The sequence below is a fragment of the Spermophilus citellus genome (genome assembly GCF_964194105.1).
Source record: "Spermophilus citellus genome assembly, chromosome: 2".
Lineage (NCBI taxonomy): Eukaryota > Metazoa > Chordata > Mammalia > Rodentia > Sciuridae > Spermophilus > Spermophilus citellus.
In genome coordinates this window covers 239,572,453-239,624,956 of record NC_138183.1, presented here as the reverse complement: position 1 = coordinate 239,624,956, position 52,504 = coordinate 239,572,453, and the positions used below count along the sequence as shown (strand labels likewise).

The 52,504-nt window shown below is 35.0% G+C and overlaps 3 protein-coding genes and 1 pseudogene across 4 annotated transcripts; 2 read left to right on the top strand and 2 right to left on the bottom strand.

Moving 5' to 3' along the window:
- Positions 1–4,521: 4,521 nt before the first annotated feature.
- LOC308639093 (olfactory receptor 4P4-like) lies at positions 4,522–5,454 on the bottom strand (the record flags this gene model as incomplete). The annotated part of the gene is made up of 1 exon (XM_081277091.1): positions 4,522–5,454. One exon carries the CDS (start codon positions 5,452–5,454, stop codon positions 4,522–4,524), a length of 933 nt encoding a protein of 310 aa, XP_081133217.1.
- A 7,857-nt stretch (positions 5,455–13,311) lies between these two features.
- LOC308638643 (olfactory receptor 4S2-like) lies at positions 13,312–14,283 on the top strand (the record flags this gene model as incomplete). Its single annotated transcript, XM_081276277.1, has 1 exon — positions 13,312–14,283. The coding sequence occupies one exon, from the start codon at positions 13,312–13,314 to the stop codon at positions 14,281–14,283; it is 972 nt and encodes a 323-aa protein (XP_081132403.1).
- Positions 14,284–25,545: 11,262 nt separating this feature from the next.
- Positions 25,546–26,481, top strand: LOC308638992 (olfactory receptor 4S2-like; the record flags this gene model as incomplete). The annotated part of the gene is made up of 1 exon (XM_081276911.1): positions 25,546–26,481. The coding sequence occupies one exon, from the start codon at positions 25,546–25,548 to the stop codon at positions 26,479–26,481; it is 936 nt and encodes a 311-aa protein (XP_081133037.1).
- A 13,764-nt stretch (positions 26,482–40,245) lies between these two features.
- LOC308641819 (olfactory receptor 4S2-like) lies at positions 40,246–41,201 on the bottom strand (annotated as a pseudogene). Its single transcript has one exon. The product of its transcript is annotated as an olfactory receptor 4S2-like (transcript).
- Between the last annotated feature and the right edge of the window lie 11,303 nt (positions 41,202–52,504).

Below are 52,504 nucleotides of genomic sequence, written 5' to 3'. Positions count from 1 at the left end.
TCCTCCGGGGCTCCAGTGACTGAGTTCCCTTGCACTTTACACAACAAATTCACTGATGAAAACAAATATGATGGAATTTTTTTAAAGAATGTATTCATTCAGTAATCTCTATAGGTTGACTGAGCAGAGAGGTATATCGTTGCCTGTTATGATAGGCAATGTGCTTCATGTTTCCTCAAAAAGTGCATTTATTAATTAGAAATTGTTTTAGTTTTCTAATAAGAAACAGAATGCAAAAAATAAAAATAACAAATATTAGTATTGTTTCATATTATAACAATTTAGAAATCTTTCTTCCAAATAAGCTGAAAAATGTTAGAAATATTTTAATTTTTCCCATATAATTTTGTTTTCTTTCCCTTTTCCATCTTGAACATCTGTGTCTAAAGTTAAAGTTGACTTCTCGTGGGCTATGTGAGCAGAACAAACCACAGAAAATGATGATGAACACTGACTCTGCATTCTCAGGCCATCTTCCCACTGACCTGATGAGGCAAACTCTTGTTTCTTATTTTTACCAGCAGAAATCCCTGTAACATAAAACACATGCATTGCCTTAGGAAGCAGGGATGGGTTTAGCACCAGCAATCAGAAAAACAGTTAATTCTGGGGAAAGAGAAGGGGTAAGGTCACAAGAGGACATGTTGTGACTTTGGAGATCATGGCAGGCATCTCCGTCTTAATTATTAAGAAGATTTTAGGGATAGTGCCTTTGTAATTATTTTTCCTCCTCTTCTCTTCCACTAATTTTTATTTTTTCCTTCTTCAACTTCTTTTACAAGCTTCTTTACATAATAAATTCAACCATTTGATAATGTGAAATAAAAGGCAAGCGGCCCTAAAATACTCAAGGTACAAAGCTACCGAGGAACTAATGGTCGATTGGCCTCCAAAGACATAATTTGAAAGCAACTCTAGAGGTTTTTCCTTTGGACTTCCTACACTCTGAAGGAAGCCTGTTTTGATTTTATCATACATTAAATGCCTGCTCTAGCCTAGGTAGGTTTTCCACAACTATTTCTCTTCTTAACACAGAAGACAAACTTTTCTGGCATCTCCTCTGCACTCTTTGCTCCCCTAACTTCATAGACTTTTCTGAGTCTCTGCTCTGGGACTCCTGTACCCATAGCTGTCCAGACTCACTTTCTGACCCAAGAAAAACATTCACATAAGTGGATTCTTTCCTCCAAAGAGAAAGCATCAACATATGTCTATATTCTGACTTCTACAAAAAAGTTAAAATATTAATGTATATAACATTTTGTAAGTAAATACACCATTAAGGTGTATCTCCACACTTTGAACAAACAAGATCCTTTCCAACTATACATACTTTTCTTTTTTTTGGCCAGTGGTGGTGGTGGTAGGGTGGTGGTACAGGGGATAGAACTCAGGGACATTCAACCACCAAGCCATATCCTCAGCCCTATTTTGCATTTTATTTAGAGACAGGGTCTCACTGAGTTGCTTAGCCTCTCGTTTTGCTGAGGCTGGCTTTGAACTCTGAATCATCCTGGCTTAGCCTCCCAAGCTGCTGAGATTACAGGTGTATACTACCATGCCCTGCTGTACATACGTTTTCCAAGCAATTAAAATAAATTAATATACCACTAACTCTTGAAAGAATGAGAAAAAATTTAAAAATAATTGTTCTTTTATTTGCAATGTTAATTACATGCAGCAATTAAGAATATGTTAGCATGACCTTTAATCATCATAATTTGCATATTTGAGTATTGCATGTAATTTTTAACTTCATATAATAAATTTCTTATTTCTAAATTTTAATTAATTTCAGTATTTTGCATTGTTTATTAAGTTAGTAGTGGAAAAGATCTTATCCAACAAAACCATGATTTTTAGGTTGCTGTACAATAACTTAACAAAATTCAATGAAATTGATGAATAGTATATCTCTACAAGTAAGAAATATGATTATAAAATGAGCAAAATTCATTTGTAAAATCAATGTGAAGATTAAAGGCTCTTTTGTGACTTGTTACACCAGAAAAGTTTCATAAGTTACAGTAGAATTTTTGTGATCAATAAATACTTAAGTCAGTTTTGACTCAAAATATTAACTCATCAAACTTTGCATAAAAAACTATTCTGAGAAGAGAAGACCCTTCTCTTCACAAAGGATGCTGTATTTTAAAAAAGCCCAGTTGGGTGTGTTCATTAAATATATTTTGAATCAGTTAAGTATAAACAGATCTGGACAGCAGTAAAGGTAATATCAAGGTTTAATGATTGAGTCATTGCTCTTTTTTATTTTTATCAGTGCTTTAAGATGTGGCCTTTGGGCTGGGTGTGGTGGTAAATGCCTTGAATCCCAGCAGCTCAAGAGGCTGAAGTAGGAGGATCCCAAGTTAAAAGCCAGCTTCAGCAAAAGTGAGGCACTAAGAAACTCAGTGAGACCTTGTTTGAAATAAACAAAATAAAAAATAGGGCTGGGGATGTGGCCCCAATGGTTGAGTGCCCCTGAGTTCAATTCCCAGTATTCCTCTCCCCACAAAACATTGGCCTTTAATTGTGAATAAGAAATGTTTCATTCATCTGCATTTTGACTGACCCCTAAGATTTTACAGTGATTCATCATATATGATATTTTGAAACTGCTTTTAGAAGAAACATATGGAGAATTTTTGATGGAAAAGAACATGGAGATAGGTAAATTATGAAGTCAAATGAGTATGAAGGTGTCATTTTCTGAATTCATAAAAGATAAGACAATGACTAAGAATAATACTTTTTGCTGTCAGCCTTTTTATCCTGTAACTTGTAGGCATTGTTATATTGTCTTTTACTGTTTGGTATTAGAGAATAATTCAATCTGGAAAATATAATTTTTTATTTAAAATTTATGAAAAAATATAATTTATATAATTACTTTCCAATATAAATTGGTATAGTGTGCCTTCCATATCATATTTCTTCCATTTCCTCTCCTTCTGAACTGTATTACTGTTGATCGTATTTTGAAATTTTACTGCATTTAAATGATAAAATAATCATCACATTTTAAAAATAAATTATTAATATTTTGATTATTTACCTTCTCCTATTTCACTTAGAGATGATAGTTTAAATATTATTTTTACTTTTTCTCTGGTTCTTTTGGAAATCTCTCTCCAAAGTCTACCTTTCACAATATTTACAATTGTTATGTTTCCTCCTTATTCATATTGGTAGGTTTTTACTGTCTCATATACCAGTGCTTTTGTTATTGGTTTTCTAAGATATAAAGGAAAGAAAAAATACATACAAAAAGAATTATGATCCAGAAAAAGTTATTTTATATCATTTCTCTTTATTTCTCTACAATGGCAATTGAATCCATTTCTCTTGTTTCTTGTCTCTGTATAAGGAGAAGCTGACATGCAGTCTTCCCCCAAATGAAGAGTCTTGGAGCCACTCAGTAATGCAGCTCTACTGGAAAGGGATAATATCTATTAATTGTTCATCCTGTCCTTCTATATTCAACTACATTTAATTTAATAAACAACATAAAGTAAAAATCACTTTTCATCGGTCTGTTTTTTTACACATTGTGCATCTCAATTATACAGAATGTTGGTTTTCATGTGGCATGTTAACAGATATATAAAACAAAATTAAATCAACTTCAAGCCCATTTATTGCCCCCATAATCTTGACCTTCCTCTTCTAATCCCCTCACTCCACCATACTGGTCACCCATCTATTCTTACAGTACTTTCCTTCCAGTTTTTTTCCCTCCAGCCTACACATATGAAGGAACACAAAATAATTTTCTCCTGAGTCTGGCATATTTTGCTCAAAATTGGCCTCCAATCACATCCATTTTCCTGAATATTACACAATTTTTTCTTCTTTATGCTTCAGTAAGACTCCATTGTACGTACATACCATATGTTCTTTAGACATTCATCAATTTATAGACACCTAGGCTGGTTCCATAGTTTGGCTATTGATAATTGTTATGAGATAAACATGAATATGCATGTATCTCTAAGGTGTGCTAAATTTAATTCTTTAAAATATTTCCCTGCCTATGGTATTTGGTTGTAGTAGAGGCACTGTAACTTAAGAGAAAGACAAAACCACTGTTTTTTATTTACATTTCATATGAAATTCTCTGGGATCTTTCATCACATAATTGATTTTAGAATGTTATCATGGAATATTGCATTGGCATTGCATCAGATAATAAACCAATAATAAGAATTATTTTAATTTCTGAAAACACTTTTAACCTCAAAATATAAAGAATGATAACAGAATTGATTATATGATAAAGTCTCCCTTCCTTTAAACCAGAATATCATGCAGGTGTACCTATATGTCTGTATCTATATTTCCTTACTTGATTTCAGTCTTACAGGTGGAATTGTCCTTTTATTGGTATTGCTTCAGTTTCTAATCTCTTGACATTTATCAACAAATGATTTTTCTTCAATAATTTGAAAACGAATAGTGCCCCTTGAATACAAGTAAAAGTTTATGGTTGCATACATTTGGTTGCACATTAAATAGTACAAATCAATTGTATTTTTCTTCTAAAAATGACTTTTGACACCAAACTTTTCTCATGGCCTTTTTCATCTCTGTGTTCCACAAGGTGTAGATGAGGGGATTGAACATAGGAGTAATAATGGTATAAAACAGAGCAAACAATTTGTCCTCAGGGAAAGTGGTAGGAGGTCTAAAGTAGGCAAATATAGAAGGTCCAAAAAATAAGATAACCACAGTGCTATGAGACCCACAAGTAGAGAGGGCTTTGAGTCTCCCCTCTGCTGAGTGATTTCTTAGTGTGAATAGAATAATGATATAAGACCCAAACAAGAGAACAAATATTACCAAGGCAATCAGTCCTGAATTGGCAACCATAAGAACACCAGTGATGTAGATGTCAGTATAGGCAACTTGCAGCAAAGGAAAAATGCCACAATAGTAGTGATCAATTTTATTGGGGCCACAGAAGGGTAACCTAATTATCATAGAGAACTGGGGAAAGGAGTGGGCAGCTCCACCAGCCCAAGCAGCCAAGATCAAGAAATTGCACTTAGTTCTGCTCATGATTATCATGTAGTGCAGAGGTTTGCAGATGGCAACGTAACAATCAAAGGCCATGGCTATCAGGATGAGTATTTCAATCAGTCCAAATAAGTACATGGCAAACACCTGCAACATGCAGTTACCATAGGAGATGGTGTTTCTTCCCACTAGCTGGTCACCAATCAGTTTGGGTGTCACACAGGACTTATAGCAGATGTCCATAGAAGATAGGTGACTGAGGAAATAGTACATGGGTTGGTGAGAAAGAGAACTGCATCCAATAGAGATGAGGATCAGAAGGTTTCCAACCAAGATGGAAAGATAACAAAATAAGAACACGAGACAAAATATTTGTATGTTATGGTCAGAAGAAAGGCCCATGAGAATGAATTCTGATACGTTCCTCTGACTTTCCATATATTGCATGCTTTGTGCAAACATTGGAGTACCTGTGGCAAAATAAATTTGGAGAAAAGCCTTTGCAATAGGATCACAATCATGTAAACACTATCATTAAATCCTGGGATCTAGTCCAACAAATCACACAAGTTAGTTAATTAATAAACCAATCTATCAATTATATTTTTCCTTGGGATTTTATAACTTATTTCTCTAATAGTTTTTAAAAAAATATTTCCAGTATTCTGTTATATTGGTAATACTAAGAACATATTTTATTGGTTTTTGAAATGTGATGATATAAAATTGCCATTTATCTAAAATAAAATGTTTACTTGTAATCATTTACAACATTTATAATTAGGAAAGAAGAATTTAGTATAATACAAAAAAAACCTGTTTTATAATTTTAACTATGTTCTTTAGTCATGATTGTGTTTTCATTTTAGGTAATATTCCCTTTCCCTAGCAGCTCTCTGAATTGTCTACAGACACATGATCAAGGAATATATTTTCATATATTGTAAAAATCGCCTTAATTGTGAGCTGTGTGATTGATGGATAATATTCCTTGAATCCCCAATGAAGACTTAGGAATTGTGGACACTGCATATTAAACAACCATCTTGGGTAACACATTAAGTTAAACTTTCAGTTCTAGCTAAATTTATTTGATTATATTAAAAGGGGAAAGTCTCAACCTGGCCCTATTCTTTCAATATCTCAGTAATACTTTATACTTTCCCTCTTATTTTTGGAGACATCAAGTCTTATCCTTGAAATTATGTATAAGTTACAGCACTTCAACAAAACTTAATAACTTTTATCTCTTTAAATATTTTGTCACAATCACTGCAAGTGGTGTTATCATTTCTGAAAATAACATATAACATTCCTTTATATAAAAGTGCATAAAACAGAAGTGATCTTGAAAAATAAATTTTAAATAATAAATCTAGCTATTAGAATGAATTTGGAATTAAAATACCCATCAAAGTTAACCATATTAGTTTCTGTGTAGAAGGAAGCAATTAAGAAAAAGAGTGAATTCTCCAGTTCAGAGAGTTAATATAGTAAAATATATTAAAAAATAGATCTCCTAGAACTTATTTAGTTATGTTTCATAAGGATGGCACCATGTATCAGACGTAACAGCAGTGGAAGAAACTACCACCATAACACTCAGGCCATGAGGTCACTGTCAACTACACCTTGGAGTTATAAGTTTAATCTGCAACATTCCAATCTGCATATTTATAGAAATAAGATACCATAACTCCTGAAGGCACAGGGAGAACAAAAGCAACAAGGTGCAAGGAAATATAGTCAGGAAAAGATATGACATTTTACAAAACAAATTTCCAGTATTAGACAAGTAAATGAAGAGGAAGTCATTATAAACTAAAGTGTGCATGTTATAAAATCAGGGAAGAACTAACTAGAAATCATAGAACTCAATAATAAATAAACAAGTAAATAAATAAGTAAAGGACAACCATTTTTTATTCAAGTGTCTATAAATTGGTTAACTTGTGATATAATACGTAGAACAGTTGGCACCTAGCTATCTCTGATATCTCCAAAGAACACGATTCGTACGTAATATGGCTTTTTAAATATTTTTGCTTCAATCTACCTATTTAGTTTTTATAAACAATGTGGCATCAAGGCAAAGCAGGCATCTTTCCAGATAAGGAGATGGCAGTCAATCACCCACTGTGGATTTATACAATATAAAAATCCTTTCTCCAGAAATTGTTTTATGTATTTTATTTTCTGTTAACATTTACAAGGGATTTTAGAAAGCCTAAGTATGATTATTGCGAATTTCTCCATTTTTCACAAAAGCTGTTTTCATTTATGCAAGATAATTAACTTCCCCAAGTTTTAGTTTTAACATTGATTAAGCAATCAAAATACAGACATCATTTAGTAAAATTATGAGGCAAATCTGAGATTCTGATGCCTAATCTCCTGGTAGAATAAAAGGTACTTAACTGTTACTTACCTTGCCCTTATCCTGTTCTTTCTTTAAATAAAATGTATAAAGATTGTCAAACAATCCAAACAAAACTGGAAGTAGTCACTGTTTAGCTGACAAAAAAATAAATAGGAGGACTTTATTGTTTACATGGAGAATTTCATAACACCTAATTTTAAATAGGTAAATTTCTACACTATTAAAGTTAAGTTAAAATGTTAATTTTAATATTTTGCAGTGCTGCTGAACAGTCTTGCTTACCCCTTACAAGTTATTGTCAGCAATGTTAAGAATGCTTCTCCTGGGGTTGGGGCTGTATGTAGCTCAGGGCAGAGCGCTGACCTAGCATGTGTGAGGCACTGGGTTTGATACTTGGCGTCACATAAAAATAAACAAAATATAGGCATTCTGTTCATTTACAACTACAAAAAATAATTTTAAAAGAATACATCTCCTCTAGTTTCTCTATTGCTTACAAATATTAAATATATACTCTCTTATTGGTGACATCAGAATTTGCCTTTATTATAAACTTACTTTACATGATTCCAGTAAACCTAGAGAAAGTTTGAGAAACGGTCTTTTGAAAGGTGATAATTTTTCCAAAGATCAAAATTTGGAAGATCTCTTACAGCCTGAGAATTTTATTCTATTTAAATATAATATACAAAACACCAACTCTGCTTACAAGCCAAACATTGCAAAAAAATGTGTTCTACTCTCAATTAAATTTGATAGACCACATGTGAATGCATACCATTAAAATAACAAGAGCAGATGGCAAATCGATCTAGTGATCTTAAACAAGGATTCTAAAAGGTGTTACCTGAACACCAATTGTGGATGATCTTCAAGTTAGTTTTATATTACTCCAGAAAATGTCTTGTTCATGCATTTACCTTCCTCAGCAATACAGTTAGCTTACTTTCCTTTGATATCTACACCTGAAATAAAAGGCAAAACTATGAATCAGTGATTCAAACAAATTTGGGCCATTTCTTAGAAGATATCCTCAAGATTGCTTTCCTTTCATGTGTAAGAGAAAAATTTCACTATTTTGCAAGGAGAATGAGTTTAAATCCTGCTCAAAACTTTAAAACTGTCCTGAGGGCTAAGGATATCTCTCAGTTGATAGAGTGCTTTCCTCCTATGCACAAAGCCCTGGGTTCAATCCTCAGCACCAAAACAAACAAACAAACAAACAAACAAAAACTGTCCTGAATTCACAGTGAAATATCTGTTCATTCCACAAGAAAATGATGTAGGATTTAAATTGCCATACAACTTCCTTACACCTGCTGATGCTCTAAGGTAAACAAAACCATCATGCCTATATGTATGCTCTAAGAGTCATCTGTTTTATACCTACATCTGAAAAAAAAAAATTGCACTGCAAGACCTAACTACAAATTTAGAAGAGATCATAGGTGTTTTTTTTAAATTATGAAAGCAACCAGAAATTGTTTTCCCAGAAGTATTTCTCAAAAGATTTTCATTTAAGAAAAAAAAAACAAAAAAACATCTATCCACTGGTCCAAAGTTATATTCCTCAATTCTTCTGGGAATTTTGGGACTGTAAATTTACTTTGCATTTTGGCAATAGCCACTTTCTATGCACTCTCTCTCTCTGGAGACTAGTACTGTTACTTAGACCCAGAGCAGCTCAGGAATTCTATTAGTTCTGATTAACTCCTCCTCTTAGAGTAAGAAGTAATATGGGCAGCCCTACAGGACTTTAAGGTTTTCATAGGAGAGGTCTGTATTTCTGGAGAAGAGAGAAAAGAAAATCAGATAGACAGACAAGTAGATATATAGAAGACAAACTGATGGTTAGACAGAGAGATGACATAGATAGAGAGTAAGAGAGTGACAGAGAGTAAGAGAGCAACAGAGAGAAACAGAGAGATACTCAAAATCGCAAAAGAGACATTAAGGAAAGAAGCACAAATGTATCAGAGTAATTAATAAGTCAATAATCTGCTTCCCCAACATTCTCCTGGACCAGTGGCTATAGAACAATAATTAACTCTTTTTTTTCTGCAGTTGATGGGTTAGGGTTTGAGTCATAAAGAAAAAAACACATAATAAAAAAACAAATAAAAATAAAAACAAATGTTCTGTTTATATTGGCAGATAGACTCAGAATCCAAATATGTTGTTGAAAATTTATTAGAAAGTTTAAGGAAGTAAAAAACCAAAAATACATAATATATGTACATGTGAGAATACATACACATATATTTATATGTATGTACACATACATATTTATACATGTATATATACACATACACATATATGCAATCACATTCTGATTAATATAAATTTCCTTAAAGTATTTGCAAAGCTACAATGTATATAAACTTAAAAACATCTTCACTGAAATTCAGTTAACCTCCTTTCTGTGAAACAAAATATCTATACAACAAATATTATTGCTATGTTTTAGATATGTTTTAATTTTATACCTCAAAGTTTCATTTGTTGGAGGTTTGTTCCCTAGGGTGGTTCTATTAGTAGATGGTAGGACTTTTTCTTAAAAATGTGCTTTATTGGTGCATGATAGTTATACATAATAGTAGGTTTCATTTTGGTACAATCATATATGCATGGCACATAATTCACTCCGTTTCAGTTCCTAGTGCTTCCCTTTTCCTCTTCTCCTCCCTCATTACCATTACTTACTGGTGCACAGCAAGTGTCCCCAGGCTATCCAGAGTCCAAGTTCTTTTTCTTATTATTTTTCTTTGGTACTGGGGAGTGATACCAGAGGGCTTTACCACTGAACCACATCCTCAGTCCTTTCATTTTTTTTTCTTTTTGAGTTAGGGTCTCACTATATTACTTAGAGCCTTGCTTATCCTCCTGCCTCAGCATCCTGAGCTTCTGAGATCACAGGTGAGCTCCACCAGGCCTGGCCATGGTCCACATTCTTGAAAACCAGAAAAAAGAACTGAGAGAGATGTGAGAGATTGGAAAGAAGGAAAATAGGGTTATTAACACTTTGGGATTTCAGAGTGGGCTGAGCTACAAAGTAGCTCTAAGCATGGTAAACATAATGCTGCTCACCTTTATTAGGCCATGGTAGTTCTTCCCTTCTCACTTGGAAGGAGGTGATTTAGAGTTGACTGTCACCTTATTTGATTTAAGAATTTGAAAAAATTTCTTCTCCACTGCCCATGCATGTTTTTCCCGCCTCTGGAAAATGCAGAGAGGAGGAGCCATCCTCCATGCTAATGATATGTTACCTAGCAACAACTTAACTTCAACACAATACGTAGGACTATAAGCCCAATATGGGGGTTTTCCTGTCAGGATCTTGAATTCCCCTTGTGGTCATCTTGCTTCCTTCATTGAACCAGAAGATGGCTCAGTTTCTCCCCATAAGAAGATGTTAAGTGGGCTGAGGGACCATCGCCCTCCCCATGTCTATCTCCTAACACCTCCCCTGCTCTCCTTTCTCTCCTCTGCAGTCTCCCTGTCAACCTGGAAATCAAAGTTCATCATTAGGTCTGTAATATGGTTTTGACTATGGAGGAAGACGTTGGGGAAAAGGTTTCCCCAAGGTCATTATCATTTTACTGCATTCTCTTTAAGGAGGGCTTATAAGTAGAAAAGAAGAAAATTTATTGTCAAAGGTACTGTGAAACTGCAGAGTTAAGTAGGTAAGAAAACCAGGAACAACAAACGTTGACTTCTACCAGCTTTTGAATTTAAGGTGTCTGGGTTTCTCTGGTCCTAACCATTCACAAAGCAATTTCTCGGGTATCACTCTTACTTTAATTTGATCAGCTGCACCCACATTATCTAAGGAGGAGATTAAAAAATAAAGCAAATTCAATCACTGGAAAACACAGGTGAGATTTTCTTTTTTTAAAAAATACATACAGAATGTATGTTGGAAAGAGGAATTCATTTAAACTGCTAGAATTTGTAAAAAAAAATTGCAATACACTGCTTTCTGAAGTAAACAGAGAATGAAATTATTAAGATGATGATAAGATAAAGTGTTTTCTATACATGACTGTGAGAGAGTGTCATGAGTACCACAAATAGAAAAATGACAATCATATCAAAGAATACTGTGGTGTCAGGTTTCAAATGCTCAAATAAGGGAGGAAAGTATCTTTGGGATGTGGTTTGGTTTAAGGGACGATAAGGTTTCCTCTAGACCTTGTGTTTTAGATAGTAGAGGAATGGTTCTCCAGCTTGTGTGTATGTGCCTGTTTTGTTCTAGGGAACTGAGCAAGGTATATTTGCCAAGACTAATATGCTGTGCATTAAATCGAGGGGCTCTCTTACTGGAGAACAGGCTGTTTTTAAAATCAATAGAAAAACTAAAGGAGTGTGAACATGTAAAAGTAGAGAATGTGCCTGATCCCAAATCTGAATTACATTATTGCTATTACCATTGCTGTAATTACTATCAACATTTTGTAATGCCTCAGAGAAGGCAGCACTGTGATGACTACGGAATCCAGTACACAGACTTAATAGAACACTGACCTGCAATTTCCCCAAAGCTGGAAGTACCAAGCACAACAGAGGCAATGGGTGGGCTCCCAGCATACAGCTAAGTAGTCATGAACACTAACCTTAGCGTATCTGAAGGCTGTGTTCTCAGTAGCACAGTCTAGAATGAGAGGAACAGTTTATGCCCTTGGCTTGATTTGAGGAAGAACCTAGAAAAACCCTTTACAGTTATTCCACATACATGTCTCCACTAAAACATACAAGTAATATCTATTAAAGTACCTGGAATTGCATCACTGAGTGTTCATCTATTTAAATTATACTTCCTCCTCTTCTTAAATTATTTTTAATTATCATCTAATGGCAATATCTTCCTGAAATATTGAATTCTCCCAAACTGGGAAATCTAATGCAATTACCATAAAATATCATGAAATATCAGAAGGATACATGAAAAAGTGGACATTAAAGGAATGAATATGGCCTTTTTCTTTCTTTTACTTTAATCCAGTTAAGAGACAAATGGTGTTTTGACTAATCCATGCTTATAGAAGTGATTTAATTTCATGGTAGAAATAAATACTATTGTGATAAGTGATAGTGAGATTGAAACTCTGACATTTCACAAATGAGATAATGAAAGCTAGGAGAAGTTAAACAATGTAGCAATGTTACAACAGCATCATATCAGAATCTAATTTGTATAATTTTTTTTCTCTTTCTATGAACCCATACCACCATATCTGGAGCTTGGGGTCAAATAAGGCATCATGAAGTCATTTAGTAAAGATCCAGTTTCATAGGAAGGAGAACATGTGAAAGTCTCTAGTCTCAAGTATTTGAGGACTCATGAGTGGATATTGTGAACAGGCATGGAAATATTCAGCAAGGAAAGGGAGGACATATGTTTTAACTTATGCATCAAAAATAAAGAAAAACATTTTCTTGTACAAACATTACTTTTTTTTTTCAAATAGATATTGTTTCAAAATTAGATTGCCTTATACAATATAAAAGCTATATTGAATCAAATTACATTTTCATGTACATGCAAATATGCCACGATGAATCACACAACTCTGTATAAATAATATGCATCAATAAAAATTAAAGAAAAAAAGTAAATTTGTAAATAAACCTTAATAAAGAGTGAAGGAGGGAAGATACCTGGTAACAAGTGAGACTCAGGTGATTTATGTTATCTCTCTGGACATTTTTTCTTTATCTGAAGTGGAAAAAATGGATATAATATAGAAATAGGAAAATTGGAAAATATGCAATTCATTTTCAAGAGGGAATACCAATCAGGAGTATCTACCCATTTTTCTGTGGTCAACTATGAGAATTATTCATTTGTACTGAATTAAAAATAAATGATTATGTTCCTTTTCATGTGTTCTTCAGGTAATTTGTCTCTGGGGAACATGGCCTCATGGACTCATACAGTGGAAAAAATAAACAATGTAACTGAATTCATCTTCTGGGGCCTTTCCCAGAACCCAGAAGTTGAGGAAGTCTGCTTTGTGCTGTTCTCATTCTTCTATGCAGTCATTCTTCTGGGAAACCTCACCATCATGCTGACAGTTTGCACGGGCAACTTGTTCAAGTCACCTATGTATTTCTTTCTCAACTTCTTGTCTTTTGTAGACATTTGTTATTCTTCGGTCATAGTACCCAAGATGATTGTTGACCTATTAGCAAAGACTAAAACTATCTCTTATGTGGGGTGCATGCTGCAACTCTTTGGAGGACATTTCTTTGGTTGCACTGAGATCTTCATCCTTACTGTAATGGCCTATGATCGTTATGTGGCCATCTGCAAACCCCTGCACTATATGAACATTATGGACCGGGAGATGTGCAGTAAAATGTTGCTGGGGACTTGGGTAGGTGGGTTCATACACTCCATTATCCAAGTGGCTCTGGTAGTCCAATTACCCTTTTGTGGACCCAATGAGATTGATCACTACTTCTGTGATGTCCACCCTGTGCTGAAACTTGCCTGCACAGACACCTATATTGTTGGTGTTGTTGTGACAGCCAAAAGCGGTACCATTGCTCTGGGGAGCTTTGTAATCTTGCTCATCTCCTACAGTGTCATTTTGGTGACTCTGAGGAAGCAGTCGGCAGAAGGAAGACGCAAAGCTCTGTCCACCTGTGGCTCCCACATCGCAGTGGTCATCATCTTTTTCGGTCCCTGTACTTTTATGTACATGAGGCCTGACACTACCTTCTCAGAGGATAAGATGGTGGCTGTATTTTACACCATTATCACTCCCATGTTAAATCCTCTGATTTACACACTGAGAAATACAGAAGTAAAAAATGCTATGAAGAAACTGTGGGACAAGAAGGTGTTTTGGACCAGTGGGAAATGGTTAGAAGTATTAATTTAAACTGAATGATTTTTTGAATTATCTTAATTTTTTTCCACCTTGTTTAACCTCTCTGTACAATAAAGACAACCAGGACAAATTCACAGGATTTGAGGAAAGAACAAATGAAAGAAAAACATATTTTACAAAGAAAAGGTATGATCATTATTATCCTAATTATTTCAAAATATGGTAATTTCCTGAAATCTATGCTAGGTATTCCTGTAACAATCTTAAAATTATCATATTCAGCATCATTATTTTCTTCTCTGTTTTATGTTTTGTTATTTTTCAAAATGAGAATGTTCTATGAAGTATTATCTAAAGCCGTTTCTATGGTTTTGAACTATGATTCATGGATTGTAGAATACATAAAAAGCAATACATCAAAGCTAATGTTCTCCTATATAAATTCTTCAAAAGACAGGGAAAACTAAACCAATAAGTCTGGACTGAGAGTAGAAGTGTTTGCAGAAAGTCAAAGAGATAACACCCAAGCTGAAAAGACAAAAGATTAGTTTTAATCATTTGGTCTTGGGCAAATTCTTTCCATACTGTGGTGCTCATTGTATCCAAACAGTAAGAAGATTGAACTGATTAAGCTGTGAGAGTCCCCCTTTCAATGACAACATCTCAGTATTATTATTATTTTTTCCTTCTTTGAATTGATATTTTCTCTGGTGACCCAGTTCTCCTTCCTTCTCCATGAGCCAAGGCCTGAAATGTATGTATGTATGTATGTATTTATTTATTTATTTATTTATTTATTTATTTATTTATTTATTTATTTTTAGTAAATATACATAGCACCAATGGCCTCTGCTATTGATTCATTGTCTTTTCCTGACATTGATTATCCATGCTACTGCCTATTCTTGGTTTTATATCTGTGCCTGGGTGAGAAGTATACATATTATTCATGGAAATGATTGAATGTTGGATCCCCTTGAGGTAGGATCACCACACTGAGCATAAAAACATTCTTTGCATATTTTCCACAAAGGACCTCTTTTGCCAATTCAATTAATATAATAGGGAAAAGGGGATATCAAGATTTATCAGGGATTATTATATGGGTACAGAACTAATAGTGATACAAAAAGACTTAAAATACTATTAGGTTCTCCATGTTATAGTAAGAGAATGTGGAAGTCAAGTGATAGAAATGTATGCTAAGCATATTACATCTGACTCAACTAAGTGTAACTTAATTTACTTTTCTGATCTCTAAATTAAACTACAAACTTGTACATGTTTATGAAACTGTGGAATAATACCTCTATATTAGGAAGGAACAAGTGGAAGTTCCTGAAGTGTTCTATAAATCAGAAGCAATGTGTCACACTGACAGATATTGCATAGAATATTACCAGTATCAAAGATGTAACTAAGGTAGAAGAAATAGTCTCTGTCATACATTTATTTTATTAATCTGTCTTGTTCCTGCAAAATTAAAATACATTACAGAGGAAGAAGAGGGAGCTCCAGCCATAACTTCTTAACTTGGGTCTTTTACATTTGCTATGAACACCTAGATTTTGATACTAGGTGAATGCATAGTTCTTCATCTTCTTAAATAAGAACAAACTCAGTTGACTTTACACATCAAGTAGCAACAATACTGACTGCTGACTGATTGACTTGGAATGCCAGGAGGCTTTGCAAATTGAACTACCTGTTATAAAAAGGATATTACAAAATCAACAAGTCATAAATTTTGGAGGATGAACTAACCAAAACTGGTAAGAACTGGACCTCAGGTAGTCAAAAATCAAGGGTATTTTATGAATGGTTCTGTACTTATGCCGTCTGTCTCTGTTAAATCATTGTTAAATTCCTGAATAATAAACTTGTTTTCCCTTTATATTGAGAAAAAGTGCCTTGGATAATGGGTATCTGTTGACTCAGGGACAGTAACAAATATGTGGGTTTGCTGACCAAGTGTCTGAAAGATATAAAGATCCAAAAAGGTGATCTGGGAAAGAGTTATAATAGACCTATTGAAGCAGGCACCAACTAGAAACCAATACAAGAAAGTAGGATTTCAATATCCAGCTGATCAGGATAAATTTTGCTTTGATATGATCCAAACTAAGGACATCAGATGATAGCATAAGAGAACATGAATAGAGGGTCTCTAGAAGAAAGACATAAGCTATGTGTAGTCTCATTGTTGCAGGCTCCATATCAGAATCACTGATCTGCCTTCTGCCACTTCTGAGGGTCTAACCTCCCAGTAATTCACATCTGAGCACTCCAGATAAAATCAATGCCTAGATGTTAGTCTTTCACCTGGCAATATATCGATTATATCAGACTCCTTGTACACAAGGTGGAAACAGTTTTTCCTGACTCTGATTGATAAACACCTTAGATATAGGTTTTTGTTCTTGGCTTTACAGTGCCTTAATCTATACCAACATTTGTTGGCTTTTAAACTAGCTGATACATTGATAAAATATCCCATAAGCATTGACAAGGACATGTTATTTATTTGTGTGCAAAGAAGATGTGAAAATATTCTCATGATATCAGAACTCAGTTATCTTACCAGGTAACATATTACCCACTAGAATAATCCTGAAAGAACATAGGAAAAAATTCTTAAGAAATCAGTTAAGGGACTACAAAGAAGTCAATTAGTGAAGAGTTAAAATTTGTTCTCAGAATTAAATATGAAATTGAATACTGAATCAATAAGATGTGGGTCCCCATTTGTTTCATATCCTTCATCTTGAGATCCAAGGGTGTCAATGTTCCCAGGAATCCACTTTCATGGTCTTCATTTTCACTAGTATAGTCTTGGGTTCTGGAAATAACATTCCTGCCCAGGACACAGTGGAAACCACTGTAGTTGTGCTCTCATCCAAGCAAAGCAGCAGGAATAGAAGTTGTGCTATTCTGGCTGAGGTACTTGATTCTGATCATTGTGAGCAGCCAGAGTGGCTACCTTAAATTAGAATCAGAATCGCTACATTCAAAACACAAGAGAATTCAGTGGATTGTCTTAACACCTGTACACACAATGGTAAATGTAAGTATAGGTGAACAATTACAGCAATAAGACAATTAAGTGACTGAACTCTTATAGAAAAATCTAGAGTAATCCCTCAAGGTTAACAACTCAAACAACTAAAGTTCTGGCCAGTGGTGAGAGAGTCATCCATAAAGAATTGTGCAAAAGGGAGATGTTCCATACCAGTTATGGTTTGCAGAATTGCTGCAAAAATACAAAATTCATCTCATTTAATAAGTATGTACAAAGCTTAATTATAGAAAAGAACATGGTAGACCATTGAGCTCTTTCCTCTCTGTTCCTGGGATATCAGCAGTCAGAACACTCCATGACCTTATAGATTTTCTAGGAGTATGCCCATGTCCTAAGGAGCATATTAAAGGACACATTTATCAGTACAAAAAACATGATGAATCTACTATCTTTTAACCCACATATTTAGCCCCCCAAATGTACAAAACCTAAACACACATTTTAAGATTCCAAGTATATTTTTTTAAAATTTTCACTATCTGTAAATAAACATTGAGAGCTTCTACTTTCAGGTGGGATGGCAGCACTAGTGGATGAAAAGTATGGACAACAGAAAATTGTCTTTAAATGAATGCAAAGAGGGATTGATAGGCTCTACCTTTGTCTTTGTAAAGCACTGTATTTTTCATAACATTTCATTTATGATTCAGAATCTGCAAGATTATGACTTTATAGTTCTAAGAAATATGTCACTATGTTTCATGGGTCAAAAATGTCATCTGTGAGAAAAAATGGAATTTATATAGACATGGAAAACAAAATAATATCTCTAGGAATCAGGGAAATGTAAGTCTAAACTACATTGAGATGTCATGTCTCTGCAATCAGACTGGCAATCATCAATAATATAAATTTAAAAAGTTGTGATAATGTGTGGAAGAAGTACTACCCACGTACTTTATGGGTAGTACTTTGTGGGTAGGACTGGAGATTAGTACAACCACTGTGGAAAGCAATAAAGAGATAGCTCAAAAGAACCACCATATGATTCAGCTATCCCTGCTGAGAGCCATAGCCATGTAGGAAAGATGCATGGCATTTTTGGTTGAAAGGTGACCCTAGCAAGCCATTGAGATGATAATGATTATGTTAAGATGTGCATTCAATTGGAGATTAGACCCCTGCTGTCTGCCTAGGCCTGCTACTTTGGAGCTCTCACGGGACTCCAGGAGAGTTCCCATTGGTTGGGGAAGTGCGGTAGGAGGGAATTCTGGAGGAGGGATTTCCTGTTGGTGGAGTGTGTCCCGGGAGAAGGCTGCGCGCATGGCATTCGCGGGAGTTTTGGAAATAAAGTTTGTTCCTGCTTGAGTGGCTCATGATTTTGTGCCCAGCCAGACTGCAGCATATCCCACTCCTTAGTATTTCTCCAAAATAACTAAAATCAGCATGCTATACTGATAGAGCCATACCAATGTTTAGAGCAGCACATGAAACCAGAGCAGGTGCCCATAAATCAATACAAAATGTGATATATTTACACAATGGAGATTTACTCAGCCATAAAGAAGAATGAAATTATGGTGTTTTCTAATAATATGATGGAACTGAAGAATAACATGCTAAGTGCAAAAAGTCAAAAAGTCAAGGATCAAATGTCTTCCTCTCAAACCAGGAAGCTAGAACAAAATAAGGTTATAAATGGAGGCAGGGCATAAAAACAGACGGGAGATAAGTGCACCAGAGGAAGGGGAAGAGAGATGGGACAGTAAAAGAGAGAAATGTTGGAATCAAATTGTCCAAATCAGGCTACATACACAGTGAATTTTATACACAGGCACACAGCACTAAATTTAAAAATCTATGAATAGACCAGTAGAGTAGAGGAAAGGGAATAGGGGGATGAATTATTGGGGACTGAAGTGGAGCAAATTAAATTCCATGCTTGTATGATTATGCCAAAATGAATTCCAATATAACTGTAACACATGAATAACAACATAAACATAATAATTTATATTCTTTGTTACTTTGCCATCATCAAATAATTAAAACTATAAAAATTTCTTACTAAATTATTTTGTAGTTGCTAATGAAGTGTTGTTATTATTGAATTTATAATATGAATGAACAATATAATTTGAAGGAAAATCTATAACATATATTTTCAATTTCATACCATATTAAATGAGAGTCTGTGCCTGACTATACAATATAATTAGAAATATAAATATGATTTTGAAATATTCATCATATTATTTTATTATTGCTTTTTAAATAGCATATCCACAAATATGTATTACTGCATTGACTCTCTCTCATCCAGCAAGGAAGTCTACAGAACAGGGTAGGGAAAACTGTGGCTGTGTAGTCACTAATCAAGACCTCCTGAGACCAAGCAGGAAGCAGGTCTGATTTTATTGAGCAGTTACCATGAATATATATTCAGGTAGTAGCTAAGCAGATTATAGGCAGCCTCCAGTGCAATTTCTGCTAACTGTTCTTGCAGCAATCAATTGAGGAGCGGGCCATGGAGCAAGTGCAGGAACTGCAAATCGTGGCCTCAAGCCCAGAAATGTGCCTACAGGGTAAGAAGTTTGCCACTCACACGCCTAGCATGAGGGGAGTGGCCTGCCACTGCCATGTATGCAGTACTCCATGCACTTGTCTCCACGAATTACGAGCTTGCTTATAGATAAAGTGGGCTGGTACTTTCAAATTCATTGTAGTCTAAGAAAAGCATCTAAGCTGGGATCAGGTTTAAATCTTACAACATTATCTCCTTACAACATTATCTCCTTGGGTATCTTTCAATATACTAATGGCTTTTAAATTTTTTATTTAATGTTTTAATTGGTGCTTTGTTGATATAAATAGAGGTAAAACACACTGTGGTATATTCATAAATGTATATAGCATGATTTGGTCAGTTTCATTGTGTATCTATTTGCCTGCACCTCCTCTGGTTGCACAACTTGGCTGTTGTGATTGGTGCAGGTACATTGATGTGCTATACCACCATAGGATGCTTATTTTACTTCTTTGATAAATGCCAAGGAGTAGGGTAGCTGGGTCATGTGATGGTTCCACAGCTAATCTTTTGAGAAATCTTCATTGTGCTTTTCAGAGTGGTTGTACTAATTTTCATTCCCAAAAAGAATGAGTGAGTGTGGGGTCTGGGGTTATAGCTCAGGGGTAGAGTACTTGCCTTGCACAAGTGAGTCACTGGATTTGATCCTTAGCACTACATATAAATAAATAAATTAATTAAGTAAAAGTATTGTGTTCAAAAACAACAACAACAACACAAAAAATAAATAAATAAAAATGTGTGAGTGTATAATTTTCCTCACATCCTTGCTAACATTTATCATTATTTTTATTTTTTAATACAGGGAATCAAACTAAGGGGCTATCAATCACTGAGCCACATCCCCAGCCCTATTTTGTATTTATTTAGTGACAGCATCTCACTGAATTGCTTAGTGCCTCACCATTGAACTCATGATCCTCCTGCCTCAGCCTCACAAGCTGCTGGGCTTACAGGCATGTGCCACCTTGCCCAGCCTATTATTTGTTTTCTTGATGAGTGTCATCCTGATTGGAGTGAGACTGAATCATAAAGTAGTTTTGATTGGCATTTCCTTGATTTCCAGAAATATTGAAAAGTTTTCCATGTTTGTTCACCGTTTATATTAGTCCTTTAAAATTAATGATAAAATAGCCAACAATTAGCTAATTTTTGCATTTTATTACACATACATATCTGTGCCTGTTTTATACAGAATCCTTTGTGGAAGGTATTATAGTCACTGTTTGACAAATGAGGAAGCTAAGAACCAGAGAGATGTGAAACTTAATTAAAATTATGCAAAAATGAAGTGATAGGACATTTGTTGGAAACCACATATTCTAACTCAAGCAAACTCACAATAATAACTTGCTTTCTTGCAAAAAGCAATAGTTCCTTTTACTTTACAAAGGAACATAAATCTTATTTTCTGAAAAAAAAATTATGAAACTAAGGAACTCAAATAATGCTGAAAAATCAGAGGGTTTTTTTTGGTTTTTTTGTTTGTTTGTTTGTTTTTTTTTTAAGAGGCTATGGTGAAGCAGGGTGAACACTGGTGTTCTGACTCTCTCTGTTAAGATTCTGTCCAATGTTTACTAACAAACTTGTTGCAGCAGAGATGAAAAAAATCCAGTAATAAGAGACTTTAAGTAAGGTGGCATTTTTATGTAGTGCACATACATCAGAGGCCCCAGTTTCCTCACTCTACAGTTTGATCAATACTCTTCTTGGATCAGCTAGCTCAATTATGCAATGCAAATGTTCATTCTGAAGCTTATGAATGATACAAAGAAACATTTCATTGTCTTTCATGCATCTTTGGACAAATTAGCATTCAGCTGACCTAGTGGTGCTTGGCTGGGTTTATATCCAGACTTCATAGCAAGGCTGGTGTATTCTAGGTAGTTTTTCTACTTTTGCATAAATAAAAATATTATCTTTTTCTGTGTGTCAGATCACCTCCACAACTGATCACCATATAAGAAGTAGAAGCATCAGAACAACGAGCCAAAAAGGCATTCCTTCATTCCCTCTTATAAATTGCAAAGATTTAATTCTGGAGACCCTGACATGTCATAAATATTTTCATTTCTCAATTTTTTAAATGAGAAAACCATTGGCCTGTGGAGAAAGATGAAAGCTATGTTTATATATTACGATTGCTTAGAAATTCATTTACACAAGTTTACACTACTCCAATGGATAGTTCTACAACCTCCAGTTAGAAGATAAAGGAAGAAATGTTTTCAGTTTGTTACACTACTAAATTAATTGTTCCACCCACAAAATTAAAAGGATTGCTTTTTTTATTTGTTTGTTTGTTTTCAATATTGAGAGAGACAACCAAAATTATAATTTACTATCTTGTCACAGGAAGGATGGAACACTACAGGAATCGCAATCAGTCTTATAATCATATATCTTTGAAATATAAGCTTTTGTGGGTTAGGCTTTCTTTCGAATTGGAGAGCCTCGGTTCTCATGAATCTTGGCCATGTCCTTCATAGTAATCAACAGGAGTCACCATGAGCTCTTCCAATTGATACTGGCTCAAGAACTTTTGTAATCAAAAGTTTTGTAAGTTTATAAAGCCACTGATGCAAATCTGAATAGTCTCATAAGTCCCACTTCCTGGCAGAGACTCCCGGATCTAACAACTGCTGCCTTGGTAGGGACATTAAAAATTTAATATCATGAATAGCCCCCAAACTCAAGAATATAATACCAAGGTATGTGGGAAAAATTAATGTGAATAAAATGAATCAAACTGATGACACATGTTTATTACACATTCTTCTAAATGTCATCAATTGTAGTCCCTGTGTGATGAACAGCAGAACTGTTAGGAGTATATTTCCAAATGGACTCTTTGGTTTCTATTGGCTCACAAAGCTCTTATGCTTTATAAACTATTCCATTTGTAAGGTTGTGCAAACATTAAACCATCACACATTTGCTTCTTGATGTTTTTCCTTTGCTCTTTTTTTTTAGTCAATTTCTCTGCTAAAACCAGATGATAAGAATATGAACAAGATCTCTTTTACATTTTTTTGTTATTGACCAACAACAAAAATATAAGATAGGGTCTGCTGAGGGAAGAAAAATAGACAAAAATGATGGGAAAGAAAATAAAAGGAATAAGGCATGAGTTAACCTTAATGATTTAAACTTAAAAACTAAAGAAATTATAGCACATACTACAGTTCATCCCAGGTGTGTATCATAAATGCATTTCATCTCAGCTTTTTCTCTGGAAACTAGTATATATCCCTTTAAGAAGAAAAGAAGTGAACCCCCAAAGTACCATCAAATCTCACCTTTCCTTTCTAAGAGAATTTATTAAAGAGTAGACTAATTCAACTTCAATCCACAAAAATGCATATTTTAATACCTTTTAAATGAAATATATACTATTGTATGTATATATCAAGAGTCATTACTTCAAAGAACAATATGCAATCCTAGAATTACTTATGCTTGATGAATTGCTTTGTAATTAAGGTTAACACTTCTAAATGTAAGAGTCAACTGAACTTAAAATGAAGCAAAGCCATTTTTAGTTTTAAAAATAATTGAAAAGAATTCAGTACATTACATCTCTCTTTAGACATGTGATTTGGTTTTAATTATGGTGAAAGGTTTTGGGGAAAACTTTCCCTAAGGTCATTACCATATTGCATCATTCCTTCTAGAATAACTTTATAAGCAGAGGAAAAACATTTCTTATCAAAGATATTGCAGATCAGAACTCTGACTTTCTTACAGGCTTTGAGTTTAGGTGATCAGATGTTCTCTGGAACTGATTATTCACAAAGCAATTCCTCAGGCGTCACCCTTATTTCAATTCAAATCTGCATCCAAATTGTATTAGGAAGACACAGAAAAGTAAAGACAAATACAAGCTCTGGAAAATACGGTGAGATTCTTTTCTTCTATAACTAATATACTATTTGGTAACATAGGGGAATTTGGTGCATTGGCTATATTTTAACATCTCTAATATAGTTGGAAGAAACTATTCTAAGGAGTTATAGAGAAATTAAATTTAGATGATAAATAATAAAGTTCATCTGTGCACAAACAAGAGCTAGAGTAGCATGGATGTGGATAAAACATTTCAATCATTTCAAAGGACAGTGAGACTTTATCACATTAGAAATGATCAGAAAGGGTAGAATGGATTACATTGAGATAGGTCTTAATTTCAGAAGATAGAACAATTTTTCTAGGACTTTGTAGAATGAACAGAAGGGAACAGATCCCAGGATAATGTGTGAATGCTCACTTTCTTCTACAACAGAAGCAAGCAACATTATTCACAGCTGTTGAAAACTGCTATTATTTGAGTTATTGTAAAATTAATTGCTCTCTGCGGAGAGTACTACTGTTTTCTAAGTTCAGCTAGAAAAACAACAGGGAAAGGATCTGTGAAGCACAGGATGTGGCTGCTTCTAAATCTGATTTGCAATATTGTTATTACTATTATTATCATAAGTGTTACTATTTGGTAATGCACAAAAGTAAGCAGACCTGTGATGACTATACTCTAGGATCTCTAGTACACAGATCTGATGAAACCTGTAGTTGTCAAAAAGCTGACAATGCCTGACACATTATTCCTGCAAAAGGCTACCTGAGAGCACAGAGTTATTAGCAGTAGGAAGCAACAAGCCAGATAGATGTTAAGGGGATCAGATTGCAGGGGGACGATCTATAACTAGAAGAAACATTCATATCTGTGCCTCCAGTTAATAAAGAACCTTGAAGACCCCCAAATGAAAAATCCTCTGTATGCCTTTTCCACCAAAACATAAAAGTGACCTCACTAGTGTGTCTGAAATTCCAACATGGAATGTTTATACACTTACATTAAACATCATGCATTTCCTAAACCCATAATAATAATCACTAAAGGACAACCTCTTCCTGGAATGTCATATTCACCCAAAATGGGAGAACTAAAATATTCTAGCATGAGATTTGAAAACTTGGAAGGACACATGAGGAATATTGTCACAAAAGAGCTTCTCCTGCATTTTTGTTTTTTCCATATTTTTCAGTTTCAGGGAATTTGTTTTCAGTTACTACACAAAATTTTAGTAATAAATAAAGCCATAGTAAATCCTGGTAAACCCTCAGACACTACACATTGCAAGAGCTTGAGCCCAAACAGAGTCTATAAATTCACACACAGATATCTGAAATGGAGCCTGCAGAAGTCACCCAATCTGGACCCTTGGGTGTATGTAGTGACCAGATGTGGCTGTATTCAAAGAAATCATGTGGGCATGTTTGTATTTCTATCACCAAAGCATGGGAAACCTTGTCTCCAGACAAAAAGGTTGCTTTAAATCTCATTGTGTGTCTTTTACAGAAAGAACACTAACTAAATGTTTACCCAAAATGATATAAGTTAACCTTAGGAAAGGTTAGGCATGTGAGAACCTTGGTTAGATGTGTTACTTCAGGAATTTGCTTTGTCTCTCTGTTCTCTGCTCCATCATGTGAAATGAATAACTCTGATATATTATTGATGTAAATTATGAGAAAAGAAACACTACAATTTATGTGTTCATGTCAATCTGCAGTCAATACTCATTTTTCCATTTTTAGCTGTGTGATCATTAATTTATCTTGAGTTAGAAATAAATGCTAATAGTCTTCCTGATGTCTTTCTTTCAGATAATTTAACTGTGTTGGTCACTTGGCCTACCTGATTCATTACATGGAAAAAATAAATAATGTAACTGAATTTATTTTTTGGGGCCTCTCTCAGAATCCAGAGGTTGAAGGAGTCTGCTTTGTGGTGTTCTTATTCTTTTATGCAGTCATTCTTCTGGGAAACCTCCTCATCATGCTCACCATTTTCATGGGGAACCTTCTGAAGTCTCCCATGTATTTCTTCCTCAACTCCTTATCTTTTGTGGACATTTGTTTCTCTTCAGCTACAGCACCCAAGACAATTGTTGACCTGTTATCAAAGAACAAAACTATTTCGTATGAGGGGTGCATATTGCAACTCTTTGGGGTGCATTTCTTTGGAAGCACTGAGATCTTCATTCTTATAGTAATGGCCTATGATCGTTATGTGGCCATCTGTAAACCCCTGCACTACATGACCATCATGGACAGGGAGAAATGCAATAAAATGCTTCTGGGGACCTGGGTAGGTGGGCTCATCCACACTGTTATCCCCATATCTCTAGTAGTTCAGCTACCCTTCTGTGGACCCAATGAAATTGATCACTACTTCTGTGATGTCCGCCCTGTGCTCAAACTTGCCTGCACAGACACACATATTATCGGTGGAGTTGTGACAGCCAACAGTGGTACTGTCACTCTGGGGAGTTTTGTGGTCTTGCTCATCTCCTATACTACTATTCTGGTGTCTCTGAGGAAGCAGTCAGCAGAAGGAAGACGCAAAGCTCTGTCCACCTGTGGAGCCCACATTGCGGTGGTCATCATCTTTTTTGGTCCTTGTACTTTCACGTACATGCGCCCTGATGTTACATTTGCAGAAGATAAGATGGTGGCTGTATTTTACACCATTATCACTCCCATGCTAAATCCCATGATTTATACACTGAGAAATGCAGAAGTAAAGAATGCCATGAAAAAAATATGGGTCAAGAAGATTTTCTGGAATGCCAACAGCAAATAGTTGGAAATAATAATTTAAACTGGATGATCTTAAATGTGGTCAGCCTTACCTTAGTTAACTCATATCTTCAGTGAATCAAATAATAACATCAAAGAATTTTCAGAAGTAATAAGTGAGAGAAATACATATTGCACAGAATTAAGGTATTCTGAATCATGATCATTATATTTACTATTTCATAATCAGATAATGTTCTAAATATCCAAAGACACAGGAGTTGGAATATGCACAGAATCTCAATATCATCAGAGTAAGTGTCATTGTTTTCTCCAACTGCTCTTTTTCTTTTATCATTTTCTCTAAGTGATTACAAAATTACTATGAAATATATAAAATTATTTCTGGCACTTAAAACTATGTTTGGTACAGATTAAAGAATCAATAATGCACAGATTAGGGTGAACGATGGAAGTCATAAAAATATAAAATCTTAGCTAATGAATTTAGATGTAAGTCTCACAAAACAGTGAAAACTCCGCCTAGTAAACTTGGAATGGTAGCAGAGTTGTCTTCAGAAAGTTAGAGATAAAATACAATCTTGAAACACAGAAAAAATGCTTTCATCTGTTAGTCTTGGGGAAAAGTCTTTGCCATTTTTAGGTTCGATTTTCTTTACACCACGCTACTGTCTCTGGCCCCGATCAACTGTACCATCTCACTAACTTGCTGCTTCTGACTCTGAACTTTGCTTGTCATCTGTACAAGCTATAAAGTAACTACCAGCCAAACTCAAGAAAATGGATGGAAAAAAAAGCCACCAATGAGAATAAGGCTACTGTGACTCAGTCATAAGTGAAAATACAACCTAATTAAATGCTGGAAACCATGATTCCTATAACATTTGAAACAAACATCCTTACTGAATACACTGGGCCATTTATCATTGACTGGACTAACACTATTTCCACTTCTGGGTCCCATAGGGACCCATACTGGACAGATATTCTTTTCTTAACGTTAACTTTTATGTGCCCTTGTGGTAGATTTCTCCTTCAACGTGAGCCATGACCTGAGCATTATCCTTTATGATAAATAAACATATCAGTGCTTGTCTCTCTGCCATGGTTTCCTTGTCACATCCATAAATCTAATAGTGCAGATGCTGTTTCAATTTAGGTTTGTGTTTTGGTTGTGGTGGAGTATATGCTTTACATATGGCAAAGATGTAAGTATATGGTGCTCAAAAGTCATATGTGATGTGGTTGAATGCACAAAAATAAAGACGGAAATATTACAAATCTGCAAGACATCTGTATAAGTAGCTATAATGAAATATAAGAATTGCTTTAAAACTATGCATATCCATGGAAATATCCTGAGAAACATGCACTGGGCTTCTATGTGCCTCTGTTAGATCAACTGTGAAATGAAAACTATATTTGTGCTCTTGATGATTGTTGATCATTAATGTCACCTTGTGGGGTTTTCTGGAAATATAACAAACTGTACTATAAGCATTTAACTTATTTAACCAGAAATATCTGTATTTTTAACTATGCTCTCTAGTTATTTTCATGCAGTCAATGGAACATCTGTGTATTTAGATTAAAAAATATGAGAATAGATGATTCTTATTGTACTTAGAAAACAAGAGATGTATGCACGAATGGAATTCAAACAGCAACATCTGTTCTGCTAAAACTGAATTGAATTTAGAAAACTTGCTTATAAATATATGTTTTCCATTTGATAACTTTTTTCTATACTGGTCTTTCCATTAGTGGAATATTATTATTATTTCCTTTAATGGAATAATACTGTGTGTGTATTTGTGATATCAGAATGCTGATGCCCCTGGAAAAGTTTCAGTTTCCTAATTTGTGCTTTACCAAGATAAAGTAGAACACATGAAAGAGGACTCAAGTTTCCATCAGTGACTTATAAACATCCTTGTTCACACAAAAGTTTCTGTGAGTCAATCCCCATCAGAGGAGCTCAGAGAGTCTTCTGTGATTCCTAAGAAGATGAATAAGAATCACAAGAACTCACTCTCCCCAGACTAGTGAAAGCAACTGGTCAACAGAGCATTTGATTCTGTGGGTGCAGGACCACTGTTTGGACCTCCACCCTGGAGTATGACAGCCTGGCTGTCACACAATTGCAGACGTGACTTTTGTTGTAAACTTCTTGGATGAAAAGATGGAAATCATTCTAATTTTTAAAATACTAAAGTTTTTCTTTCTTTCTATCTCTTCTGTTCAGTGGCTTTGCTTCTTTCCCCTGGAGTAGCACAAACCAATGCAGGCACTTTTCCAAGCAAGGCTCAGTGAAATATATAAGCGTAGTTTTAATGTTCTTCCACATGCCATCCTTTTCTCAAATACATCCAGAAATGAAAACAGGTATCACATGCAAGAGGATCTAGAATTAAAGTGTTTCATGTTTTCTGAGTGAGAATGCTTCATTTTTCAGTGTTCTGTTGAGTCCAGTTCTTGTATGGTAAGCAGTTTTTCAGTCTAACTGAGTAAGAGAACATTGCTACTTTATGCAAGAGAAAGAAAAGCTACCTGGGGAAACCTGGGCCCACCTTGGAATCTGGAATTAAGCACAGCCACATCAGACGAGGTCATCTGAATCCCATCTTCCCAATGAAACATCAAAAGTATTAAATGTTTTTCTTTTTTGTTTTAATTAACCATGAGTTGTGGGATGGACTTTTGTAAAACACCACCAACCTTGCTCTTTCGAGAATACTACTGTCAAAATACATAACCTTGAAAACACAGTGAGGTACCTTGAAAGATATAATGTAAAAAGTTAAGCTACAAATAATGGACATGAGAGACAGAATGTTCTGGTCTGTAACCATTATATCCAGATATTAAATAGTTATGAATGGTGTGCACCTGTAATATCAGCTACTTGTAAAGCCAAGGCAGGAGCATCACTAGTCTGAAGCCAACCTCTACAAGTTAATGAGACACTGTCTCAAATAAAAAAAAATGAAAGGGCTGGGAATGTAGCTCTGTGCTATTGCACCCCTGAGTTCTCTCATCAGTAATGAACATACACACACACACACACACACACACACACACACACACACACATATTTAAACCTAAGTACACAGCCTGCCTCTTTCCCACTATTTTTTTCCATGGATCATATAAATGAAAAATATAATACTAACAATGCCTGGATCAATTCTCTTTTATCCCGATATTGTTTTTTTAGATAAATTATGAGGATTAACAATAATAAATTAGAACCACATTGGAACTTACATTCCAATTTTCAGCAAGTTTTATTTGTTCTTAAGACCCAGTTTTATAGCAGAATAATTGACAAATTAAAATGTGTATATTCATAGTATATTATGTGATGATTTGATACAAACATTCAATAATGAAATAATTACCACAGTTAAACTGATTTATTTGTCCAACACTACATTCATTTTCCTTGTATGTCTGTATGTATGTGTGTGTGTGTGTGTGTGTGTTGTGAGCTTGCTTCTTAATGTGATAGCCTTTCTTCTTTCCTAGGATGAGGATACCCACACGTGATGAGGTCATTTAGTTTGAAAGCTGAAACAAACCCCTGAATGTTATTTACATGCCTCACGCGCAGAGAGGAATAACTAATTGCACATCAGGAACATCCATTTTCTTATCTGTGTTCCTACCTAACTTAAGGCCATAAATCATGATGAGGAATCTTTTACCCTGCACATTTACAAAGAGTATCATTTGGAGAATTACAAAGACTTTTAACATGAGGGGGACAATGTAAGCATGAAAATACTTTGCAAGTTTCAAGAAATGTGTTGACTTAATGGAGGTAGAGTGGAATGGTGATTGCCAGGGGTGGGGCAGTTGTGTGAGAGGAGCTGGGGAGAAGATAGTGAAAGGATACAAAATTTCAGTGGATAGAATGAAAAAGTTCAAGAGATTCATTGTACAACATGGTGACTATAATTAATGACAGCAGATTGTGTTCTCAAAAGGCCAAGAGAGTAGTTCTCTAATGTGCTCCACATGAAATGATGAGTATGTGAAGTTAAAGCTAGTGTTGTCTTGCTGGATTTAGTTATTCCACACTTTATAATATAAAACACAATGCATACATGCTAAATGTGTGCAGTTCTACTAGTTCATTAAAAAGAAAAATCAGAAAAATAGTTATTCATCCACCTTGATATTTCTAACAACTTGAATACATCATCAATTGGGTATGAAATTAATTAAAATAATTCTGATAAATATATTGTGTGCAGTGTAATCACATTGTGATTTTTATTTTGGAAACATAAACATAATTTATGAAGAGAATTAAACTGAACAACATACTTTTTGTATTGATTTATTGTATGTATAGCAATGTAAATCTCAAAAAGAAGTGCTTGGGAATTCTTTATCTTCAAGAGGGATCTCTATTAAAATATATTTGTTTCCTAAAGAAGGACACAGCTACCAAACCATGCTGTCTTTATAATGATCATTATAAAATATGATAATTCCTTTTATGTCTGATATCAAGAAAGAAAAAAGAATTTTCAAAATTTGAGAAAGGAGATGGACTTAGAATATCATATGGATAGAATAGATGTTCTTTGGGGTTTTTTGTTGTTGTTATTTGTTCTTGTTTTGTTTTGTTTTATTTGTTTGTTGTTTTTCATTAGTCAGATCATTTAATGGACAATAATTTGGAAAACTTTTATATTTCAAATTTATTTTGGTATCTTTCATCTCTGAAATTCCTGGCAATATTGGTGTGTTTCTAACTTTTTCTCTTATCTTTTATGTAGGTGTTTCTATAATTAAAGTCACAGCATGAGATTTATTCAGGTGTTATTATTATTTATATATAAGTAAATATATAACATAAATAATAATAATAGTACAGGTTTACTGACTCATAAAACTTACTCTGAGAAAGTCTTATACAAAAGGACAATTTATGATATGTCCTTCACATGCTTCCAACTTATTTGGAGAATTATGATAGCACTTTAAGTCTTTTCCTATCTGAAATAAGTTAGGTATCATATACAATTGTCCTCAAAGTTATGATGTTCCCTTTGCCCCAGTACAGTGTCACTCTGGTATATGAAGTCTTCTCAATCTTTTCTTTCCCTGAGGAAGTACCTGTTCATATAATTTGTTATAACTTGTAATTTTGTCTAAGTTTCAAGAAGATTGATGCCCATGGAGACTTTTTGAAAAACACAGCCTATTCAATAGCCTCCCTTATTCAATTAGAGTTAGCCAGACAATCAAGTCCAAAAATCCCAAGATTCGTTCTTCAAAAGTGTTCTCGGTGCATGCACAGTTCACATTAGTGAATTCAGCTATTCTTTTGTGGTGAAGCTATCTCTTTTCACACAAAGGGCTTTCCTTGTATCATGGTGGTATTTGGCTCTATATGTTGGCTTGTAGGTATTGAAGGGATATGGTACCATTTTGGAAGAAGAACAAACATCAATCTTTGGAGACTGTCATCCAGGTGAACTCATTGTGCATTCATCAGTCAAAGGAAAGCTATTGTTTTTGGGAATGGCAGAGGACTGACTACAATAGTCTAAAATTTCAGGTAGTTTGGAGATTCAAGACTTCTGGGGGCTGAGGCTGTAGCTCAGTGGTAGAGTGCTTGCCTCACATGTGTGAGGCACTGGGTTCAATCCTCAGCGCCACATAAAAATACAAAAAGATACTGTGTGTTCATCTACAACTAAATAATTTTTTTTAAAAGACTTCTGGTCCTCTCACCCTTTCTCTAAATAAAATATAAAATAGGGTTGTGGATATAGCTCAGTGGTTGAGTGTCTCCTGAGTTCAATCTCTGGCACCCACCCTCTGCCCCTTGCAAAAAAAGATTTCAGGTCTTCTCACCTATATTTGTCCTTTCCATCTCTGGAATATACTCACAAGATAATGCTAAGGCTACAATTTTTAGAATCCACGTGTATTGTTTGGATCAGTCACCATGTAGCTTTCATGGAAATTAAACATAAACACTACTACTCAGAAGTAGGAAAAAAAATTCCTGGTACTTTCAAGGGCAGAAATTTGGGGCTTTTCAGATGAAATTGGATCTGTAAGGACAGAGGTTTGAGCCCCAACTTCAAACTCCACAACTCCTTGGGTAATACATTCCTTGGGACAACAGAAACTTGGGTTTCTCCAGCAGCAAATATGAAAATTTCCCCTCCTGAGCAGCACTGTGACCTCTGCTTGATAGCTGAAGCAGAAGTATTTGCTGTAGACCATTGGCACCATGTTACAGAATAAAAGCAGGTGGCCTTGACTCATGCTACATATGGTTCATCTCCCAAAAGTAAAACTTACTAAGAGTTAATCAGTATGAATTATGTGTATTAAATTATAAAATAAAAAGTTGATCTTTTGAATTATAATAATAATAATTAAGAATTCTTTTATTGAATGTAATTTTGATCTTAATTAAAAATTATTTTTCAAATTAATTTATTACTTTGATATATAACAAGTATCTATCAAATTTAACAGAATATTTCTGTCCTGGTAAGAGACTTTTTTTTTAATTTAATTTTTTTTTAGTTGTAGATGGACACAATACCTTTACTTTGTTCATTTATTTTTATGTGGTACTGAAGATCGAATCCAGTGCCTCAAACATGCTAGGCAAGCACTCTACCACTGAGCCACAACCCCAGCCCATAAGACACTTTTAATGATAGTTGTTCCACTGCCTTTTGTTCTATAGAAGTGTTCACTAAGTTTAACATTTATATATCTTTGAAGTTTCATTAAGATTGAATTCACATAGCATAGAATTCACTCAAAGTATGCGATTTAAGGACACTTAAAACACAGAGTTGTGCAGCTATCAGCATCATCTAAGTTTAGAACATTATTCATTCTGCAAAGAGAAACTCATGGCATTAGCAAAGACCATTCATTCCTCACAACCAGCATTTTGCCCAGCCATTAGCAAACCCTAATTTCTCTGCCACTATATGTTTGCCTTCTAGATGTTTACCAAAAAAAAAAAAAAAAAAAAATCATACAATATATGGCCTTTAGTAACACACTTATTTAACCATCATTTACTTAAATTTTTCATGCATGTTAGCTGTATTTATATCCTTTTATTGTCAAATAATATTACATGTATCAGTTGGTTGGTATATGGTTTCTATATTCATTATTTATTATTTTGATTAATGCTGCTGGGAGCATGCGTATAAATTTTTATGCAAAGGTATGATCATTTCTCTTGGGTGTTTCCTTAAGAATGGAATTGTGAGGTCATACCATGACAACATATGTGGAAATATCAAACTTTTTTTTTTCTCAATGTATGTCATAGTGGTCATAACCAGGGACTTCAGAGTGGAAATCTTGGTGGCACCAAAGAAGAGGACATAAATCTCTGGGCTTTGCAGCCACTGTAGGAGATGATGTTCTGCTGTTCAAACCATGACTACATGTGTGGAAATATCAAACTGTTGAGGAAATATCAAACTGATTTTCAGAGTGGAAATCATGTTCTATGTTTCCACTGGCAATGTTTGAGGGCCCCAGTTGCTCCACACCATGGCTGCTACTTGATATTTTCTGTCTGCTATGATTCTGGGGTGGGCTGTGACATCTCACTGTGGCTTTGGTTGGCCTTTCTTAAAAGCTACAAGGTGTTAAAAACATTTTCATGTGCTTTTGAAAATTTGTATAACTTTTTTGAAGAAATGCTTATTTGTATATTTTTATTATTTTTAATTGGCTTATTTTACTTCTCAATATTAAGGTTTTTTTTCTTTCTTTCTTTTATTTTTTCTACGTATTCTGGAAACAAATCCCTTCTTAGACACCAAATTTACTAGTATTTCTCCTACTCTGTGGGTAACACCACTTACTTTACTAAAAATATTCTTTTCATATCAAAAAGCTTATAATTTGTATAATGTCTAACATGTATTCAAAGATATTATTATGTACAAATACTTCACAAAATATTTTTATGTCTTACATTCATGGAAATTGAATTCTCAGTGGAAGTGTCTTCCAACTTTTTCCATAAAAACTATAGAAACTATAAAAACTATATCTTAAGACCAGAGTAATAAATTAATTTGAAAAATAATTTTTAACTAAGATCAAACTTACATTCAATAAAAGGCAGAGATTTAAAACACAAAGTTTAATTTAAAACTGAGAAAAAGGGACAGAGCTTTCTCAACTATTAGATTCATTAATCACACCCCTTTGTAGTCACACAACAAGCTGCAAACTTATGTCTACACAATCCTATGCATAGATACTTGTATTATTTTTTTTATAGTTGCCAAAATTTAAAGAAATCAAGAGATCTTTCAGAAGATAGGTAGATATCACAAAAAACAGATAATGTGTAGTATATCTAGATTTCATATAAAGTGCATGGACTATTTATTCACTATTAAAAAGGAATAACTAGTCAAGCCATTAAAAAAAAAAACAGGAAAATTTTAAGCACACTACTAGTAAAAGGAACCAGTATGGAAAGGTTAATATTGCATTACTTCAAGTCTATGCCCATTCTGGAAAATGTAAAACTTTAATCTATATATTACTATAAATATGTATCCATGCCATTACATTAGTCAAAAAACACAGAAAGTACAAAAGAGTGAAGCCTATTTTGAACTCATTTCCCTGAAAATGATATGTCCATGTAGTTTCATCAGTTTTAACAACTGCATCACCCTGGTGGGGAATGGAAATTATGAGGAAATGTTGTATGGATCTGGGCAGGTGCTATAACAAATATGGATTGTTTGATGGCATAGGAATTAGTGGAATGACTGTGTTTTAAATACTTGTAATATAACCGCAACACACTATTCCAAGAAATTATAGAAGAGAACATAAGGATGATAACATGATAAAGTGCATCCAGACAGAACTCTGAGGAAGGGCAGTACAAGTATGATAAAAAGATGTCAATCAGAAAAAAAAAAAAAAAAAACATTTGGCATTTATTTTGGGGGGTATTGGCTGACGTCACTTAGCATTATCTTTAACTCCACCCATTTACCTGAAAATGCCATGATTTTGTTCTCTTTTATGAGTAATATTCCATTGTGTATATATGCCACATTTTTTTTATCCATTCATTCTATTGAAGGACATCTAGGTTGGTTCCACAGTTTAGCTATTGTGAATTGTGCTGCTATAAACATTGATGTGGCTGTGTCCCTCTAGTATGCTGTTTTTAAGTTCTTTGGGTATAGACTGAAGAGAGGGATAACTGGGTCAAATGGTGGTTCCATTCAAGATTTTCTAAGAAATCTCTATACTGCTTTCCATATTGGCTGCACCAATTTGCAGTCCCACCCTCAGTATATGAGTGGACCTTTTTCCCCATATCCTCACCACACTTATTGTTGTTTGTATTCATAATAGCTGTCATTCTGACTGGCATGAGATGAAAGTAGTTTTGATTTGCATTTCTCTAATTGCTAGTCATGATGAACATTTACTCATATATTTGTTGACTGATTGTATATCCTCTTCTGAGAAGTGTCTGTTCATGTCCTTGGCCCATTTATTGATTGAGTTATTTGGTTTTTTGGTACTTAGCTTTTTGAGTTCTTTATATACCCTTTATATACCCTACAGATTATCTGATGTGTGAGGCGTAAAGATTTGTTCCCAAGATGTAGACTCTCTATGCAACTCACAAATTGGAAAATGCAAATTAAAACAAATACTACTGGACACCTAAAAAAATGTCCAAATCCAGAATAGGCAATACTAAAAACAGTGAAGGTGTATAGAAACAGAAACTCTCAGTCATTGCCTCTAAGAAAGAAAAATGGCATTGCTGCATTGAGTGATTGGCAGTTCCAGTTTATTACATATCATAGTATTTTATAATGGCAATTATAAGGGATCTTGGTTTTGTAGTTGTGTCCTTCTTTAGGAAATCATTATCTTGACTGAGAATCAGAAATGATACTGCTGGTTATTTGTGATGAGCTCTGCTCCCTCACTTGTTGAAGTTGGAACATTAGAGAGGCCCACCAAGGCAAGCATATAAAGCAGGGTTTATTTAAAAAGGGGGAACACAGACTTCTGCGAGGGAGAAGGGGGCCATAGCTGGTATCCTGGTATCCCAAGAAGCGAGGGTTCTTTCCTTTTTATATGTCTTAGGCTTCCTTTGTTCTCCTATTTTCTTCTTATCTTTCTCCTTCCTGTGTACAGGACTAGGTCTAGGAAATGCTCCTTGGGATGACTGGTGGGAAAAGGTGGGCTAAAGGGGGAAGGGCAGGAGGGCGCAGCACAGGACACATTAATTAACAACCTTACAGCTCCCTGTAGGGAGGGGCAATTACTGGGACAGGTTACCTTAGAACAGGTTGAGCAAGGGCAGGCTCTTCATAAAAGAGGAGAAGGGCTCAGAAGGAATTAACATTTGACTTCCTCAGGGAACAATCTCCAACTTCCTGGGACTCACTGAAAATTGGCCTTACTCATCTGACCTGACTTGATTTACCTATCTTTACTGACTGCCTGTCTAATTCTGGCTTCAGAATCAGACCTCATAGAAATAGAGAGGTCCTAAGCACTCACATTTTGAGATTTGTACTGCAATAAATATAACTAAACAATATGAAAAAATGTGCTTACTATATATTTTAATTATTTAATAACAACGCTTTAAAGTTAAACAATGTAATGACCTTACGCCATTTACATTGAAGTTTTGATAAGTTATGTGGTGGCCAGGACATCTCAAATAGATATCCTTAGTCTTAGTCTTTCCTATAACACAATGTCATTATCACATTTAGTCACTATGTTATACAAATGATCTCCTAGACTTTTTCCTCAAGTTCACTGAAATTCTGTGTCCCTTGACCTTATCCCTGAAGGATGTAAAAAAACACCTTATTTTTAAGTACAAGAGATACAGAACCGATATTTTCTGTTGCTCTATCACCTGTATCATTGTCCCCACTAAGAAACTGAATTGAATCTACTCAAAGTATTATTGTCTGTGTGCAGCAGAAACAAAAGTGTTAGGGTAGCAAAGAGTGCATAGCCATAATGTCAGGGAGATTTCAGTAATAGTATTTTTTCATAAAAAACACCCAGACATGGCCAGGTGTGGTGACACTTGCCTGTACTCCCAGCAACTCAGGAGGCTGAGGCATGAGAATTCCAAGTTCCAAGAAATCTTAGCAAGAGCTAAGGGCTGAGGATGTAGATCAGTGGTTAAGTTGCCCAAGTATTTGACACTACTCTCCTTAGATCTGCAGACTCAGTGATGCAGTGTAAATGTCCACCCTAAGACACATAGTTTCACAAAAAGCATTTAATTCTCTTTCATGGGCCTGTGGGTAAGCTGGAGTTCAGCTGACCCAGACTGGGAATGGCTGAGTTTAATTTAAGACTCATAGTGGGCCCGGTAATACTCCATGTAACTTTTTTCCCTCATGCATACAATAGCAGAGTTATCTTCCTCTGCTGGTCAAATCAAATTCACAGCTGATAACCAAATATGAACTAAATACATCAAAGCACTGAAATATTTAAGGAAATCTCATTCAGAAACCACACAGTACTTTAATTCTAGAAACACCAAAAAATGTGATAAATGTATTAGTTTCATGGATATGTTTATATGAAAAAATAGATGAAATGTGAAGGAACATGAAATCTGTTTATACAACCATTGAGCACTGCTTAGAAATGTATTTACATTTATTTATGCTAATCCAGGTAAAGAAGTATAGCCATTAACAATTAGAAATGGGGAGAAATATTTTCATGTTTGTCACTACTAAGAAAACTATTTTTCTGAAAAATAAGAATTTTTGACTTTTATTTTTTTTTCTTTTAAAGTTTACAACAAGTCATAATTTCCCATTTCTTTAAATCAATAGTATAACAACATCAGTCTGGCAGTCAATGCTATGATTGTGTATTAATGGAATAATAATTAATGGAAGTATAATCTTATTAATCATACTTCTTCAAACTGGGGACAGTCCAAATTTTCTGATTCTAAGAATATCAAAATCCTCAAATATAAGTGCAAGTATTCAGATGTTCCATCAACTGTATGAAAACTACAAGAAACAATTACTCAAAACACAAATATTTGTAAGACCCCTAATCCTAGCTTAAATGGTTCGGAAAAAATTGCAAAATGATTTTAATCACCAGCCTAGTTTGGTAACTTGATCTAGGGGACATAGAGATCTATTGCCTACAAAGTCTAGTCTTGGACCATAACAGTAGATTTGTGTGGTTCTAGAGCATGGTTTATAAATTTATTATAACTTCTAATCCAGATATCTTTGGACTTTTATCTTTGTTTTTAATTTCATGAGTACACCAACATCAGGTATCAGTCTTGTTCTTAATATTGTCTTATTTTAGTTGTTAACATACCTTTATTTTTATTTTTATTAAAGAGAGAGAGAGAGTTTTTAATATTTATTTCTTAGTTTTCGGTAGACACAACATTTTTGTTTTTGTATGTGGTGCTGAGGATCGAACTCGGGCCGCACACATGCCAGGTGAGCACGCTATCGCTTGAGCCACATCCCCAGCCCATCTTTATTTTAATGTATTTATATGAGGTGCTGAGAATTGAACCCAGTTACCCACTCATGCTAGGTGAGCACTCTACAGCTGAGCTAAAACCCTCAGGTATCCATGAGTGATAGTTCCACCTCTCTCTCAACCACTAATACAAATGTATGGAGAGGCAATATGCACACTGGTGGATATTATAGTGAAGCAGAGAGACAATTGGAGATGCACTAATCCACATATACACACAAAAAAATCTCAGGTCATGGTTCATGTGAAAGAGAAATTTACCTTCAGGGCACAAGAATTTAGCATAATAAAAAACATATTTGTCCAGTATAAGTCTTTCTAGAACCACAGGGGGAAATATGGCAAGATGGTCCAGTCAAAATAAATAAATAAATAGATGGATGGATAGATAGACAAGTGGATTCAGTAAAACTATTTGATTCAAACTTTGTAGGAACTAAGGTTTTCAAAACAAGCATTTCAGCAAACTATATTTACCCTGTTAATTGTGTCACAGTTGTCCACATTGTCATGCTTGGCTCTGTTTTCATTGTTTCTTTAGTTTTCTTAGGAGTCATTGTATGTTAAGAGATGTGGCTGGTTACACACTATGAGTAAAGTATAGGTGGTTAGAAGAAGAACATTAATGAAATATTATAATTGATGAAATAACAGGTACATCTATTCAGTATCTTCAGGATGTGAGAAAAGAAAATGAATACTAATACCAGATAATATAAACCAATCTTTTGTCTTTAAGCTTAGTTTTATTATTTTGGTATGCTGTTCACACCTCTGCAGCCACTCTAATATTACTGGAATGAAATGTGATTGTTTTTTGTAGGATTGCTATCAAAATGCATTAGCTAAGTTGTCATGTTTTCCAGATATCTATTCAAAAATTAAATACCTATTAATTGCTTAATACGTACCAGAAAAGTTCTTAACCCTGTAAACAACTTCAAGTATTTCAGGGTGGGTTTTAAAATCAAATAAAGAAAATAGCAAAGATAAAAATGAGGATAAGATAATGATGCTGAGATTCTGTGCTTAGTAAGATTTCTTTAGTCTTGATATTTTAGAAAAGCATTTGATTAAGAAATAACAAAATTAATGTTAAGCAATGATGAGTGATAGTTTTTAACAATATGTTTTTCTGTCATTTGTTTCTCCTGGAAATCTAATTGTGTCATTATTTAGTTCATTGTGAACTGTATATAAGCAAAAGTGACAAAATTTAAGATCATTCAGTTTAAATTATTACTCCCAACCATTTGCCACTGGTCCAAAACACCTTCTCGCCCCCACAGTTTCTTCACAGTATTCTTTACTTCTGCATTTCTGGTTATATAAATCATAGGATTTAACATGGGAATGATAATGGTGTAAAATACAGCCACTATCTTATCCTTTGAGAAGGTAACATTAAAGCACATGTATGTGAAGACACAGGGACCAAAAAGGATGATGACCACTGCAATGTGCGCTCCACAGGTGGGACAGAGCTTTGCACCTTCCATCTGCTGACTGCTTTCTCAGAGACATCAGGTTGAAACTATAAGTAATGAGCAAAAATATAAAACTCCCCAGAGTGATGGTACCACTGTTGGCTGTCACAATGACACCAATAAGATAGGTGTCTGTGCAGGCAAATTTGAGAACAGGGCAGACATCATAAAAGTAGTGATAGATCTCATTGGGTCCACAAAAGGGTAGGTGGACTACCAGAGCCACTTGGATAACAGAATGAAAGAATCCACTTACCCAGGTCCCCAACAATATTTCACTGCACCTCTCCCTGTCCATGATGGTCATATAATGTTACAGATGGCCACATAATGATCACAAACCATTATTATAAGGATGAAGGTTCTGGTGCCACCAAAGAAATACACCCCAGGGATTTGCAGCATGCACCCCACAAAAGAGATAGTTTTGTTCTTTGCTAACATGTCAACAATCATCTTGGGTGCTGTGACAGAAGAGGAAACAAAAGCCCATCAATGACAAGAAGTTGAGAAAGAAATACATGGGGGTTTTCAACAGATTCCCCATGAAAATTGTCAGCATTTTGAGGAAAATTCCCAGAAGAATGACTGTGTAGAAGAATGAGAACACCCCAAAACAGATTTCTTCAACCTTTGGGTTCTGAAAAAGGCCCTGCAAAATGGGTCCAGTTACACTGTCTAATTTTTTCATGGAATGCATCCAGCAGGTCAACTTCTCAAAATAATTATATTATCTGGAAAAAAAAAACAGAAAGACAATCAGCATTTATTTCTAACTCAGAATAAGTGAGTGATCCATCACAGTAGTTGTTGAAAATGGAAAAATCAGTACTGACTACTGACTGGCATGCATCCCTAGACTAGTTAAAGTGCATCTATTCTGATCATTTTTCCTCTATAATATATCCAATTTTTTCATGTCAAATGAGAAAACAAAGTCTACAGAAATAAATTACATCTAAGTGTTAGCAAAATCACATATCTTATCAAGAGTGTATCTTGGATATTTATGTTAATATTATTTGTGTATAAAAATTCACCAAGTTTTCTTTCTGTAAAAAAAAAATGAAATCAACATCCAGAAGAAAACTGTGGATATGTTGTTAACTGTATATCTGATAAATTGCCCTTACTAGGATCATAGAAGTAAAAACTTGTTGTTAGGATGGGCTTAGTCCTGAGCCTAAGCAACTCCATTTTAAAAACTCCAGTTTGAAACCTGCAGTTTCACCAGGCACACCCACAAGCCCTCTAGTATGGCCACAAACAAGTTACTTCCCCTCACCCTGATAAACAGAGTGAAGTCCCTGGCAGGCTATCCTCACCTGATAGAGGAAAAGGCGAGAAGTTCAGAGTGGAGACCACCAGACCAGATGTTTTTGACCCCATGGTGAATGATGTCACTAAGAAGTCCAATGGTAGCTGATAAGGATTGAAAGGGGAGTCAAATGCCCAAAAAATTTAGTATAAATAATAGAGCAAATGAACAGGTTTTCAGCCAGCCGAAACAAGGATGCACTCCAACTGGGTGGGAGCCTGATATCCCATCACTTGTCATCATTTCCTGAGCCACTGTGTGATCCTCACTGCTCTTAAACTCTACCACCTTGTCTGCACCTTGGTGAGAGCCTCAGCTTCTCCCTACGACCCTCTCCTCAATTGGTTGTCCACTCCACTCCAGGAAAAGCCTGCCTTGGTTGCAGACCTGGTCACCATGGTCTGAGTGAATTTGCATCTGCTGGACATAAAGTTTAAGGCTTAAGACTTTTGAACTTAGCATGCAGAGGGAATGTTTGTCATTAGACTATCATGATTAAGTGTGTTTTGCAGTGCTTAGAATTAATCTAGAATTGTTTGCTGTGAATTTAATTAATCTAGAATTGTTTGCTGTGAATTGATGATGTCTATTGCAGTGCCTAGCATTAAGGATTGTCATTTTCTTGATTAAAAACCTATAGAGTGAAATTGTATTGAGTAATTTGAGTGAATAAAACATTGAAAGGGACAGAAGTGCGTGGACATTCTTCATTTCTCGGTTACTCTGCATATGTCATAATTTTACCCCCTGTGACATATGTCCACATGGTCCCTTCTGAATACTGCCATGCCTGGTCACTTCCTCCACTCAGGGGTCCTTGATATGTTGAGATGGGGTGACTTCTGCAGGGTCCTTCAGATATTTCTGCAGATGAACTTATGCCTCCTGTTTGAGCTCCAGCTCCTACCCTGAAGAGGTGTTGGAATGTGCAGTAGGAAAAGGAGGACCTGACTCTAAAATCATGGTGCTGAAACTGGGTGAGTCACTTACCACCATGGAGACTTTGTTATCTCATTTGTGAAAGAACAGAGTGTTAACTTCACAATCACCATATAGACAGTAAATTCTACCTTGATACTGAGTTCCTCTTGTAGGATAAGAATAAAGGTAGAAAATAAAGAGAAAAGAAGAAATAAACTGAATTTGTGGAGACAAGGAATCCCTGTTCAATTTGAAAGGGGGGAAATGGAGTCTCAGAATATTTCTCAACTTTCAAACTCAGAGAGATGGAGGATTCCCCAGGATTCACTATGGCTTAGTATTTTAAACATTTGTTTAGTAATTGAAAAATGAAGCAAAAACAAGAACAAAACAAAACATACAAAGGAAAGATTGCATTGTAATGTGTACATCTCTCATGTATCCTTCAAGTTTATTAAGTCTCCTTCTAGAATATCTGAGTTCTCCCAATCTTGTGTGAACTTAATATTTCAGGAAGAGATTCTTCTTTAGTTACTATTATTATGGGTTTAGAAAATGTTTGGTGTTTCCTTTAAAATGGATTTAATTTGGGGCTGGGGATGTGGCTCAAGCGGTAGTGCGCTCACCTGGTGTGTGCACGGCACTGGGTTCGATCCTCAGCACCACATACGAACAAAGATGTTGTGTCCGCCGAAAACTAAAAATAAATATTAAAAATTCTCTCTCTCTCTCTCTCTCTCTCTCTCTCTCTCTCAAAAAATTAAATGGATTTAATTTAATTTAAATGGATTTTCTGTGTTGGAATTTTAGACACACTAGTGGGGCCACTTTGATATTGGGGTAGAAAAGGGCATATGGGACTTAAAAACAGCACACTACCAGTACACAGCCACATCAATGTTGATTGCAGCACAATTCACAATAGTTAAATTATGGAACCAACTTAGATACCCTTCAGTAGATGAATGGATAAATAAAATATGGAATATATACACAATCGAATATTACTCAGCATTCAGCATTGAAAGAGAATAAATTCATTGTGGGAGGCCATCCTCACACGTGATTTGAGTTACCACCCTGGCTGGGTGAGAGGCGCTTAGACACAGCTGTGTCAGAGCTTTCTCAGGTCCCAGGGCTTGTCCGTGCAGAGGCATGTCTGGCCACTCCCCCGAAGACCCAATCATTGCCCCTGACCTTGGGATGCTGTCCCCCTTAACCTTCATTGGATGGGATTTTCCCTGGAATTTTTTGTTCCCCAATAAAAGCTTACTTCCTGGCATGTTTTCTCTCTCTTGCTAGTCTCTTCTGTAAACCTTGCTACCGCATTAGGTCACTGGAGGTGGAAGCTAGGAGAAGCCATCCTGAAGCTGGTTTTAAAGGTAATTAGAGTCTTGTCTCTTTAATTTAAAACTCCCTAGCATTTACTCACGAATCAAACCTTCTTTAGTGAAGCCAGCACTGGTCACATGGCAGAATTCATGGCATTTGCAGGTAAATGGATAGAGCTGAAGAATATAATGCTAAGTGAAGTTAGCCAATCCCTAAAACCAAATGCTGAATGTTTTCTCTGATATAAGGATGCTGATTCATAATGGGGATGGGGAGGAGCATGGAAAGAATAGACAAACTTTAGATAGGGCAAAGGGGAGGGAGAGAAAAGGAAGGGAATGGTGGTAGGAAAGATGGTGGAATGAGATGAACATCATTACACTAAGTACATGTATGGAAACACCAATGGTCTGACTCATTTTGTGTGCAACCAGAGACATGAAAAAATAATCCCTATTTGTATAATATGAATTGAATTGCATTCTGCTGTCATATATAACAAATCAGAATAAAGAAAATTAAAAAACAGAAGGACATATGGGGTTATTTTCACGAAAGAAAGATTTGTTAGGTTCTCCATAAATCAAAGCCATAGGCATAAGTGATTCCTGTCATTATCCCATGCCTCTGTATTCCTGTAATAATCCCATCCCTTCAACACCTGTTTAGATCATTGCTTCTCACTGCTGTTGAAACTGGTGCTCTCAGATACCCTTTCTGCAGCACTATTGTCCCCGGGATTTTCTGCTTTTGGACAGTTTCAGGTTTTGTCAGGACTGTATGTTAGAGTTGCTAATCATCAAAGTCCACCTTCTCTTGTGCATCACATACTAATGATACTTATAATGGTAATAACATAATAGCAGTACTATAATTCAGATTCAGAGTCAGACACATGTCCCTGCTTTTACACAGTCCTTCCTCTGTTGCTTTTGTGCTGATTTTAGCAAAAGTATTATTCTCCACAGAGAAGCACTTCAGTATAAGAGAACTCAAATCATAGGATATTTCAACAACTGTGAATTAGGTGGCTTGACTGCTTTAGAATAAAATGAGCATCTACACACTTGTTCACTCCTCTAGTGTTCATACCACAAAATTACAGAAATCTTCTATCACCTCAAATCAAGACCTACCTGAAAGGAATCCACTTTCCCCTTTCTGATCATCTAAAGTGGAATATATCATTTAACTTTGTTTTGCAATAATTGGCATCTTTTTTTTTTGCGTTTTTTAAAAAAATGATTTTTTATTTATATATATGACAATGGAATGCCTTACAATTCATATTACATATATACAGCACATTTTTTTCATAAGTCTGGGTGTATACAAGGTATATTCACACCAATTCATGTCTTCATACATGTACTTTGAATAATAATGTCCATCACATTCCACCATCATTTCTAACCCCATGTTTCCTCCCTTCCCCTCCCACCCCTCTGCCCTATCTAAAGTTCATCCATCTACTCCTCCCATGTTCCTCCTCCCTATCACACTGTGAATCAGCCTCCATGGATCAAGGACCTAGGAATAAAACCAGAGACCTTGTGTCTAACAGAAGAAAAAGTAGGCCCTAATCTCCATCATGTGGGATTAGGCCTCAACTTCCTTAATAAGACTCCTTTGGCACAAGAATTGAAATCAAGAATTATATATGGGTTGGACTCAAGTGAAAAAGTTTTTTCTCAGCAAAAGAAACGAGAAAATAAATACACAATTTACTCAGCTTCCTTTAACATATCCAGCTGCTCCATTTGCTACAGAGATGTTTTTTCATAAAATTTCCCAACAGTGATTTACTATATATTAATATTGCTAGCATAACTTAATGAGGCATCCCTGAGAGTTATAGTTTATTTTTTTACCTCATTGGATAAACTACTATTTTCAGAGCTTTCTTCTTTTTCCTAATAATTGATAGGCAGGCTGTCTTAATTAGCATACCCCAGAGCATATTACATAGATCCTACAAGGGCCAGGGGCTTCAAGTATTTCTAATCTTTTAATTAAACTCATCCCAGTAGTTTTCCATGAATAATAAATATTCTCTTTTTGAGTTTAATATATTTCATTTTATATCAGTAACATATTATGGTAGAACATTGAAATGAATGCACAATACCTTTCTTAAAATGTTAAGTGATAATTACAATACAAAGCATAAGGGAAAACCAATAGCAGACACATTATTAACAAGACAAGTTCCAAAATGTTCAAAGCAGCACTATCCAGAATTTTCCTAAAGGTGAATATCTACCAATAAGATAATGGAAAAGTTAATCATTTTAAATTCATATGAGATACTACACATGCTGTTAGGTACCACGCCATGAAAAGCAGAAATAATCCACAAGTTTACTTTCTTTCCAGAAGTGTTTGATGACACCAAACTTTCCTCAGAGCATCCTTTTTCTCCATGTTTCTCAGTGTGTAGATCAGAGGGTTGAACATGGGAGCGATGATGGTGTAGATCGTGTTGCACCTCTGCCTGCTCATGATGGCAGCATAATGCAGGGGCTTGCAGATGGCCACATATCGGTCATAGGCCATCCCCATGAGGATGAAGATCTCCATGCCTCCAAATAAATGGGTGGTAAACAGCTGTGCCATGCAGTTATTATAGGAAATGATCTTCTGTTCAGCCAGTAAGTCAGTCATTAATTTAGGGGTCACTGTGGATGTGGAGCAAAAGTCAGAGAATGCAAAGTAATTGAGGAAGAAATACTTTGTTCAAACAATGATATTAATATTTTATTTTCGATCATATGTACTCCTAAATTTTAATGAAATATGCAATTTTTCCCTGTAAAGAATGCTGCTCTGAATTTTTGGGACTCAGAATTCATTAAGGAAACAAGTATAAGTTACACAGCTAACATGTTTTTTCATTATGTACCAACTAATTTAACTGGGCTTTTTTTTTTCTTTAGTGAAATATACATTATCTCGAGACCATGTTAGAGTTAATTAGCCTAAAAACTAAACAAATTTACAAGAAAATATTTTAAGATGCAATGCTGTCTCTCTTTAAGAAGCTGAAGCAAGCCTTTTGAAATATTTTTGTGTTATTTGGTTCCTTGTTATTGGTTTTCTTAGTGATTTACTGAAAATTATGTGCTGACACTTTAAAACACAGAATAACTTAATATGCTAATTAATTGAAGGAAAACAACAAAATCGAACCACCAAATAAACCTAAGAATAAGTCCCAGAAAAGATTGTGCTTTGGGGAATGTTATACTAAAGTTTGCACTCAATGCAGGATATTATATTTGGGAAGTCCTTTGAACCTCGTGATTGGAGGGTATGCATTTTTTTTTTAATTCATGCAATGCAATCATTTTGTCTAGTCCCACAAACTCTTAGACAGTGACAAATCCATACCGAGACCAATTTCAAGGCAGGCTCTATTTTTAGCACCATAATATAGTATGCCTTTACCTTGAAAGTCAACTCTTTCATCTGTTTGAGTACAAATAATAGGGAATTACATGCCTTGTACAATACATATAATTGTGACATTCAAATAGTAATGGAATGTGAAGCTGCTTTGAAATTTATGATAATATTTGTATAGACATTATTATTGAAGCACTGGGAGTATTAGATAAACTTTACTCTGAGCAAATACAATAATATTTAAGAAGATTAAAACATTTTGAGTCTAATGTCACTCAATCAAACTCTCAATTTTCCTTTTTTCACAAGTGGGAAATTTCAATTCCAAATCAATGTAAATATTTGAGTAGTATGCTTATCATCACCATCAGTGAAAGTTATTTCAAAGCAAAAAGATTTGATCCCATGGGCTCAGACTATTGTAGTAGGTGGTAAGACCCAGTGCTAAGCAACATCATGGGTGTTGCTGAAAAATGACACAGAATTATGATCATCTCCATCACCGTGTTCCATCAATTTTGGTCACTACTATTTAAAATCAAAATGTTTACAATTAATTCCGACCAGATGATCTCAAAACACCTGCCTTTTTGTAATGTATATTTTCTACCCCAATCTTAAAATTAATTTCTTAATCAAACTCTACTTAAAATTTCTTCACAATTCTCCATGGTACTAAGTAAATATTGTTACCAACACAATGAATAATTTACTAGTAATAGAGGTTGAATTTTCAAACAAACATATTCATTTCCATATAAAATTTTCCAAGACGGGATTAGATAAATGGCATATTTTTGAAAAGTTGGTTTTGATCTTCTCCTAAACTGAACTATAATAATATTTTATTTGAAGAAAAAAAATGTTGGACATATTACCTGATTTGAACTATTCCTAAAAGGGATTTGTATGCTTTTTTTATTTTAATAAAATAAATATAAAATATTTAATAAACATAATAATTTTTATTTTAATAAATCAAATTATATAAATGATTTAAATTCTAGTCCCTATCAAAGATAAACAGGCTCTTAAATGAAATTGAGCCTTGGGCTGGGGTTGTGGCTCAGAGGTAGAGTGCTCACCTACCATTCGAGAAAATACAAAATGCATATCAGTGCCGCAGTCTTGGCTGGGCACAGAATCACGAGCCACCACACAGCTTTGTAGATTCAAACAGCAATTCTTTATTCCCGAACTCACACCGGCCTCCACACACACTCTGAGGCAATCCCAGTTCTTCTGCCGCCCAAATCACCTACTCCAGGAGGCTTTTTCCAATCTCCTTTGAATCTCAGGAGAACTCAACGGGAACAAGCAGCAGGAACACCCTAATCCTGGCAGCAATAATCTTCAACCTCCAACTTCCCTAAAACCCCTAGGGAACGCCCTAAACCCAAGGACCGGGATACTTCCTCAAACCTGATCAGCTCTAAACCCGGATCCGCCTTCCTTGAGCAAGGTCACCTTACATGCAATGTCAACAGCGAAATCCATTTAACATGGGGTACACTAGCAAGGAAATTTCGATGCGTCATTTCTACTTGGCAATTGCCCTCAGCATATCAGTTTGTAACTATGGTCACCTGTCACATCACTGAATCAAATAATAATTGACAGGAGGTCATCCCACAAGGAAAAATAAAAGTTTGAAGCAGGTGTACTTGTTTTTTGAAAACCATGTTGGTTAGTCATGGTCTCTAGAGAGCCAAATTAGTTCTCAGTATTTTCAGGCTCAAATGTAAATAAAATGTCCATTGTATTCCAAAGGTCCATTTTAGATGCCCATTATATTCTAAAGGTACATTTTCATTTCCTCCCAGAGCTTTGCTTCTTTACAGAAAGTGAACTCTTTATGCCTACCAAAGTGATCAATTCACCAGTTAGCATCCTTTTACATCGAAGTTATCAGAGCAACTCTACAACTAGATTATAAGTACATTGCAAAAAAAAGACATTTCTGCAGCATATAGCTCAAATTCCGTTCACCACTGAGTTTTTGATGACTGAGAGGTGCTGTTTATGCAATTTGAGTTTCTTTTTCCTATCTCTGTAACCTGAGGAGAAAGCTGTAGTTCTGGTCCCCATGTTAAGAAATGATTCTCACCAATTTTATTATGTTCTCTGGGGAAGAAGTGTGTGTGAATGTGTATGCTTCAAGTATTCCTGTCTAATGTGAGTTTTCTAGAAAATTAAAAACCCATAGGATGTCCCTTCATTTTAAGTTCACCAAATACTCCTTAAAATGTTTGTCAACAGTATAATCAAAAATCCTGTAATTAAGAACCACTCACACCAGCCTGTGCAGGAGCCAGGCTTATAGGAGGCACAGTTGACCCCTCCCCCATGGGGCAGACACCTGTCAGAGTCTGGCCTCAGGCACAGGACCACCCCTTCTGACTAGCAGACTCTCAAGGGAAGTCAAGCCCAGCGGCCTAGATCCAATCACTCTTAACTTTCTCAGGACCCAGATCCAGGAAGCAGTAGCATTCACTGAGGGACACCAGCAGGGTCTGGAAGCCCAAAATCAGGTGAGGTACAGACAATCTGCATGGGTACTACAAGAATATAGGGAATGGACTGTAATATCTCAGATCCACACTGCAAGAAAGGAAGACACATAGACAACATGAAACAGCAAGGGAGGAAAGAGTCCCAAACAAACCAGGACACTATAATAACAGAAACCATGGACCTCGAAGTTCATGAAATGTCAGAAGGAGTTCAGAAAGTTCATAATTAAAATGATGTGTGAATAAAATAATGACCTAAATGAGCAAATACAGGCAAAAATCAATCACTCCAACAATGAGATAAGAGAGCAAATACAGATAGAAAAAGATTATTTCAAGAGAGAGGGAGAGACTCTGAAAAAAAAGTCAGAAATCCTTGAAATGATAGATAAAATAAATTAAATTAAAAACTCAATAGAAACCATAACCAACAGAATAGATCACTTGGAAGAAAGAATGTCAGATGATGAAGACAAAGTATACAGTCCGGAAAATAAAATTGATCACACAGTGAAGATAGTTAGAAACCATAAAGAGAACATCCAAGAATTTGGGAGCAGCATCAAAAGACCAAGTCTAAGAGTTATTGGGATAGACGAAGGCACAGAGTTCCAAATCAAAGGAATGCACGATCTCTTCAATGAGATAATATCAGAAAATTTCCAAAGCATGAAGAATGAGTTGGAAAACCAAATACAAGAGGCTTACAGGCCCCCAAATGTAAAAAAATTACAACAGATCTACAACAAGGCACATTATAATGAAAATGGCTAGCATATAGAATAAGGATAGAATCTTAAAAGCTGCAAGAGAAAGGAATCAGATCACGTATAAGGGGAGACAAATTCGTGTCTCAGCAGATTTTTCAACCCAGACTCACACAGCCAGGATATCTTGGAACAACATATACCAAACTCTGAAAGAAAATGATGCCAACCAAGAATCTTATATCCAGCAAAACTAAGCTTTAGATTTGATGATGAAATAAAAATGTTCCATGATAAACAAAAGTAAATGAATTCAGCAAAGTAGCAGGATATAAAATCAACACCCAGAAATCAAAGACATTTATGTATGTCAGTGACAAATCCTCAAAGAGAAACGAAGAAAACTACCCCATTTAAAATAGCTTCAAAAAACATAAAATAATTGGGAATCAACTTAACAAAAGTGGTGAAAGACCTATATAATGAAAATTAAAGAACCCTAAAGAAAGAAATCAAACAAATCCTTAGAAGATGAAACTATCTACCTTGCTCTCGGATAGGCAGAATTAATAGTATCAAAATGACCATACTTCCAAAAGCACTATACAGATTTTTCCCTTATTTTTATTCTTTGGATTTTTATTTTTGTGATAATATTTATTTATAACTTTAAATCTTGCATATATTCAGAGTTGCATATATATCTTTTATAGTGTAGTGAAAACTAAAAGATAAAAACAATGGTGTGATCTTTGAGAAGGAGTTATTGAGAATACATTATTTTAAAGCATAATTGCATAATTTAAATCTCTAGATAGGCCATAAAGGAAGATTTTTAAAAGAGGCAAAAAGGAATAATTCAATTCAGAAGAGAAAATACATTTTAAAAATAAACCAAAATCAGGAAGCAGATTATATAAAACAAAGCAAAAAAGTTGAGTAACTTATAAAATTGCCTATAGTTGACTATAGTTTGACTATAGTTTTATACAGAGCATAGTAAATTTATTGAGTTTATTATATTTTGAAATCATATGTTGAAAATATTGATGTTCATTAAAATGTAGATTGACAACATTTATTTTCATTGCGAAACCAAAATTAAAATTGTAGGAAGTGTAAATCCTGCTTCAAAATATTTCCCTGATATTGACGAAAGCACCAGTACTCTTTAACATTGATCCAGGACTGTCTTAGTTACAATGAGTGAATATCAGTTAGGATATTAAAGAACTATGTGGACAAAGATGCTTCAAAGCAGTCCCCAAATCAGATCTAGGAGCCCTTGGAATAAGCCATCTCATGTTGCAATATCCAGTGTTCGATGAGAACATTTGTAAAACCCTTCTGTTCTAATAATACTGAATGGCCCCAAGTTCTATGTCTCTGCCTCTGCGTCTCTCTCTCTCTCTCTCTCTCTCTCTCTCTCTCTCTCTCTCTCTCTCTCTCTCTCTCAATCATAGAAACACAAGGGTGTACAAGTGAACGTCCCATACCCTTCACTTTAAATGAATTTGCCAAAAGACTCTCCTTAACTCTGTAAATTTTTTGAGAACAATTTTTTGGCAAAATCGTTTGCAAATATATGTCAACTTCCATTTGCCAGGAAAAAAAGAGAAACCAACTGAATTGTCATTCTTGACAAATAAATGCATGAATAAGGTCCAGAGAATATGTGGATGATAGTATGAAACTCCATCAGGAACAATTTTATGGTTTTCTATTTAACTATTTATTATATCATTAACAGTGAAAAATTGTGAAATTGGAAGATATAGGCTTAATTATTCAATGTAAAATGTTTATG